The sequence below is a fragment of the Sus scrofa genome, chromosome 13 (assembly GCF_000003025.6).
Source record: "Sus scrofa isolate TJ Tabasco breed Duroc chromosome 13, Sscrofa11.1, whole genome shotgun sequence".
Classification (NCBI taxonomy): Eukaryota; Metazoa; Chordata; class Mammalia; order Artiodactyla; family Suidae; genus Sus; species Sus scrofa.
This window is the reverse complement of record NC_010455.5, coordinates 10,747,199-10,819,287: the sequence shown is the minus strand read 5'-3', so window position 1 is coordinate 10,819,287 and position 72,089 is coordinate 10,747,199. Positions and strand designations below refer to the sequence as shown.

At 42.8% G+C, this 72,089-nt stretch overlaps 1 protein-coding gene across 2 annotated transcripts; it reads right to left on the bottom strand.

The window, feature by feature from the left end:
- Positions 28,069 to 62,334, bottom strand: NR1D2 (nuclear receptor subfamily 1 group D member 2). 2 transcript variants are annotated; one of them, XM_021071423.1, is made up of 8 exons: positions 62,028 to 62,334; positions 53,127 to 53,390; positions 51,499 to 51,587; positions 49,214 to 49,358; positions 45,628 to 46,253; positions 43,144 to 43,329; positions 40,819 to 41,029; positions 28,069 to 31,446 (listed from the first exon to the last, which is right to left on the bottom strand). In XM_021071423.1, the coding sequence occupies exons 1-8, from the start codon at positions 62,041 to 62,043 to the stop codon at positions 31,250 to 31,252; spliced, it is 1,734 nt and encodes a 577-aa protein (XP_020927082.1). In that variant the 5' UTR covers positions 62,044 to 62,334; the 3' UTR covers positions 28,069 to 31,249. The 2 variants fall into 2 exon arrangements, with proteins under 2 accessions (XP_020927082.1, XP_020927083.1); XM_021071424.1 differs by lacking the exon at positions 62,028 to 62,334 and adding an exon at positions 57,923 to 57,945 and having other exon boundaries at positions 28,077 to 31,446.

Below are 72,089 nucleotides of genomic sequence, written 5' to 3'. Positions count from 1 at the left end.
CACAATCTTGGAGAAAGAGAACCCTCCTACACTGTTGGTGGGAATATAAGTTGGTGCAGCCACTATGAAGAACAGTATGAAGGTTCCTCAAAAAAATAAAAATAGAATTTCCAGATGATCTAGCAATCCCACTCCTGGGTATATATCTGGACAAAACTATAATTCAAAAAGATACTTGCACCCTTAGGTTCACAGCAGCACTACTTACAATAGCCAAGAAATGGAAGCCACCTAAATGTCCATTGACAGATGAATGGATAAAGATGTGGAATAAATACACACACACACAATGAAATACTACTCAGCCATTAAAAAAAAGTGAAATAATGCCATTTGCAGCAACATAAATGACCTAGAGATTATCATAAGTGAAATAAGCCAAAGACAGATATCATATATCACTTATATGTGGAATCTGAAATATGACACAAATGAACTTATTTATGAAACAGCAACAGACTCAGCGACACAGAGAACAAACTTGTAGTTGTCAAGGAAGAGTGGGGGTGGGAGAGGAAAGGATTGGGAATTTGGAATTAGCAGATGCAAACTATTATATATAGAATAGATAAACAACAAAGTCTTACTGCATAACATAAGGAATTATACTCAATATCCTGTAAAACCATAATAGAAAAGAATATGAAAAATATATATATATAACTGAATCACTTTGCTGTACATCAGAAACTAACACAACACTGTAATAAAGTATACTTCAATAAAAAATAAATTTTAAAAAACACATTCTTGGAGTTCCCATTGTGGCACAGCAGAGACAAATCTGACTAGGATGCAGGTTCAATCCCTGGCCTCGATGAGAGGGTCAATGACCCGGCATTGGTATGAGCTCTGGTGTAGGTCCCAGGGGAAGCTCGGATCTGGCATTGCTATTGCTGTGGTGTAGGCCGGCAGCTATAGATCTGATTTGACCCCTAGACTGGGAACCTCCATATGCCTCAGGCTTGGTCCTAGAAAGCAGAAAAAACCCACATTCTTATATACCAGCAAAATGCAATTAGAAATTGTAATTTTAAAAATTCAATTCACTGTAGCAAAAAAAATTATTAAATGTCTAAGAATATACTTGAAAAGAAATATATAAGACTTATATGAATAAAACAATAAAAACTTATTCCAGAATTTTAAAGGTAGCCTAAATAAAGGGAAATATATTTCATGCCCCAAATGTGAAAGCTCATTCTTGTAATGACATCATTTCCTTTCCAAATTAATCCATAAATTCTCAGTGCAAATGCACCCAAAGTCCCAATATGATTCTTTAATGAAATTTGACCAACTGATTATAAATATCCTGGATACAGAAAAAATTTTGTAGTTTTTTTTTTTTTTTTTTTTTTTTTTGCTTTAGGTCCGCACGCACAGTATATGGAAGTTCCCAGACTGGCAGTCTAATCCAAACTACAGCTGCCGGCCTGTATCTCAGCCACAGCAACACGGGATCCAAGTTCTATCTGTGGCCTACACCACAGTTCACGGCAACACCAGATTGCTGACCCACTGAACAAGGCCAGGGATCAAACCCACACATCCTCATGGATACTAGTCAGATTCATTTCCCCTGCACCACGAGGGAAACTCCTGAGAAAAAAGTATTTAAAGTAGAGAAAGGAAGGATTGTCCAAGAAATATTTTAGGGAAAATCAGATACTCATTTAGAAAACATTTAAGTTGTACACAAAGACCTATCGAAGATCCAGTGATAAGCACCAAAAAAAGAGAGAGACATTTCCTGGGAGTCCCCTGGTGGTCTAGTGGTTGGAACTTGGCCCTTACACTGCTGCAGCCTCAGTTCAATCCTTCATTCCTGGGAACTGAGACCCCCACATCAAGCACCTTAAGTATGCAGCCAAAAATAAGTAAATAGAACTGAATTAATTAATTTTTTAAAAGATGTTTCTGTTAGCTCTGTGTGAGAAAACATATTAAAGAATCACATAGGTAAATAAAAATGATTACCGTGGCCAGAGCTACTAAAAAGTGTTACTTTCTGTTATGAGATCTCAAGAGTAGGGAGTGGGAATTGGTTTAGGAGTCACTGGCTTTGAAAAAATCAAGTCTGAAAAATGTATTGATTAAGAGGCAGTCTTGGGCCAGGGAATAAACAGAATGCGGCTGCAGCACTGGTCCTCATGAAAGATATGAACAACTTGGTTTAGTGTGGTTGCAGTGAGAACAGAAAGAGGTGGACAGATCAAAGGCATATTTAAAAAGTAAAACGGACTAAGCTGATAGGCGATTGGATGCTGAGGGGGAGAGAAGGAGGTTGTTAGGAATAGATGGATAATTACCCACCGGCCGGGATAAAGAGCACAGGAAAACAGTTTTGCCCGGGAAAACAGCTCAGGCTTGGACGTGTGGGCTTTGAAGCATCCTCAGATGCACACTGGGGCTACCAAGTGCGCAGTAAGGAAAATGAAAATTCACCCCCCTTTTTCAAAGAGACATGAGACGGAGCAACATTAGCTGCTATCGCAAGTGAACCCCACGGCTGTACTGACTTACACCTCCCAAACAGGTATGGCCCTAGCGGAGCCTCCACGGCAGTGGCGAGCAATTCGGGCCCACGTGTACCTGCGCCTCCACGTCCATGCAGAAGCGGAAATTGAGGATACTGAACACACTGCTGCCCCACCCTCGCCGGAAGTGACGCATCACACCCTGCACCCCACGCACTGCTTCGCCAGGTACCACCAAGGCAGGAGGGTCTACCACTGCATGGCCGCCAGCCAGTTTCGTTGCAGCGAAGTCCAGCGGGCAAAGAGGGTTTACAGTTAAGTTGTTCCAGAGTTTGAGAGACCAGGGAGAAGACTTAGGGGATGAGTGGAGAGCGCTCTTGGCAAACCTTAAAGCCGTGCAATTTACTCATTTTATCAGTGAACAATTACTGAGCAGCTGCTATGTCCCAAGTGTTGCGGTAGGAATGAAAGACACCAAGCTATTGCAATTCACACCCTAAGTACCTCGCAGTCCCGGAGTGGGTGTAAAAGGAGCATCAAGAGCCTAAATGAGTAGATGACAGCGCAGCCCTTACAAAAAAATGCTGGAACCAAAAGGTTTCCCAGGGGAGATGCTGGCTGAACTGAGCCTTGGAAACCAGGCAAGTAGAAATCCACCTGCGGATTAAGTAGTAAGTGGTTCAGGTCGCACCCTCCCAGTATAAGCAGCAAGCAAACTGGAGAAAATGCATGAATCCTTTGATAACAACAGGGCAGTGCTGTGACCTCTGAGGGAAAGGAAATGAGCTAGGTGAGTCCTCCCTACCGTTGTCCTGGATTTCTACCTGCAGCAATTGCTAGACTTTAGCACAGGGAAATGAACCCAGAGAGAATCTGGGAGTCTGGCAGAGTTGAAGAGACAAAGATGCACTTGGGGAGGCTGAGGCAGCTGGAATTCATGGAGCAGAGCTGGTATCAGAGAGGAGGGAGCTGTACAGACAAAGTTTTCCAGAAATCTCTCTGAGTTCTTCTGAAGTCTGTGATGGAGTATTTATCTGTAAACACTTAGCTAAAGCTCCACAAAGCCAAAAATAGGACAGCTGCCAGGTGGCTAAAAGCTGAACAGTTCCCAGAGCCAATTTAGGCGTAGGAGATGTTTTGAGTTCCTGGGGCCAGAAGTGGAGAGGACTCATTGAATGTGAGGGCATTTAGAGCAATCCCAGAATTGTCGTGCCTTAGTAGTGGAGTGGACCAGACCTCAGAAAGCTTAAAAACAAGTCTAGAAAGGATCAAGCTAAGCTGTGAGTTTACTGCCTACCAAAACAAACATCAACTACTGTTCAGCACAGGGAACTATACTCAGTATTTTGTAATAACCTATAAGGGGAAAGAATCTGAAAAAGAATAGATAATGTATAACCAAATCACTTTGCTCTACCCCTGAAACTAACACAACATTCTAAGTCAACTATACCTCGACTAAAAAAGAAAAGAAAAAGAAGGAGTTCCCTCTGTGGCACAACAGGCAGTAGTATCTCTGCAGGGGTGGAACACAGGTTCAATCCCTGGGCCCGGCCCCAAACAGTGGGATAAGGATCCGGCATTGCTCCTGTTTCGGCACTTGCAGCTGTGGCTCAGATCTGATCCCTGGCCCAAGAACTCCATATTCTGCAAGGTGGCCAAAAAAGAAAGTAAAAAGATAAGTCATAGATTGTGAGAAAATATTTGCATGTCATGTGTCTTAAAAGGATTTATGTCCATAATATACAAAGAACTAACTGAATTACTTAAAGTGGGTTAGCTTTATAATTTGTAAATTACATCTCAATAAAGTTTAAAAAAAAATGCACTCCAAAAAAAAAAAAAAAAATGAGTAGACATGCGAAGAAACAGGAAGATGTGATCCACATCCAGGAGAAAGATGAGTCAGAAAGGAACAGACTCAGAAATAAAAGAGATAGGAGTTCCCATCGTAGCACAGTGGTTAAGGAATCTGACTAGGAACCATGAGGTTTCGGGTTCGATCCCTGGCCTTGCTCAGTGGGTTAAGGATCTGGCATTGCCGTGAGCTGTGGTGTAGGTTGCAGATGCGGCTCGGATCCTGTATTGCTGTGGCTGTGGTGTAGGCCGGTGGCTACAGCTCCAATTGGACCCCTAGCCTGGGAACCTCCATATGCTGTAGGAGCGGTGCTAGAAAAGGCACAAAGACAAAAAAAGAAAAAAGAAATAAAAGAGATAATTCAATTACCAAGTGAAGGTGAGTAGGAAGAGATGCAATTCCAAACCAAGTCCGTAGCTGGAATACACGGGGCTTCTGGGCTGGAGGGTGTTGAGTTCCTTTTGTTCTCACTGTGAGAATAGTTTGTTCAGGACAAACACCCTCTATCATTAGAGGACCAGGTGACATGAGGCAAATGTAGAAGGCTCACGCAGGTCTTGTCAACTGATAGAGAATGGCTGCCTTCCTTCCCACTAAGGTGCCAAGTTTCCTGGAACAAGCCAGACAGAATCCAAGTGTCTCTAGTCTCGTTATAGCTTCTGACTTTTTTTTTTTTTTTTTTTTTGTCTTTTTGCAATTCTTGGGCCGCTCCCGTGGCATATGGAAGTTCCCAGGCTAGGGGTCTAATCGGAGCTGTAGCCACCGGCCCACGCCAGAGCCACAGCAACGCAGGATCCGAGCCGCATCTGCAACCTACACCACAGCTCACGGCAACGCCGGATCGTCAACCCACTGAGCAAGGGCAGGGACCGAACCCGTAACCTCATGGTTCCTAGTCGGATTCGTTAACCACTGCGCCACGACGGGAACTCCTTCTGACTTATTTCTAAAATTAAGTTGGATTAAATATTTGTGTTTCTAAGGAAAGAAAAGGGAGTTAGCTTTAACAAGCACCTACTATGTGCCAGACACAATGCAACATAACATTGAGTCACTTAAGTCTTCTAGCCTGAGAGACACTTACCTCCTTAGAAATGGAAACACTTAAATCCATAAATTAAGGAGTTTGCTCGCAGTCATTCATGCAAGGTCAGCTTGAAATGCAATCTGCAAAAACTCGACAAATCAAGCTTGATGAATGTTTTGAAGTCCTCTTGTGGGTGGAAGACTTTGCAGTCAGGCACACCTGCATCCAAATCCAGTTCAGCCACTTGCCGGCTATTTGTCTTTGGCAAGTTCCCCTACTCTTAAAAAACTCAGGCTCTGCATATGTTGAGTGGGAAGAGTTAAACACAGGGAAGATTAAGTGAAAAGACAAAGAATGTAAAGAGCCCAGAATAGAACCAGGCACACAGTAGGTGTTCAATAAATACCTGCATATTCTATCCTCCAACACTGGTAGATCTTACATCATTGGTAGCAGGGTGAATCACAAAGCCATAGCTAAATCATATGTGTTTTCCAGCAAGTGTATCCATCAGTTGGTTCTCAAAGTGAGGTCCCTGGACCAGGCACGTCAGCTTCACCTGGAATTTCTTAGAAATGCACATTCTCGGAGTTCCCGTCGTGGCGCAGTGGTTAACGAATCCAACTAGGAACCATGAGGTTACGGGTTCGGTCCCTGCCCTTGCTCAGTGGGTTGACGATCTGGCGTTGCCATGAGCTGTGGTGTAGGTTGCAGACGCGGCTCGGATCCCGCGTTGCTGTGGCTCTGGCGTGGGCCGGTGGCTACAGCTCCGATGAGACCCCTAGCCTGGGAACCTCCATATGCCGTGAGAGTGGCCCAAGAAATGGCAAAAACACACACACACACACAAAAAAAGAAATGCACATTCTCTGAGCCCACCCCAAGGCTACTGAATCAGAAATTCTGGGAATGAACCCAGCAACCTATATTTTAAAGAGCCCTCAAGCGATTGTGATGTCAGAACCACATGCAGAATACTTTCACCTTTGTGTTAGTTTAATTAAAATAGTGCATAGACTGTGGTTAGTTCCTAATAACCAATCTAACTATTGTTCATCCTTTCGTCTTTTATGGATTGTTTTCAGATTACTTCCATGAATTCTGCTGATTGAATCTCTCTGCAGGAAAGAAGAGTAACCCACGGGAAATTATGTTGCATGGAAAGCCTCGTAAATAGATATTCACGAAAACTATTGATTTGATACAAGAAGAAAAACAAAACCTAGACAAGTGAATGGTGCGAGGGAAGAAGTGGAGACTCAGTTGGGAGCATCTTTCCTAATTCCTGCAAGAGACACCTCAAAACTCCAGCCGTTTACACAGTGAATGCTCTTTTAATTGAACTATTCCTGCCATGATCCCTTTTAACTATAAAACTTAGTTCCTAATTCAGCTGTTGCATTTTCCTAACCTAAAAATTTGGAAAACAGGGAAGAGCAATTTTTGATCCAGAAACCAGGCATTTGTCATTAGGTGCAAATGCTGATGTGCTGAAGACCTCAAAATATTGAAAGCTGCAGAACAAAAACTGGATGTGGGCTGGGCAGCTGAAACCAATTACACAGGAAATGTGGCATCTAAAGTAAATGGCACATCTGAATACTTAGGATGATTCTCAGTTATATTTCAGTAGTTTTAATTTTTTCCAATTGTGCAGTCCTCCTCCTCATCCCTTTCCCAAGACTGCACTCATCCATCCTCCCCTGCAGATGATGATTTCGATTGTTTTCTATTTTCTTAATCTTCTCTTTTATCTCCGCTGTTTTTCTTTCCTGCCTCATTTCATGGGGGTTTTTTCCTTACTAGGCACTCACACAGCATCTGAAGCCTCTACAAATGCAGGGATTTTTCTTTCTATCCTTGAAGCGACAGCTTGTCTTTCCCCTCAAGTGTCTTTGTAGCAATGCTTGATAAACTGTTTATTTTTCCTAACAGCTTTCCGTTTTTGCCTGAAAAACAAACATTAACCAAAAAGCCCTTGTTTCTGCTAGTGATACTTTCTCAGCAATCCCTGGTGCTAGAGCTCCCCCTGCTGGGTAAGTGAGATTTCGCAGGTCATCCCACCTTTATCTGCAAAGGATGAAATCCTTGAATTTGGGTGGCCATGTTCTCATCCTGGGTACAATTTCTTTTTTTTAGGGCTACACCACTAGTTCCTAGGCTAGTGGTGAATCGAAGCTGTAGCTTCCAGCCTACACCACAGCCACAGCAACACCGGATCCTAAACCCACTGAGCGGGGCCAGGAATCAAACCCGTGTCCTCGTGGCTACTAGTCAGTTTCATTACCGCTGTGCCTCATCAGGAACTCTGAGGTGTAATATTCTTTTTTTTTTTTTTTTTTTTTTGTCTTTTTGTCTTTTCTAGGGCCGCTCCTGAGGCATATGGAGGTTCCCACGCTAGGGGTCCAATCGGAGCTGTAGCCACTGGCCTACACCACAGCCACAGCAACACATGATCCAAGCTGTGTCTGCAACCTACACCACAGCTCACAGCAACACCGGATCCTTAACCCACTGAGCAAGGCCAGGGATCAAACCCGCAACCTCATGGTTCCTAGTCGGGTTCATTAACCACTGCGCCACAATAGGAACTCCTGAGGTGTAATATTCTTGATATAGCCCCTCCTCTTCCTGCAGAAGTCACATGATCCCCAACAGAACTACACCATAGTATGATAAAACTATATATTTTCTTTTACCACCATCTACTAAATACTCAGCAAAATACCCCCATAGACTAGACTGGGCAACCAGAGGGGTGGGGCCCTTCTCTGAACCAGCTAATGATAAGGAACCTGAGACCTCCTATGGCAGGGTAGCCAGATGATTCCAAAAGTCGTGCCTACAATTAACTGCACTCAGCTTTCTATCATAGTCATAGCTTTCAGCTCTAACTTTCAATTCCTCTTCTGAGACACTGCAAGGTTTACTTTTCCACAGGTGAGCCCTTTAGATATTTGAAATGTGATACTGTATCCCCTTAAACATTTAAAATACTTCTCCCTCCTCCAATACATATAAAGCAGAAAATCTGTTTTTGTGTGCAACTTGTGATAGACTGAATGCTTGTATCCCCTCAGGTTCATAGGTTGAAGTCCTGCTCGCCCCTGCTGGTGTGATAGTTATTTGGGCAGTAGGCCTTTGAGAGGTAAGCAGGTTTAAGATGCAGTCGTGAGGGTGGCTTCCTCAAGATGGGATTGGAGGGAGTTCCCGACGTGGCGCAGTGGTTAACGAATCCGACTAGGAACCATGAGGTTGCGGGTTCGGTCCCTGCCCTTGCTCAGTGGGTTAACGAGCCGGCGTTGCCGTGAGCTGTGGTGTAGGTTGCAGATGCGGCTCGGATCCCGCGTTGCTGTGGCTCTGGCGTAGGCCGGTGGCTACAGCTCCGATTCCACCCCTAGCCTGGGAACCTCCATATGCCGTGGGAGCGGCCCAAGAAATAGCAACAACAGCAACAACAACAACAAAAAAAAAGAGACAAAAAGACAAAAAAAAAAAGATGGGATTGGAGCCCTTATAACAAGAGACTGGAGAGCTTCCTCTCCCCGCCCCTACTTCTCGCCCTCAGTCTCACCCTGTCCCCAACCAGGTGAGGACACAGCCAGAAGGCAGTGTCTGCAAGCCAGGAAAAGGGCCTTTACCAGAACCCAACCAGGCAGGCACCCCCATCTCAGACCTCGTAGCCTCTGGACCATGCTGTTTAAGGCAGCCTGTGGTACCTTGTTATCAAGTGACCCACCTCTACATAGCACTTTTATGTCTTACAGTTATCCACAGTATATTCTATACAGGTTTTCTTTCCTGGTAGTTACATTTTCAAGTCAGCTAACTGGACATTCGTGTTAGCTCAGATACTGATACAGTATCTGTTTAGCTCAGATACTAAAGACATAATCTCTAAGGCAGAAGTTGTACTTATAACCTCTCAAAGGCAAATGACACAGCAAGCTTTTGCCACAATGCTTTTTTTTTTTTTTTTTTTTTCTTTTTAGGGCCACACCTGTGGCATATGGAAGTTCCCAGACTAGGAGTCGAATCGGATCTGCAGCTGCCGGCCTACACCACAGTCACAGCAACGCCAGATCCTTAACCCACTGAGTGAGGCCAGAGGTCAAACCCCCATCCTCATGGACACTATGTTAAGTTCTTAACCCACTGAGCCACAGCGGGAACTCTGCCACAATGGTTTTTTAAAAAGCGCCTCACCAACTCCTTACTTGCCATCTCCGCTGAACTCACAATCCTCAGGTTCCGGGCTTCTCTAACTCTGACACATTCATATACCTGGTTTCTCAGAAACTTACATTTTCAACAGTAGTCTGGGACATTTTCCTGCAGGTGCCTATACACAAGTTGAGAAAAACACACACTGACAAAAATTACAAGCGCAACGTGCCAGACTGGAAACCTGGCCTCTCATTCTTTCCCTCCTTGTACCTACATCCTAGGAATGTGACACTGTAGCTCCTTCCATTAGGAAGTGGAGTCCTTTTGGAAGTTCCCATTGTGGCTCAGAGGGTTGCGAACCCAACTAGTGTCCATGAGGATGTGGGTTTGATCCCTGGCCTTGCTCAGTGGGGTAAGGATCCAGTTGCTGTGAGCTGTGGTGTAGGTTGCAGATGCAGCTCAGATCCTGCATTGCTGGGGCTGTGGTATAGGCCAGTGGCTGCAGCTCCAGTTTGACCCCTAGCCTGGGAACTTCTTTTTAAAAAAAGGGGTGGGGAGTAGAGTCTATTTCTCCACCTCTGGTCTGGCCTTAAGATTTTCTTTGACAGAGTGATACTGTCCTGGTTCAGCACTTGGACCTCACAAGGCCTTGTGTGCTTTTGCTCTTGCTCTTGGAACACTGACTACCAGGTGACTGAGCTCATACTAGCATCATATGGATCAGTCACCTGAGCCCCCAAGCCAAACCCATCATAAGCCAGGTAACTCACCAAACCACCAGTTGACCAGAGATAGTGAGTGAACCCAGCCAAGATCAACCAAGCTCAACCAAGACCAGATCTTTCTGGGGGCGCTCAGCCCAAACTGAAGACTAACTTCAGAATCACGTGCTAAATAACTAGCTATGATGCTATACGAAGCCACAGCATCACCTACCCCATAATGTGATGACTATTTTTTTCCTTTTTCTGCCACACCCATGGTATGTGGAAGTCCCCAGGGCTAGGGATCAAATCCAAGCTGCATCTGTAACCTGCACCACAGCTGCGGCAACAGTGGATCCTTAACGCACTGCACCAGGATGGGGCTCAAACCAGCAAAGCTACGGAGACAAGCCGGATTACCAACCCACTGCACCACAGCAGTCACCTACCGGGTATTGGAGACACAAATTAATCAAGTCTTGGGATCTAATTTCCAGTTTGCAGGAAATATTCAGGGTAAAGGAACAAGCTAACTTTTGTTTGGGGATGAGTCAGGTATACATAAATGAAGACACATATGCACACTCTACATATACATCAAGTTACACTCTTACTTGAGTGTTTTAAGTTAAAGAATACCCTGAGGAGTTCCCGTCGTGGCGCAGTGGTTAACGAATCCGACTAGGAACCATGAGGTTGTGGGTTCGATCCCTGCCCTTGCTCAGTGGGTTAAGGATCTGGCGTTGCCGTGAGCTGTGGTGTAGGTTGTGGACGCGGCTCGGATCCCGAATTGCTGTGGCTCTGGCGTAGGCCAGTGGCTACAGCTCTGATTCGACCCCTAGCCTGGGAACCTCCATATGCCACGGGAGCGACCCAAGAAATGGCAAAAAGACCAAAAAAAAAAAAAAAAAAAAAAAAAAAAGAATACCCTGAGAATTTTTGTGGAGATTTTTCCCACACTTCTTACTTGTGCCTCAAACCTAAATTCGTCTTTAAAAAAAAAAAAAATCAAACCAGTGTCCCAGCAGTGGTAGTTACAGTGTTCTATAGACAGAAGATGTACAGCTGTGTTTCAGGGATCCTGAAAACGCTGAAGTCTAGCCACTTTAGAAGCTATGACAAAAGTTTATCTATATCAGCAGTCTCCGAATTGATCATGTCTCAGATCTCTTTTAGGACCATTTTAAGTCAGCTTCTGAAGCCCAGCCCTGCAGTGTTTATGACTCCCATAGAGTCAGGGAAAACCATCAGACTGACCACTTTTCATCTCAGAATTTTTCTTCTCATTGACATAAAGAAGAATTTATGATCAACTTCTGCACAACGCAGGTAATAAATCAGCCCTAGGGGGGCTGAGCCAGAAATGGATAAATAAATGGAGTTCAGGTTCATCTGACGGCAGGAATGGTTTGGAGTTTTGAAATTCTTTTGAATTCATAGTATACATTTTTTAAAAACCCAAAACCTATTTTCTTAAGGATTTCCTCCTTCCTTTCCAAACCCAAGTATATTATCAAGGGAAATGGAACCCTGTGCTGCTGAAAGTATTTACGCTCCATTCGTTATACGTTTTACATTGTATGACACTACCATTCTCTTCTGTAGAAGTTATTTCAAGGAGCAAATGATTCCTTTTTTTTGTTTTTCTTTTCTTTTTAAGGCCGAACCTGTGGCACATGGAAGTTTTTGGTCCAATCGGAACTGCAGCTGTGGCCAGAGCAACACTGGCTCTGAGCCCCATCTCCAACTTGCAGCAGCAATGGATCCTTAACCCACTAAGCATCCTCACGGACACCACATCAAGATCTTAACCCGGGAGCCACAGCGGGAACTCTCAAGGCTCCATTGATTCTGAGGCTAAAATTTTAGAGAGCTTTCTTGTCTCGGCCCCTCAAAGGGTCCTGGGATTTGTGAACCATACTCTCGACCCTTCACTAGATCATCAGGTTTTTAACAAGACTGGATCAAGTTTAATATGCATCTGAGGGAGAGGGTCCCAGATTAGTAAAACAAGTCCTCCTCCCTCTCTCCTTTGTCTTTGATTCTAGTTGCTTTGGATAAAGAGAATGAAATGGGTCTTTTGGTTTGTTTTTGAAACAGTTTCTTCCTGAAACAGCAGTCAGTACAACCTTGCAACCCTCTCCACAGCTGAATGGAACAGGATGACATTGGCAAATTCCAGAGTAAGGAAAGAAGAGGCACCATATGAATGCAAAGTGTTACCAGATTCTGCACAAAGCCTTTTTCAAAATATCATCTCCTTTTACTGCAGCCTCCACAGAAGGCAGATGGGGAACTGTTCATTGCGCAGCTGGCAATGCCTGTCAAGGTGTGCTCCACCTCCTTCTGCTTCCACAGCCTTCTCTGGGAAATGACAGGCTACCCTGGCCCCAGAAGGTGCTCCATGAGCATTATTCTAGTTACCGTCATTGCATAAGGAAGTCCTTCAAACAGAAACCTGGAAAACAACAATCATTCTAGTTTGCTCCCAGGTTCTCTGGGTCAGGAATTCAGGCGGAGCTTGACTGGGAAGTTTCCACCGGGGTTCACTCAAGAGGTTGCAGCCAGACATTGGCTGAAATTGCAGATATCTGAAGGTTCAGCTGGGCTACCCGCTTCGAGATGGTTCAGTCACACAGCTGGCAGCTGACACTAGCTGTTGGTGGGGCGCTCAGTGGGGACCGTAGACCAAAGAGCTTCCTAGTGGCCTCTCCGCCATGACTGCCTGGGGTAGCTGGACTTCTTACATAGCTCAAACTCCAAATGCAAGAATCCCAGCATCCAAGGTGGAAGTGACATGGCTTTTTAAATTTTTATTTTATTGGGAGTTCCCGTTGTGGCTCAGCAGGTTACGAACCCAAGTAGTATCCATGAAGACTTGGTTTTGATCCCTGGTCTCACTCAGTGGGTTAAGGATCCAGTGTTGCCACAAGCTGCAGTGTAGGTCAAAGGTACAGCTCGGATCTGGCATTGCTGTGGCTGTGGCGTAGGCCGGCAGCTGCAGCTCTGATTCATCCCCTAGCCCGGGAACTTCCATATGCTACAGATTCTGCCCTTAAAAAAAAAAAAAATTATTTAATTGAAGTATAGTTAATTTACATTGTTTGTTTGTTTGTCTTTTCTAGGGCCGCTCCTGCAGCATGTGGAGCTTCCCAGGCTAGAGGTCTAATCGGAGCTGTAGCTGCTGGCCTACCTGGAGCCACAGCAACTCAAGATCCCAGCCACATCTGCGACCAACACCATAGCTCACGGCAATGCCGGATCGTTAACCCACTGAGCAAGGCCAGGGATCGAACCTGCAACCTCACAGTTCCTAGTCGGATTCGTTAACCACTGCGCCACGATGGGAACTCCTGATTTACATTGTTGTGTTAATTTCTGCTGCACACCAAAGTGATTGAGTTACACATACATATATATTCTTTGTTGTATTCTTTTCCATTATGGTTTATCATAGGATATTGAATATAGTTCCCTGTGCTATACAAGTAGGACCCTGTTGTTTATCCAACCTATATGTAATAGTTTTCATCTGCTAATCCCAAACTCCCAGTCCATCCCTCCCTCCCACTTCCCTCCCCCTTGACAACCACAAGTCTTTATGTCTGTGAGTGTTTCTGTTTCATAGATAAGTTCGTGTGTGTCATATTTTAGACGGCATGGCTTTTGATGACTTAACCTTGGAAGTCACAGAGATCATTTATCATATTCTACTGGCTAAAGCACTCACAAGCCTGCCTAGATTCAAGGGAAAGAATCCACGGAGTCCCAAGAATTTGCAAAAGGAACTTTAAAACCACCACAATCACTGAGATACTCCCACCAAAATCTGTTGTGTAACTGAAAGTTACCCCTTAGGCCAACACCTGCTGCCCTGGCCCAGGTCTGGGTCTATGTCCAAGTGCAGAGGGCAGTTCACCTGATGGCTGACAGTGACCCACTGCAGGGGCTCAGGCTGCTCTTTCAGACTGAGGGCTTCTCCAGTGAGTGGGAAGGAGCTCAGCCCTAAGGGGCAACCCCTAACCAATAAGAGCCAGAGTCAGTGGGTAAATAACCAACTCCCTGTCCCTTGATGGAACAGCTCAGAGGCATATTCATTATTATTTTTTAGTAGTTATTTCCCCAATACAATTTTTTTCTACTGTACAGCATGGTGACCCAGTTACACATACATGTATACATTCTTTTTTCTCACATTATCATAATCCATCATAAGTGACCAGACATAGTTCCCAGTGCTACACAGCAGGATCTCATTGCAAATCCATTCCAAAGGCAATAGTTTGCATCTGTTAACCCCAAGCTCCCAGTCTATCCCACTCCCTCCCCCTCTGCCTTGGTAACCACAAGTCTATTCTCCAAGTCGGAAGCATATTCAGATGGTCCCCAACATGACAGAGCCCCTGCATGGCCAGCTCATGAGCACACCCTATACTGGCTTTCCTCCCTGCCCCTTTCCAGCTCTCCCTTCCCACTTCTGCTTCCTGGTATCCCTTCCCAACACCCAACTTCCTGCCCTCCAGTCTGCTTTGGGGAGGACACAAACTAAAACCCCCATTATGTGTGTCTAGGTGAGAGAAAACGCTGAGCACTGTTGCAACAGATGGTCTGGAAGGACCCAAATTCTTGGCATTGTTGTCATCTGTTTCATGAAAGGATGAGAAGGTCTGAGACTGCCCAGCATTCTCAAATAAGTCACAGGGTAAAGCCCAAACTGCCCCCGTGCCAGGGGGAGACGACCAAGTTTCCATTAGCAGATCCCACTTTTCAAATTAAATAAAGCCCTTCTTGCGCCAAAAAAGGGAATCCCTCCTCCCTGAAAGCAGCCATAAAAGTTGGCACTCTACAAGGACCTAAAGCCTGAAAAGAAATTAAGCAAGTGCGTTCCCTTGTGGCACAGCAGGGTTAAGGATCCGGTGTTGTCACTGCAGCAGCTGGGGTTGCTGCTGTGGTTCAGGTTTGATCCCTGGCCTGGGAACTTCCACATTCCATCCATGGGTGCAGCAAAAAAAAAAAAAAAAAAAAAAAAAAAAAAAAAAAAATTAAGCAAGACCGAAAATAAATTTACCAACAAACTTCAGGCAATCGTAATTTCTGCAGCCAAGAGTGAGTTTTTTGGTTTTGGAGGGGTTTTCGTTTGTTTTGTCTTTTTAGGGCCACAGCCACCACATATGGAATTTCCCAGGCTAGAGGTCAATCAGAGCTGTCGCTGCAGACCTACACGACAGCCATAGCAACACCAGATCAGAGCCACATCTGCGACCTATACCACAGCTCATGGCAACACCAGATCCTTAACGCACTGAGTGAGGCCAGGGATCAAACCCATGTCCTCATGGACACTAGTTGGGTTCGTCACTGCTGAGCCACAACAGAAACTCCCAAGGGTGGGTTTTATGGATGGATTTTGTTTATTTTTTCATTTTTCAACCTTGCCTTCTGGAAGGATAAGCTTATCAGATGAATCAACCTTTCCTTGGCTCTCAAGATCTTTTATAATTAGCTTTATAACAATGCAAGTGGCTGTGGGCAAAGCTCAGAAGAGTGAGAAAAATCCATGAAATTCCAGTGTTTTCTCAAGCTTAACTGGCTGACTCAACTTCTTGGCATAACCAAGAATGGGTCCCCAGATCTGCCAGGTCTTTCTGGCTCCCCTTAAGTTGGAAATGCCTGGAGAACCCATCTACAGGTCCTGGGAGGCTTCTTTTATGTCCTACCTGAATGAAAAAAGTGTGGTCACAGAAGCAACAGGAGTTTATCATTTGCCTAACCTTGGAGTGGAGCAGAGTTTAATACATCCATGCCAGCCACCACCAAAGCTCCTTAACTCTCACAGTTGGCTACCAACAGAGGTAACACAACTGCCTGGGAAACAGCAACTTGGTTGTTTTCTTGAAAGAACTCCAGAGACCAAATTATACAATTTCCAACACTGGGCTATTCAGGGACCTGGTAAACACAGAAAACCACAAGAGGGAAGGGAAGGAAAGAGAGGCGGAGCAGCTGAAGGTCTGCTCTAATTCCGCATTTGCTTTGCTCTGCTCTGTTTTATAACAATGTTAGCTCTACCAAATAAAACCAAATGTGGTGTCTGTGTCTTTAAGGCCCAGGGAGCTTGAGCAATGAATAGGTTGCCATGGCAACCATCAACTTCTACCATCAACTCAATTGAAAAGCAACAACAGAAAATCTCTAGCAAATAAAGTGTGCTACCTCTCAATGACAATTATCTGTTTATTACAGCCTGACTTTGAGTGCTGAAAACACAGACACCTAGAATCCTTTGCCATGTGTGAATGAAGCAGGGCTATTTTTTTCTTTATTCTTTCAAAAAGCTCTCAGAAAAGAAGAAAACAAACAAACAAGTTTTTGAGAGAGTTTAGCTGTCAAGCCTCTCCTAAGGACCCAGAAGAATGCTCCCACTGTACACACACACACACTGCACAAAAGAAGCAAGCAGGATTAGGCAATGCTGAAATCTATGTCAACAGGAAGGGGCCAGACCTCCACCAGTACGTGTCCTAGATCAGACTTCCTTGAAGAAAGTCCTGAGACCATACAAAGCTTCAAGTTGTGTGCTCTGCAACCCAAAAGAAGTTTTTTTTAATTATAACACCAGTGAAACATCAAGAGTTCCCTGGTGGCCTAGCGGTTAAGGATCCGGCATTGTCACTGCTGTGGTTCAGGTCGCTGCTATGGTGTGAGTTTGATCCCTGGGCCAGGAAATTCTGCATGCCGTGAGGCCATACATAGAAAGATAAAACAAAAGCTCCTCCACCAATCAATTTAAATAACATTTATTGAAAGACTGTTGGGAATCAACTATAATATAATAGGAAGGAAGGAAGGAGGGAAGGAAGGAAAGAAGGGGGGAGGGAGGAAGGGAAGAAGGGGAAAAAAGCTATTCAATAAAATAAAAAAGAGGAGTTCCCTTTGTGGCTCAGCAGTTAACGAACCTGACTAGAATCCATGAGGTTTCCCGTTCGATCCCTGTCCAAGCTTAGTGGGTTAAGGATCCAGCATTGCCATGAGCTGTGGTGTAGGTCACAGATGCAGCTTGGATCCCACGTTGCTGTGGCTGTGGTGTAGGCAGGCAGCTGTAGCTTGGATTCAACCCCTAGCCTAGGAACCTCCATATGCCACAAGCGTGGCCCTAAAAAGAAAAAAAATAAAAATAAAAAGTAAATTTAAAAAAAGAAGACTATTGGAGCATTTTGTAAAAACGAAAGCTATAAGAAGACCAAGTCTCTGACCTCTGTAAGCTCCCACTGGGGGAAGGGGGCAGGTAGGGGGGAACAGAAGCATAAATGATAAGACCAGGGTTCCCAAGTGTTCCGGGCCAAACTGTGTCCCCCTCAAAGTCCCTACCCCCAGTACCTCAAAATGTAACCATATTTGAAGAGAAAGTCCTTCGAGAGGTGATTAAATTAAAACAAGATCATTAGGGTAGACTCTAATTCTATTCAATCTGGCTGGTAGGTTTATATGAAGAAGAAATTTTGCTTTTATTTTTTTGCTTTTTAGGGCCGCACCCATGGCATATGGAGGTTCCCAGACTAGGGGGTTGAATGGGAGCTGCAGCTGCCAGCCTACACCACAGCCACAGCAACACGGGTGATCCAAGCCGCGTCTGCAACCTACACCACAGCTCACAGCAACGCCAAATCCTTAACCCACTGAGCAAGGCCAGGGATCGAACCCAAGTCCTCATGGATACTAGTCAGACATGTTTCCATTTCGCCACAAGGGGAATTTCCTGAAGAAGAAATTTTGGACACAGACAAGTAGTGCACACTTGGGTTGCTCCCACCAATTGGCTATCATGTATGACTAGTGCTGCTCTAACATGGATGTGTAAATATCTTTTCAGGACACTGCTTTCAATTCTTTTGTGTACAATCATATGTTGGGTCATATGATAATTCTATTTTTTAAAAAAATTTAGGATGGCCGTCCTGTTTCCACAGCAGCTGTGCTATTTTACCTCCCCACCAACAGTGCACAGTGGTTCTAATGCTTCCACCTTCTCACCAACACTCACTTCCTTTTTTTGTTTGTCTGCTTGTTTGATGACAGCCAGTCTAATGGGTGTGAGGGGAACATGATGGCATTTGGAGCCTGGAATTGCTCTGCCTCCAGAGATCTTGTACAGGAAATGAGCAGTAAATATCCTTATTGTTTTACTCCCTTTTCAGTGGGCCTTAAGCATCTACTTATTGATGCACTGCTTTTTCTATAAGACCCCAACGAGAAAGGATTAATTCTTTTCATGATTCTCTGTTTCTCATACTTTTCATTATACGCTGTTTGGAACATAAAACTAATTCTACCCCAGGGTCAAGTCGCACTAGAGAGCTACTGCAGACACAAAGGAGTGTTCCTGACAGCTTTACCCATGATAACCCCAAACTGGAAACAGCCCAGATATCTATCCATAGGAAAAATCTGTACAAAGGAATACTATTTAGCAATTAAAAGGAACAAACTACTGATATGTGTGCAACATGGATAAATCACAGAACGTTATACTGAATGAAGAAGCCTTATACAAAGAATCATACTGCAGTCGTTCCATTCATACAGTTTTAGAACAGGTCAATCTCATCTATGGTGGAAGAAATCAGAGCTATAGTTATTGTCTCTGTAGAGGTGTGATTGCCTGGAAGTGGGTATGAGGGGATTTTGGGGGGTTGAGAATAATGTTCCATATCTCAGTTTGTTTGGGGTTTCATGGGGAGAAGGCATTTGTCAAAACAGCGTGGTGAGTGAACCTAAGATGTGTACATTTCGTTTTCTATAAATTTTACATCCAAAGAACAAACTATTAGATTTCCTGGTGGCCTAGTGGGTTAAGGATCCAGTGTTGTCACTACTGTGGTGTGGATTCGATACCTGGCCAGGAATTTCTGCATGCTGCAGGCTTAGCAGAAAAGAAAAGAAAAGAAAAAAGAACAAAAGAACAAACTGTAATTAATATTCAACTCTAGGAGTTCCCGTTGTGGAGCAGCAAAAAGGAATTCTACTAGTAACCATGAGGTTGTGGGTTCGATCCCTGGCATTGCTCAGTGGGTTAAGGGCCCAGCATTGCTGTGAGCTGCGGTGTGGGTTGCAGATGAGGCTCGGATCCTGGTTGCTGTGGCTGTGGCATAGACCGGCAGCTGTAGCTCTGATTTGACCCCTAGCCTGGGAACCACCATGTGCCGCGGGTACAGCCCTAAAAAGACAAAAGATAAAAAACAGTATTTATATATATATACACACACACATATATATACATATGTATATATATATTCAACTCTAGCAAACTATATGCAAGCTGGAAATTTTAGTGGGCAGTTTACTGATGACTGCATTTGCTTTATTAATTTTTTTTTAAAAACCCAAGATGGATTTTTGAATGGAAGGATGGATAGATATAGTAAACAAGTACAACAAAATATAAAACAGGTGGTAGGCGTGTGGGTGTTCAGTGTAAAATTCTTTTGACTTTATCTGCTAAGAGTGTTGGAAAGTGACATGGTAAAAAAATTTCCCTGACTTCCTTGAAGATTGGAATAAAATTAAAAGAATTTAGGGGAGATGAGAATCAACTAAAAAAATTTTTTTACTACAAAAACCTACATTTTTGTTAGGGTCAAAAACTGGAAAGTGAGAGTTCCTTCATGGCCTAACCAAATTAAGGACTCAGCGTTGTCACTGCTGTGGCTCAGGTTCAATCCCTGGCCCAGGAACTTCCACATACTGTGGCTGTGGACACACACACACAACTAAAAGTGCTACTGTTCAGGAAAGGTTTCGGCACCAGCTGTTCACCTAGAGCTGCTAGGCCCTTCTCCTGTTTCACTAGACCCCTGGGGCAAGTGAAACTTCTAGACATAGCCCCTCTTCCCTGGCACACTTCATGTCCCTGGGCCTCAAGAGGTGATGAGAAGCTAAAGGGGTTGTGAGCTCTAGGCCGAGGCTGGTGAAGGAAGGCTGTGGACAGAGGCTGGCAGGGCACAGTGTCACAGCAGGTTAAGGCAGGCTGAGGTGTCAAACTTCAGCTATGGTGTCTCTGCCTACCAACTTCCCAACACATTCTCCACACTGGCTTTTGCTTTTTAAGGTCATAGGTGCAGTATATGGAAGTTCCCAGGCTAGGGGTCCAATCAGGGCTGTAGCGGATGGCCTACGCCACAGCCACAGCAACGTGGAATCCGAGCTGCATCTGTGACCTACACCACAGCTCATGACAATGCCGGATCCTTAACCCACTGAGCGAGGCCAGAGATCGAACCCGCATCCTCATGGATCCTAGTTGGGTGCGTCACTGCTGAGCCAGAAGGGAACTCTTTCTTTTGCTCTTTTAATTGTGTGGTTTACATATCATCATGTCACAAACATCACCCTGGAGGGGAATGCTGGGAGGCATAGTTCAGTGCCCTCACTTCACAGAGAGAGGAACCCAGGACAGGAAGGGATCTTCTCGAGACTATTGAAGAGCAGAATCATGACTAGAAAGGTATCCTCCATCATCAGTAAGTGCTGAGAATATTCAAAACTAAAAGACATGAAATGTGCCTTCCCTTTCGGGATACACCAGTTATGTTTACTGTTAAGAAGCATTAAGCCAATGACTCCTGCCCTCTGAGAAAGAAGGTCACCTTGAACGATGACAGCACCCACTGGAACACCAAGGTCTCATCCGAGGGATGGGAATGGGATATGGACTTTGTCGTCTTCTGCAACTTGTTTTATTTTATTTTATTTTATTTTATTTATTTATTTATTTATTGTCTTTTTAGGGCCACACCCTCAGCATATGGAGGTTCCCAGGCTAGGGGTCAAATCGGAGCTGCAGCTGCCAGCCTACACCACAGCCACGGCAACACAGGATCCGAGCCACATCCAAGACCTACCTACACCACAGCTCATGGCCAACACCAGATCCTTAACCCATTGAGCGAGGCCAGGGATCAAACCCACATCCTCATGGATACTAGGTGGATATTTAACCCGCTGAGCCACAACGGGAACTCCCTGCCACTTGTTTTAGATTCTCCTGGGGAAGTTACTGGACATCAGCAGTATCTGAAGGTTGAGGTCATCACTGGGTTAGTCCTAACTGATAGTGCAAGTTCCAGCTGAAAAGGCCTCAATCAGGAAGCACTACCTCAGGTCTCCTCACTTCAGCCCCAGGGCTTTGAGACCAGCCACCCAGGCTGAGCAGGAGAGCGCCCTCCCCGCCTTGCCCCAGGGACTGCTTTTTCTCCTTTCTGCCTAACAGGTGTTTCCTAAGGAATAACAATGATCTAGTGTCTGTACAGGCTTCACTGTTTGCAAAGAATTTTTGTTGTTGTTGTTGTTGTTTTGTTTTGTTTGTTTGTTTTTTGTCTTTTTTTGCTATTTCTTTGGGCCGCTCCCCACGGCATATGGAGATTCCCAGGCTAGGGGTTGAATCAGAGCTGTAGCCACCGGCCTACACCAGAGCCACAGCAATGCTGGATCCGAGCCGCGTCTGCAACCTACACCACAGCTCACGGCAACGCCGGATCGTTAACCCACTGAGCAAGGGCAGGGACCGAACCCGCAACCTCATGGTTCCTAGTCGGATTCGTTAACCACTGCGCCACGACGGGAACTCCTGCAAAGAATTTTTAATACATCTCATTCAGTCTTGCAACCACTTTACATAGTTTATTCTTTCTACAGATGAAAGGAAAATTTGTTTAGGGGGTGGGGGTGGGTAATAATGTGAGACTATTGGGTACTGAACTTGAACTGAGAGCTTCCCCTTTACCCAATCCCAAAGAACCCCACGAGTAACAGATCTGAGTCTTCACAGATCAAAGAAGAGTTACTAAAAACTACTCTACCAAGGAGACCTCAAGCCCAGTGCTGCTCTGTTACATGTAACAGCTGAGAGTAGACTCTGGGCCCTAAATACCTGGTTTTGCAATCTGACTCTCTGCTCAGTAGCTGTGTGACCTTGAGTAAGTTACTTACCTCTCTGAGCCTTGGTTTCCTTTATCTAGATGAGAGAATCACCTCTTTGGGTTGAGTCACAGTAGTGTGCTTGTGATGTTTAACAACTAGCTCCATGGGAGAGGAAAAAGCACATGTATGAGTGTGTATGTATTTTTACTGAAAGATACTCAGTACACAATATATAAAATATAAAGTACTCTACTGTAAATTCCATGTGAACAATTCCTGCAGAAAGCATTCCCTTATTTTTCCCAATGTTGATTGATATTTTAAGTATATTAATACAATAAAATAAACAATAAAAACCATGTCAGAACTTGATTTTTAACCAGTGACGTGAGACACTTCTTCACTGAATTAGATATGTTTTCAACTACTGGACTATTTCTTCAGTTTTCTGTGCTATTTGCAATAGTTAATGGCAACAGAAATGAGACACGTTTAAATTTAATCTGTGTTACTTACATTTTCTCTATCACTTTCCTGGTTTTTTTGTTTTTGTTTTTGTTTTTTGTCTTTATAGGGCCACACCCTTGGCATATGGAAGTTCCCAGGCTAGGAGCGGAATCCAAGCTGCAGCTGCCGGCCTACACCACAGCCACAGCAACGCGTATCCAAGCCACATCCATGACCTACACCAAAGCTCGGGGCAACACCAGATCTTTAACCCACTGAGCGAGGCTAGGGATTGAACCCCCATCCTCATGGATACTCGATGGGTTTGTTACTGCTGAGCCACAATGGGAACTCTGAGTATTATCTTTTCAAATATAACACAATTGCAAGCTCATACAATTTAACATTTAATAATGGTTGTGTGTGTAACCATGAGAGCTCCCTAAATTCCTGAAAGTGTTGCGGGAGACTGCAGGAATGCCCCCACCCCCACCCCAAGCCAGCCTGGCATAGCATGGGTAGAACAGCAGTTGCTGGCAACCAGCAATCTAGATGCTGTGACTGCGGCCATCTGCTCCTTGTGTACACAACTTCCACGACACAACTGTCCAGATTAGTGCCCTGGATTTTCCTGGAACCTCATCTTGCATATAGATTTAAAAAAAAAAAAAAAAAAAAAAGTCCTGAGACATAGATGTTCAATAAATGTGTTAAGTTATGAATGATTAAACCAACAGCTGATTCCTCAAAAATCCTGTCAGATAAAACAGCTTAGGAAAAAAAAACCACTGTGGGGGCAAAAAAATGATCAAGAGACAATGACGAGTATAGGTGCTTTCCACTTTGGAAACTACCCTTGTGTTTAGCTGCAGAATCTGGACAGGAAATGAAAGGCATATTGCAGGAGGGGGAAATAGATGAAAATGTACAAGCAAAGCAACAAGACAATGGGGGGAAAACTGTAGAGGTTACAGATAAGGAGAGTTCAAAGAAAAATGAAAAAATAGCAAAGGAAACAACTTACCTTAGAGACCTTTGAGGATCATATTCAGTTCTGTGTAGAACTTAGAAACACCGTACTCATCTCGAGTATTTTTTATTGGCATTTTCTTTAAAACACTGATTTAACCGTCTTTAGTAATTTATAATAAAAGGGAAGGGATGTGCTAATTTTGAGAGCATGTTTACATTCTGGAGGATGAGCCCCATACACAGCATCCTGACAGAGGCTCTGAGCTTCCTCCCAGAAGCCTGGATGGCTCCTACCCCAACTCAACTCCAAGTGTTGTTCTAAGTGGACCTACTCTCGTGTCTAAAAATCACAGCACAGCCTTCACATGGTGAAGAGCAACTGTGATGAGGCTCCTAGAACACAGGCAACTCTCGTTGCTCCTCAACTTTTAGACAAAGAATTAACAAAAGCAAATGTAACACATTTTAACAGGCCCAACTTAGTATAAACACTAAAACCAGATCTGTGAACTGTCTTTACTAATGAGTAAAGCATTTACTTGGTTGCAGTGTTCCAGAATTTGAGAAAGATTTTAATCTATTTTGTCTTCCATCAACCACATATTTAGTTTCTCATACCATTCAAGGAAACAGACAAAATATGATGAAATTTGTACAATAACCCACAGAATATGATCAAAACCCTAAGTGGGTTAACAGGGTTTTTTCTCCTGAAAGTGCACTTTCAAAGGAGCCCCAAGAATTCAGCACAGGCATTCCCGTTGTGGCTCATTGGTTAACGAACCCATCTAGTATCCATGAGGACACAGATTTGATCCCTGGCCTTGCTCAGTGGGTTAAGGATCCAGCATTGCCATGAGCTGTGGCATAGGCTGCAGACATGGCTCGGATCCTGCATTTCTATGGTTGTAGGGTAGGCTGGCAGCTACAGCTCCGACTGGACCCCTAGCCTGGAAACCTCCATGTGCCACGGGTGCAGTCCTAAAGTGACAAAAAAGACCAAAAACAACAACAAAAACTCAGCACAGAAAAAGGGGGGGGGGGGGTGTTTAACTTGGTGGAAAAAGTTTGGGAAAAACATCCCACTAAACCCTTTCCTAAAAGACTCACATTTGCACTTTAGAGAACAGGAAGGACATAGCTTTGGCTAATCCAGCATTCCCAATTTATTTAAGCAAGAAGCCCATTTTCCCCTCCTAACATCAATTAATATTCACAGAAAATTAGTAGATACTATTGGTCCTGGAAACAACTGCAAGGAACACTGGTTTAAATAACTGTGCCAGCATGGCTACAACCACCAGGAAAAGGAAAGGAAAAAGGAGGCGATGCTCTTGCTGGGGCTCCTTCTCCCATTCACAGCCAAGGCTGGATCTCAGCTACACCAGGTGCCCTACCCCGCCCCCTTCCTCTCTCATCATCTCCTTCCCAGAAAGACTACCTTAACAAATACAGCAAACCACCATTCAGCTGGCATTACAGAAACACTAACAATTCTTGCTGGAATCTCTAAAACTCTTAAGTCTTCTTTTCATTTCTATTTTTTTTTTTTTTAGGGCCACACCCGAGGCATATGGAGGTTCCCCAGGCTAAGGGTTGAATTGGAGATGTAACCACTGGCCTACACCACAGCCACAGCAACGCCAAATCCAAGCCATGCCCTCAAACTAACTACACCACAGCTCACTGAGAGAGGCCAGGGGTTGAAGCCATATCCTCGTGATTACTAGTCAGATTTGTTTCCGCTGAGCCACAAAGGGAACTCCCTAAGTCTTCTTTTTTTAAAAAAAGCCCTGTGTATGTTCTCTTTCAGGAGTTTGATGGTGTCTTGTCTTTAAGTCTTTCAGCCATTTGAGTTTATTTTTGTGCATGGTGTGAGGGTGTGTTCTAGTTTCATTAATTTGCAGGCAGCTGTCCAGGTTTCCGAGCAATACTTGCTGAATAGACTGTCTTTTTCCCATTTTATGTTCTTGCCTCCTTTGTCGAAGATTGACCAAAGGTGTCTGAGTTTGTTTCTGGGTTCTCCATTCTGTTCCATTGTTCTGTATGTCTGTTTTGGTACCAGTACCACACCATCTTGATGACTGTGGCTTTGTAATATTGCCTGATGTCTGGGAGAGTGATGCCTCCTGCTTGGTTTTTGTTCCTCAGAATTGCTTTGGCAATTCTGGGTCTTTTGTGGTTCCATATAAATGTTTGGATTGTTTGTTCTAGTTCTGTGAAAAATGTCATGGGTAATTTGACAGGGATTGCATTGAGCCTGTAGGTTGCTTTGGATAGTATAGCCATTTTTACAATATTAATTTTTCCAACCCAGGAACATGGAATATCTTTCCATTTCTTTACATCTTCTTTAATTTCCTTGATTAATGTTTTATAGTTATCAGCATATAAGTCTTTCACCTCCTTGGTCAGGTGTATACCCAGGTATTTGGTTTTTTGGGCTGCAATTTTAAAGGGTATTATACTTTTGAATTCCTATTCTAATATATCTCATTGTTAGTATATAGAAATGCAACTGATTTCTAAATGTTAATCTTGTATCCTACTACTTTGCTGAATTTGTTGATCAGTTCAAGTAGTTTTTGGGTTGAATTCTTAGGATTTTCTATATATAGTATCATGTCATCTCTCTTCTCTTCCTCTTTGGATGCCTTTTATTGCTTTTGTTTGTCTGATTGCTGTGGCTAGGACTTCCAATACTATGTGGAATAACAGTGGTGAGAGTGGGCATCCTTGTCTTATTCCAGATTTTAGTGGGAAGGCTTTAAGCTTTTCTCCATTGAGTGTATTATATTTGCTGTGAGTCTGTCATAAATGGCTTTGATTATGTTAAGGAATGTTCCCTCTATATCCACTTTGGTAAGAGGTTTTTGTTTGTTTGTCTTTTTGTCTTTTTCCAGGGCCACACCCACGGCACATGGAAGTTCCCAGGCTAGGGGTCTAATCGGAGCTGTAGCCACCGGCCTACGCCAGAGCCACAGCAACGCCAGATCCAAGCCTAGTCTGAGATCTATACCACAGCTCATGGCAACACCGGATCCTTACCCACTGAGCGAGGCCAGGGATTGAACCCGCAACCTCATGGTTCCTAATCGGATTCGTTAACCACTGAGCCATGACGGGAACTCCAGTAAGAGTTTTTATCATGAATGGATGTTGGATTTTGTCAAATGCTTTTTCTGCATCTACTGAAATGACCACATTCTCTGATATCAACCTTACAAATGTTTTCTCAGGTCAGTCTCCCAAAGCAACAGAAATAAAAGCAAAAATAAACCAATGGGACCTAATCAAATTGACAAGCTTTTGCATAGCAACAGAAACCAAAAAGAAAACAAAAGACAACTTACAGAATGGGAAAAGAGTTTCAAATGATGCAACTGATAAGGGCCTAATCTCCAAAATAAACAAGCAGCTTATACAACTCGACGGCAAAAAAGCCAACAACCCAAAAACGGGCAAAAGACCTGAGTAGACATTTCTCCAAGGAAGATATATGGATGGCCAACAAGCACATGAAAAAATGCCAACATCCCTGATTATTAGAGAAATGCAAATCAAAACTACCACGAGATACCACCTCACACCAGTCAGAATGGCCATCATCAATAAGTCCACAAATAACAAGTGCTGGAGGAGGTGTGGAGAAAAGGGAACCCTCCTGCACTGTTGGTGGGAATGTAAGCTGGTACAACCACTATGGAGAACAGTTTGGCGATAACCTTAGAAATCTATACATAGAACTTCCATATGACCCCGCAATCCCACTCTTGGGCATATATCTGGACAAAACTTCCCTTGAAAAAGATACATGTACACGCATGTTCATTGCAGCACTATTCACAATAGCCAAGACATGGAATCAACCCAAATGTCTGCTTACAGATGATTGGATTAGTAAAATGTGATATATACACAATGGAATATCACTCAGCCATAAAAAAGAACAAAATAATGCCATTTGCAGCAACATGGATGGAACTAGAGACTCTCATACTAAGTGAAGTAAGTCAGGAAAAAAAAAGACAAATACCGTATCACTTATATCTGGAATCCGATATACGGCACAAAGGAAACTTTCCACAGAAAAGAAAATCATGGACTTGGAGAATAAACTTGTGGTTGCCAAGGGAGCAGGGGAGGGAGTGGGAGGGACTGGGAGCTTGGGGTTAATAGATGCAGACTATTGCCTTTGGAATGGATTAGCAACTGAGATCCTGCTGTGTGGCACTGGGAACTCTGTCTAGTCACTTATGATGGAACATGTAATGTGAGAAAAAAGAATGTATACATGTATGTGTAACTGGGTCACCATGCTGTACTGTAGAAAAATAAATAAATAAAAGGTAAAAAAAGACAGAAGCCCTGTGTACATATCTCCCCTATGCGGAACCAGAGGTCTACATGAGAGATCCTGCTATGCTCGGGGAAAAGCAGTAAAATTATAGACGGTCGCACAAAAAAAGTCAGGATAGGAAGACACCCAAAACCACACCTGGTTAGAAATAATATTTATTATCCCCTCCCCCCATGTACAGATTACTTTTCAGAAACATGAAGATATTATCCATGTCATCAATAACAGTTTGTAGAAAATAAATGTAATTCATATCATGTCAACAATATATTTCTATCATTTCTTTTTAAAACAATAGCCATTTTATTTTTCCATGTTCAAGAATAGCTTCAAGTTTTATGCTTCGGATCAAATCAAGACAATCTGTGTTTAAAGGTAATTTCCTGACAGGGCCCCTCCCCCCAACCCCTAAAAAAATTCTATATCCTAAGTGATAAACTCTTCTTGTACATTCAGCAAACTTTATATTGGAAAGGAAAAAGGATACTTGAGATAGGTACTTACTCTCGTGCACAGTAATAAACCTAGCTGAGCTTCTACACCTGGCTTTGCAATGATGTTTACATAAAATAAACCATATCTTATCAAGTTACAATGGTAATTTCTTGAAATGTAATTACGAAAGCTATACAATTAATCCAATGAAATTTCCTTCTAATGTCTGAGTCTGTAATTAAACCATCGCCATAAGGAAAAGCTTCATCCCAAGAGGATGTTTCCCTTTTCCCTCAGCTACTTCTCTAAAAGCTTGAATCCGCTCTCAGATCATGTAAAGAGACACATTAAAAGCACAGGAAAAAAATGTTTTAGCTTGCTGACATAATGCCCTTAAGTTTGCTGACATAATGCCCATATTTTAACTTTAAAATGTAAAATCAGAGTTAAAGCATCACTTAATTCATACAGTACATTATTAATTAATCAACAGTGTCCCACCAACTCAGAAGTTCCCTAAACTGGTTGTCTTCTCCACATTTAGTAGGTTTATAACCAATGACTCAATCGAAGAATGTGCTTGTAATAGGCTGCTGGTTTAATTTTAGAATTAGAAGTTTCAATCTTGGGCTATCTTCAAATATAGAAATGCTATGAGTGGCATATGAACTATTGTTTCCCATTACCTACAGGAAGAATTTGTTCAAATAAAATTTTACAAGACAAAATGCAAATCCCTATACCTATATATAGATGTATACATGTATATATTGAACCTAACTAAAGTTTTATAAGCAATACTAACATAGTTCTGGTTACACATTCCTAAAGACTTAGTAATTGTTTTAAAGATATATGTTATAAAGAGGCTTATGCAAAGGCAAAAATTAAGAAACAACATGATCTTTGAGGTTTTCAGTATTACTTCAAAAAGCCGTTTCTATTCCCCATAGAAGAAAACTATGCATCTTAGGAAAAAAAAAATTATAAAAAGATAATGCTATCATGTAAAGAATTCACAAAAACTATAATGTATATCCCATAAGAGTCATACCTATTTAAGGTAAATCACAATTATGGTTTATATTGTATTACAGACATCGCCATCACCTTTCCTCTTTAATAATGAGAGGGTTTTAACTCTTTTCTAACTTACTTAACTAGTGCCACAGAAATTCAAGTCCCAGTAGCAACAAGTTAAACAAGGTTACAAAATAAGGCATTCTGCTCACATGTCATTAAAGTAACAGGCTGAATAAAGTGGGATCTTTCATTTTTGCAACTGTATATAATCCAAAAATTATATAGAAGGCAATCTTTACCGAAAAATCCATTTAATTGCTATCTACCAGGGCACCAGAAAAACATACATAAAATTCTCAACTTTTTGTCAATTTTCTCCGACAGCCATAAACAGAGGCTGATCTTATCTACTTAATAAAGCCCAATATCAGATAGGTGGATGAAATGTCTCTGACTATACCATTTGTAAGCCTGTAGGTCATACACTAAATGAGTTTTCAAATTATAGATTAAATTTAATTTGACAAAATCCCTGTAGTGTTATTTAGGAGAAAAAAATAAGTGGATTCAGAACACATTTGCACACCCACACTCATACACTCCCAGGCACACATCAACATATAAACCATTTTCTTAAACATTGATTGGTTCTCCAGAAAGAATCAAAATATTTATCATCAAGCTGCAGCATGTGTGTAAGGGGCAGCAATGCAACCTTTTTTAGCACAAAGAATTTGAAATTTTAAACAACTAGTACCTGAACCAAAATTTTTTACCAAAGATTAAAATACGTATTTTTTGAAATTTGGATTCAACTGCCTATTGCGCTTCTTACATTAAGTGTTGCTTAAATAAACAAAAAAGAGAGCATAAATTCAATTCTCTATTGTCTAAACATTTAAAGCAATGGTAATGTTATCAACAGGTAAAATGCACCTAGTTTGGGTCTTCTGACACCTCTTGTTTTAAGTTTACTGTATGATAAAGTTCTTCACAGTTTAAAATATTGTGAAGAAATATATTTATGTATAACTATATTCACATACAGATTATGTACACATACTATGTATTTGATGTACCCATAAACTTTGAATATGTGGGTGCCAGAAGGATACCCCACACGTATGGAGGAACCCTGAATAATAGATTGGTGTGGACTGTGAAATGACTTCTCAGAAACATGTAGAAATAAAAAAACACTACTATGAATAATTATAATAACAAAAACTTTACCTTATTTACATAGTGCCTATCTCCCAAGAGGTAAATATGCCTTACAGACATTTTTTATTATCTCTGTGAGGTGAGGCCTTGGGAACACGATCAACTCTCACTGTCCGCAATCAGTGAACCTGCCCGGGACCATGCGCGTTCACGGTGGCCGAGTGAAACACAGACAAGGAGAACTCCTAACTTGCGAAGTCTCCAATCACCAAATCAGACAGTCTGTGGTGAAATCAAGTTTCCATCTTATAAGAGAACTTCCACCACAAAGGATTAACTTTTAAGTCCTCATCTACTTGTAATTGTGCATTATATTTATACCACAGGGAGATCAAAATGGTTTTTGGTTTTGGCAGATGAAAAAGTCTAACATTCAGTGTGACTATAATTCAGTGTAACTTCTCCAGTTTAAGTGCAACACAGCTGACTGGTCTATTGGGGAACTGCAGTCAATGTCTAATCATGGCCGAAGAAATCTCAATCCAAATAGCTACTCATGATACAGAGACAGCGTGCAGTCTCATGTTGTCTCAAAGATCTCTCCTATTCCACGTATGGCATACACATATAAATAAGCATTTTAGCACAACGGGTACAGTCAGCATGAACCAGTTCATGTTTCAACAAATAAAGGCCTTAGGGGTGAACTTTAAAGGCCAAGAGCTCCTCAGAGTGCATGTTGTTTAAAGATCGAAGATCTGGCAACTTTAGAAGAAGTTTTGTAAAAATAGAGGCCTCATTTGGATGGTTTTTCATTATTAAGGTCCTTAGTGCACGGATGAGCGTTTCCTGCAACGCCTCCACAGAGTTGACGTTTTCTATTCCAGATCGATCTGAGGGAGAGTCAGGAGATGGCGGAGAAGACACATTATTAACATAAAATACAAATAGAATTCTTTCTCATCAGTCTCATTAATGAATTCAAAACAAAGGTTTTGTACGTTGGAACTGACAAAATTTTTTAAATCCCAATTGTAAATTTTTGTAGCAATTAATCATAAAACCGTATCTCACAGTATACTTGATAAATCAAAATTCTTTATAGTATTTAGGAATTTTTGTTCACAAAGATCTAGAAGTTATGATTTTTAAAATTAGATGCCATCTAATTTCACTTCTTATAATTGGCAAAACAAAATAAATGATGTGGATGAGAAATATTATTTTCAACTCATATGGAATAAATCCACATTTGCGTATTACCACTTGGGGCAGGCAGCCTCTAAAACGGACTCCGATGAATGACCCCTCATCCTGGCATCTGTGTGTGTGTCCCTCTCCCCTTGAATGGGCCAGACTTACTCACTACTACTGGAGAAAATATTATAGAAACAACCGCAGGTCCTATCTTAGGTATTCTCTCTGTCACTCGCTCTGAGGAAACCCAGATGCCATGTTTTATGCCCTGTGAAATGGTGCATGTGCTAAGAATTGAGGGTGGTCTCTAGCCAACAGCCAGCCAAAAACTGAAGTGCGCAGTCTAACGATTTGCAAGGAAAAGAATCCCACAAACACTACATGAACAAGCCTGGAGGTGGGTCTTGCCCTAGCAGAGCCTTCACATGAGACTACAACCTGCCCATGGCTTGACCATAGCCTCCTTAGAAACCCTGAGCCAGAGGCACACATCTAAGCCATACCCATATCCTAACCCACAGAAGCTGAGAGATAACAAATATATGCCTTTTGCGGGGCTGGGGTGGGGGCCTGCACTTGCAGCATATGGGCTAGGGGTCGAATTGGAGCTGCAGCTGCCAGCTTACACCATAGCCAAAGCAATGCCAGATCCAAGCCACATCTGCAACTTACACCGCAGTTCATGGCAGCACCAGCTCCAGATCCTTAACCCACTGACCAAGGCCAAGGATCAAACCCGCATCCTCATGGATCCTAGTCGAGTTTGTTTCCACTGAGCCACAATGGGAACTCCAAATGTATGCGTGTTTATGCCACAGAGTTTTAGGGTAATTTGCTATGCAGTAACAGATAACTAATACAGTATGCAACTTTATTACCTAGTTATATTAACTTGCATTCACTTTCATTTAGCATATCATGCTTATGAAATTCATCATACAAAAACATTAATAAATTAGTGACTTAATAATAAAGAAAAGGGTTTTTTTTTGTTTTGTTTTGTTTTGTTTTTGCTTTTTAGGGCTACATCTGTGGCACAGAGAAGTTCCCAGGCTAGGGGTTAAATTGAAGCTGCAGCTGCAGGTAGGCACCTATGCCACAGCCACAGCAATTCAGGATCCAAGCCAGACCTGCAACCTACACCATACCAGATCCCCAACCCACTGATTAAGGCCAGGTATCAAACCTCGGTCCTCCTGGATACTATTTGGGTTTGCTACCAACTGAGCCACCATGGGACCTCCCAAGAAAAGTATCTTAAAATAAGCCAAACCTTTGTTGTTTGCCTAGCAACTTTTTTCATCAGGAAGGGCTATTTCTTCCCTTGACAACAGAAGACAGTAGTGCACAAGAAATAGTCAATGGCTCCAAGTACAGGGAGTTTTAATTAATAAGAAAAAGACTTCTCCAAAGAAAAAAAATTCTCTGGCCACTTACTTTTCTTTTTTTTTTTCTAACAAGGAAATTAGGCCTTCTATTCTAACTGGTACCTGAAAAAAGGCCACTTGCAATATAAACACTCAGACAAGGACTAAAATGTAATAGTAAAGGTGGGTAATTAACTCTAAATGCAGGAAAAAATGATGAAAATATGTTTATCTGACATTTTAAAATTTGGATTATTACTACAATTATGTACTCTTTTTTTTTTTTTTTTCCTATTTCTTGGGCTGCTCCCGCGGCATATGGAGGTTCCCAGGCTAGGGGTCTAGTCAGAGCTGTAGCCGCCAGTCTACACCAGAGCCACAGCAACACGGGATCCGAGCAGCGTCTGCGACCTACACCACAGCTCAGGGCAACGCCGGATCATTAACCCACTGAGCAAGGCCAGGGATCGAACCCTCAACCTCATGGTTCCTAGTCGGATTTGTTAACCACTGCACCATGACGGGAACTCCAATTATGTACTAATCCTTATGGAAAAAGAAACAAACTGAATGTTGACTACCGGTTTGCGGAGAGGGGATCATAATTTTTCAGACAAAATTGTGAGCTGGACAAAAGATCTCTCTTCTCTTGACACTTGACTTTGGCCATAAAATCTAAGGGTAATCTGTGCAAAACTACTAAAAGCTTTCGACAATGCTCCCAAGACCCTCCCTTGCCTTTAATATTCAAGTAACTGTTTCCTTGAGCATCTTTGCAAACTTATGAATCCATTCACCCAAACACCTACTGAATATGTGTGGTTACCATGACCAGTGCTAGGGAATTAGCCTAACCAACCAAAATTCCTTCCTTAGAGAGCTCATATTTTGACAGGAAAAAAATAACTGGTTTACATTGTATCATCAGAAATTTACAATACCAACTGGGAAAGAATGACAGTGACAGTAATCTCCACAAATAAAATAATCTAGGTGGCAAAGAAACAGTAAGTAAGAAAGGATATTTTAATTAGTATTATACGTGATTGGTCCCCAGTGAATATCCTGTGTTTGGATGACATATGCTTCTCTATTTAATTCCCTTAGGAAAATGAGACGCTTATACCTAAAAATGTAAATCACATTAAGCTTTTCTAAAACCTCAATTTGGAAAGCCATGGTTTCATGATTTCAAGGCCAAAGATCCTAATTACACATCTAACAATCATAAACAACAATTCCCTAGGAAACGCAACACTAGAATGCACAGATTGAAATGGAAATTCATCTTCCAAATGACGCACTAAGCGCTGCGCTATTTCTTGCATAATTTAATTCATGCTAACGCTATCTCCTATTTCCTTAACTATATGGTTCTTCGTTCCTCTCCCAAGTTTGTACCACCTGTCCTTCCTACACATGTTCACGTCCTATAAGTGAAACCCTCTATGAGAACAACTAAAATCCACATCTAGATAAGCCTTGGCCTCACACCTAAATGCTATTTTCTGATCCTCAACTGGAAGTGACTGCTTTCGTTTCACATGACCTGAAGAAGGATTTACCTTCCAGGTATCATTCCTCTTCTCTCCATGGTACCACATTTGAGATTTCTCTCTCCCTTAGCAGCTAAAGCTATTCTGTTAACCAGCAGTAGAATGGGAAGGCTTTTGAAGCTAGACTAGTAGGAGATCAAATGCCAATTATTAAAAGTGTGACCTTGTCCCTCAAATTCCTTGCCTGTGTAACTGAGGAAACATGTCCCAGTTCACATCAAAGGTCTACTGTGAGGACAAAATTATAAAACAAGATCATTAACCAGCATTTCTTCTCACAACAACCAAAACAAAACCAGAAAGCAAGTGTAGATTCCAAGAAAAATGAAAGCAATTTTGAATATAGAGCAAACTAGAATGCTGCTTAATTCTAAGCAATTAATAGAGAATATAAATAAATAATCCATTTGTTATCTGACACTTCAAACATTCCCTTCAGGAAGCACAGAGTTGGAGAGAGATCGACACTGGCTTCTCATTTGCAATCATACCATGAACACTATTATGCAATCAAAACACTGTACAATGCTTATGTTTTACATTTCAGTCTTTTTTTTTTAAAGCCACACATCTGGCATATGGAAGTTCTCAGGCCAGGGATTGAATTCCAGGTGCAGCTGCAACCCGAGCTGCAGCTGCAGCAATGCTGGATGCTTTAACCCACTCATCAGGCCAGGGACTGAATTTGTACCTCTGCAGCAACCTGAGCCACTGCAGTGAGATTTTTAACCAACTGCGCCACAGTGGGAAATCCTACTTTTTTTTTTGGTCTTTTGTACATGGAAGTTCCCAGGGTAGGGGTCGAATTGGAGCTGCAGCTGCCACTCTACACCACAGCTCACAGCAATGCTGGATCCTTAACCCACTGAGAAAGGGCAGGGATCGAACCTGTGTCCTCACAGTTACTAGTAAGATTCATTTCCATTGAGCCATGAAGGGAACTCCTACTTTTAACCTTCAGAATCAACTGATAAAGCATGTAAAATAGTCACAATTATAGGACAGAAAATAAATGTTTTAATTCTTGATAAGGTAGAAGAAATAGCAGAGCAAAAGAAGCCATTATATGGAGAAAGGAGAATACTGTCTCCCTGGATAGTAAGAATATGCTACCTAAACCACTTGACAGGTTATGGTAAAAGTGAAAGATCATGGAGTTCCCTGGTGGTCTAGTGGTTAGGACTCTGTGCTTTCACCATTGCAGCCCGGGTTCAATCTTTGGTCTGGGAACTGAGATCCCACATCAAGGCACAGCACGAGGTGGCCAGAAAAAATAAAAAAGTAAAAGTGAATCTTCAAAGAATGTGAGGGTATTAAATTTATAAATAAATAAAGCAACTTAAAAAATAAAACACAAAAACTGAGAGGGAAAAGTGACAAAATAAAAAATGAACATAATATTTAGAGTTGGCTGGGCAACCACCAAAAAATTAAAAAGAAAGACGGTTAGAAATCTGGTCATCTGAAGAACAGGCTAGGAACAGGAGAGACTTGCCATTTTATACTCTTCTATTCCAACCCAGATACTGATTTTAAAATAATTCTTTTTAAGTGATAAAAATTTAAATTTGACAGGAACACTATCATAAAGTAAAACAAGATACTAATTTAAAATGCGGGAAGAGAGTTCCCATCGTGGCTCAGCAGTAACAAACCTGACTAGTAACCATGAGGACATAGGTTTGATCCCTGGCCTTGCTCAGTGGGTTGAGGATACAGCATTGCCATGAGCTGTGGTGGAGGTCACAGCCACAGCTCAGATCTGGCGTTGCTGTGGCTGTAGTGTAGCCCGGCAACTGTAGCTCCAATTTGACTCCCAGTCTGGGAACTTCATATGCTGTGGGTGTGGCCTTAAAAAAGCTAAAAATAGGAGTTCCCGTCGTGGCGCAGTGGTTAACGAATCCGGCTAGGAACCATGAGGTTGCGGGTTCGATCCCTGCCCTTGCTCAGTGGGTTAAGGATCCGGCGTTGCCGTGAGCTGTGGTGTAGGTCGCAGACGTGGCTCGGATCCCGCGTTGCTGTGGCTGTCGTGTAGGCCGGCGGCTACAGCTCCGACTGGACCCCTAGCCTGGGAACCTCCATATGCCACGGGAGCGGCCCAAGAAATGGCAAAAAGACAAAAAAAAAAAAAAAAAAAAAAAAGCTAAAAATAAACTGCATGGAACTGTTCATGTACTTTCGTGTTGTTTGTATTATCTTCATATATAAACATAACAAAATAAGAATGCCTTTTTTTTTTTTTTTTTTGTCTTTTTAGGGCTGCACCCTCGGCATATGGAGCTTCCCAGGCTAGGGGTCGAATCGGAGCTGTAGCCACTAGCCTATGCCAGAGCCACAGCAACATGGAATCCTAGTAGGATTCGTTACCACTGCACCAAGACAGGAACTCCTGCCTTATGTTCTTTTATAGCAGTCTTTTCCATTTAGTACGTCAAACATTTCTTTATATATCATCTCTCAATAAGTAGGCAAATGGACAAATGGATGTATATTTGAATGGATAGAGAAACCCCTAATGTTACTAGTGATCTTTTTTGGTAGTGATAGCATCTTTATTCTCATCTTAAATTTTCTAATGTATTCATTTCATTCTCATGATCAGAACAATTAAAAATTTTTTAATCAAAATTTAAATTTAAAACAACAAAAAAATCATACTCCTGGTGGAAAATATAAATGAAGTAGCATGGTTCCTGGCAAAAAGCTCCCCTTTCCTTCATCTCTCTGCCTTCATTTCTTCTCCTACGTACCTCTGGGATGTAGTCCCTCCTTCCCCACCTCCTCTGCCACTACCTACTTCAGGAGCGCTCACACCACTGCCACAAACCTTAAGTTTCTTCGACAGCCTCTCAACCTGGCTCTCTAGCTCTGATGACTCAACTGTCTAGTCCACCCAGAAGAAAGATGCAGAACTACTCTTTCTCTCTTTTTTTTTTTTTTCTTTTTGGCTGCACCCATGGCATATGGAAGTTCCCAGCCAGCGGTTGAACGTGAGCTTCAGCTGCGACCTATGCCACCCTGGCAACGCCAGATCCTTAACCCACTGCGCCACAACAGAAACTCCCAGAACTACTCTTAAAGCATCTCTTTGTTCATGCCTGACTTCCCACTGCCCCTTATTTCAGTCAAAACCTGTTTAGTTCTGATAGTTGTCACTCTAAAACCTGGTGCTCCCCTAACTTCCACCTTTCTCTCTCTCCCTCCCCTTTAGGGAACACGCCAAGCTTTGGCCACCCACCCCTTCCTTCCCCTGCCCTATCTTATGCCCTCATTCTCCCATGCTATCCCATCACCTTTCACTGGGAAGACCTAATAATTCATCCTTCACATTCCAGCTCCACTTCTCATTCTCCCACAAAGCCTTCTCAAGATGATTTCATCTTCCTTCCTATAACTCCTACTTACCTCAGGCAGAAGCACATGGTTTAGTAACACAAAGCTTTGTGTATTAGTTCTGTCTCTTCAAACAGAACATAAATACCTGGAGAGCAAGCTTGTGTCTTAATGCTTGTTCTGTCTCACCCTCACACCTAGCACTTAAGGTACATTCAACAGATAAAGAAGTTAACAAGTATGGATTACCTTTAGTTTCCCAAATATAGATTTAGTAATCTGATGCCAACTCAAACCATTACTAATTACTCATCAAGAGACTCTACAAAATGGAAGTTCCCTTGTAATGCAGTGGGTTAAGTATCCAGTGTCATCACTGCAGTGGCTTGAATCACTGCTGTGGCGCAGGTTCAATCCCTGGCCTAGGAACTTCTGCATGCCATGGGTGTGGCCAAAAAAAAAAGAGAGAAAGAGAGAGAGGGAGAGACTCTGCAAAATGGTAAGTAAGTACAAGAAAGCACTACAAGGTTACTAAGAAAATAGGCTTCCCTCACTGACAGGCCATCCATACTTTCCTATAAGTACATTTTTAGCTACCCAGGTAGAGCTACCCAGGAAAGGTAGCTAAATGATGCCTGCAAATTCTGTAGGTCTTTTATACCACTGACATACAGGCCCGTAAAGATATACAAAGAACTTACTCTCCTTAAGGATTACTGATTTAAGATGTACTGATTTCTAGTTCAGCCACATAACCAGGGGCCATAACTTATACGTAACAACTCTCACAGCGCTCAGCACAATGTCTTTTATACAATAGGAAGCAAACAGGAAACTTGGAGTAACTCAAATAAAAATACTGTATAGAGTTCCCATCGTGGCACAGCAGAAATGATTCCAACTAGGAACCATAAGGTTGCAGGTTTGATCCCTGGCTTCGATCAGTGGGTTAAGAATCCGGCGTTGCTGTGAGCTGTAGTGTAGGTCACAGACACAGCTCAGATCCTGTGTTGCTGTGGCTTTGGCTTAGGCCAGCAGCAATAGCTCCGATTTGACCCCTAGCCTGGGATGGGAACCTCCATATGCCACAGGGGCAGCCCTAAAAAATCAAAAACCAACAAACAAACCCACAAACTGTACAATTCTCAACAAATATTTTATTTATTTATTATTATTATTATTTTTTTGTCTTTTGTCTTTTTTTGAGGGCTGCACCTGCAGCATGTGGAGATTCCCAGGCTAGGGGTCTAATCTGAGCTGTACTGCTGTCTACGCCAGAGCCAGTGCAACACCAGATCCAAGCCACGTCTGCAACCTACACCACAGATAATGGCAACACCGGATCCTTAACCCACTGAGCGACGCCAGGGATCAAAACTTCATGGTTCCTAGTCAGATTCCACTGAGCCAAGACAGGAACTCCTCAACAAATGTTGTTTTTTTTTTTTTTTTTTTTTGTCTTTTTGCTATTTCTTGGGCCGCTCCCGCGGCATATGGAGGTTCCCAGGCTAGGGGTCGAATCGGAGCTGTAGCCACCAGCCTACACCAGAGCCACAGCAACGCGGGATCTAAGCCGCGTCTGCAACCTACACCACAGCTCACGGCAACGCCGGATCGTTAACCCACCGAGCAAGCGCAGGGACCGAACCCGCAACCTCATGGTTCCTAGTCGGATTCATTAACCACTGCGCCACGACAGGAACTCCCTCAACAAATGTTTTAAAATAAAGTTAGCAATACCCAAAAATGACTGGCACTTACATGTCCCCAAAACAGTCACTGTCTCAATTTCCAAGTCGCTATTGGGAGTAATTCCTACCTTAACAGCTATTGTCTGAATTGAAATACTTTGGTCAGAAATAACTGCAGGAGTTCCCGTCCTGGCTCAGCAGTTAACAAATCCGACTAGCATCCATGAGGATGCAGGTTCGATCCCTGACCTCGCTCAGTGGGTTAAGGATCCGGCGTTGCCACGAGCTGTGGTGTAGGTCACAGACGCAGATCGGATCCGGCATTGCTGTGGCTGTGGTGTATGTAGGCCAGCAGGTACAGCTCTGATTCGACACCTAGCCTGGGAATCTCCATATGCTGTGGGTGTGGCCCTTAAAAAAAAAGAAAAAGAAATAACTGCAATATAATGAAAGGCGGCAGGAAATTGGTAAATATCATCAATGAATGACTCATATAAACAAAGAGTAAATGTTAGGCTTCAACAATCTTGGTCACTCATCCAGTGACTGAGTTATTTATTCTGTGCCAACCCCAGGCTAGGCTCCCATGGTACAATTCCTTCCTTTCACAGGATGAGGAAACCGAGACACCAAAAGATAAAATTACTCCCAGTCACAGAAAATTCAGTAGCTTTAAGTGAAAGCCCACAATTCATAATTCACTGATTTTTCTAACAAAATACAGTAATACATCTTGATACTTTTAACTTGTTTAAGTAACCCATATAATACTTTAATTAAAATTTAGATTCATATTAGAATCACCTACCTGGAGATAAAAAACATTTCAAAAGATAAGTCCATAAAACAATGATTTAGACTCTTAAAAATTATGAACAAAAGCTAAAAACAAAGAGTAGTAAATATAAGGCACATCCTTTTATCACTATTTGACTTTTACTTTTGACTTTTACTGTCAAGATTTTTTAAAAATTAATTATCAAAAACAAGAGATTCATATTTCGGCATCTTCCTTAAGGCCTCTCCTTTACACAGTTTGCCAAAACCTGGTCAACTGCCACCTTCCCCAGCTAGTCACACTATATTCCATGCGTACCACAGTGTTGAACCAGCTTGCTTACCTGCAGATACCAGGACAACTGCTGTAAACAAACTCATCTCTTCATCACTAAGTTGCAGGGCATTTAGCTTCTCACTAAATTCAAACATAGAGTTTAGCAGATCCCCTGCTCCCATTGAGTGTAAATCATCCACACTATACTTCTTTCCACTTAAAAAGGTGACAGTACGTTCCTTTGCATCAAATAATGATGCAAATCGTACCATTAAAACCTGGAAAAAGAAAAAGACTTAAATGTATTTGGAGAAGATCAACAGTAATACTAAAAAATAACTCAGTAGTCAAGTCCATTAAGAGACATCCTACGAAGAAAAACAGAATTTACTTTCACCCAGAACCACTTGCCTAAAGCAATAATATTCCAGGAAGAGCATCAAAAATTCCAGCTGCCAGGAGTTCCCCTCGTGGTGCAGTGTTTAATGAATCCGACTAGGAACCGTGAGGTTGCCGGTTCGATCCCTGGCCTTGCTCATCGGGGTAAGGATCCAGCGTTGCTGTGAGCTGTGATGTAGGCCAGCATCTGCGGCTCTGATTAGGTCCCTAGCCTGGGAACCTCCATATGCCACGGGAAACAGCCCTAGAAAAGGCAAAAAGACCAAAAAAAAAAAAAAAAAAAAAAAAAAAAGAAATTCCAGCCACCAGTGGCAAAATACTCAAGTCCTATGATATGCTCTGAAACTATTAATAAAGATTCTAAAATGCAAAGTCAAAATTAAAGCAGGCAATAATGCCAAGAACCATGAAACTGGGCCTTGGCCAAAAGCAACTCTTTAGGCCCCAAGTACATCACAGAGCCTCAAAGCCCTAAGTAAAAAAAGAGTATTTCACTGCAACAACACTTGGAAACATTCAAACACCAAATGCATCAGATCAACTCTAATCAGTCTATCTCATAAACCATAACGCAAAGTGACTGTACACAGAAAAAATGATTATGGTAGGTGTTCTAGATGTCCAGTTATTATTGAAATCCAAGCCAGACCAGTCAGCAACTGCCTAACTACAGCACTCCCTCCACTACAGTAAACGGTGACGTCCGTGTCACCCATTTCTCTTTTAACCAGAGGAACACTGGACATTTTCCCTTTGCAATGCTTCCCCAAAAAAGGCTTATTTTATACAAGACAACCCAAAAGACAGTGAGCCTTCTAAGAAGATGGTACTAACTCTAACGTAAAAATCCCAAGACAAATCACAGGTGAAAAGAACACAAGTCCTGGAGTATGAGATCCACACTCTAGTCCTGACTGTCACAAATTTATTGGTAATCAAAGAAAAGTCTCTTCACCTGTCTGGGCTGTAGTCACCTAACCTCAGAAACGGCTGAACTGAACTTGATCTGACATCCCTTCTACCTTTAAATCTCATGTCTAACGTTTTCCTTTAAACTAAAAATCTTAACCTGTATGTGTTGCTTTGGAATTACACCACAGCTGTTTTTTTTACGAAAACATCATCTTCTCTGTTGCAGTACAGGGGCCCCAGAAAATAGAGCTGAAAGCAAAAAGTTATGTCAGATATGCACTGGCGCATGTGAAAAGAGGAGTTAGAAAAAGGAAATGAGGTGGGAAGGAAAGAGAGTCCGTCTCAGAGGATGTATTACTAAGGTGGACACCACCTGACCTCAAGAATACCAGGGAGCTCAATCCTGTGGGACCATCCAGGGGACGTGAAGACATATCCGCTGGCTCCCTTCCCCCAGTGATCAAAGACTGGGCCCACCCAACACCCACTTTCCACCCACCACTCTGCATTTCAGAACAAGTCCTGAGATTTCTCCCACCTCCTCAGCAGCAGGGAAGCCCTGGGGCAGACAGGTGAGAGGCACTGTCTCCGTCCTACTGAAGTTGGCAACAGGGGCTGCCCCAAGCCCAGACAGAATGCATCACAGCAGAAGGTGAGAAGAAAAAGTAGCCAAGGAGTCTGAAGTGAGGTGAGGCCAACACTATTCAAGGTGGTACCTAAGAGATGTCTAATAGGTCCCCCAAATATTCTACCACCCCCTTAAAAGACAAAACCCACATTCTGCCTACTCTTCGTGTTCACATAGTGAACGCTAGGTGAGGCTTTCAGTAGATGTCTAACACTCTGAAGAACCTGCCAAGTCCACACTTGAAAGCAATTCTAGAACTTGGAGTTCATATGCTGTGAATACAGCGCATTTGTACTTCAAGTCCTAACTAAGTCTGGATTTACCTTGCCTTTTCCCAAGATCCTGGGATGGTCATTCTTTTGTTGGTAGTTTCGGCCTCTAAACCATAAATACTTAGAAGAGAATGAAAATACTACATGTCTTGCATCAATATTCAAAATAAATAAAACCTACCTCAAAAGTCCCAGCCTTTAAAAGGTTGACCTGGTCATGCTGCGAGAGGTCTCTGAACCCAGGAATGCGCTTTGCAAATTCCACCACTTCTTTCACTGCTGGGGTGAAGCTCATCGAAAATTCTTCCCAGATTTCATGCCCCGATTTATGAGGATCCACGTATGGAGATTTACTCATTGGACAAACCTAATACACACAATACAGAAAAACTCTTAAATTGTGAGATGGTAAAGAAAGCTCAAAGGTGGCGTATCAATCAATGGAAACTCCAACATGAAAATACCCTCCAACACCAGTAAAATCTACTGATACCAGCACTTTCTATTTGCTACTTGCCTTGTGACAGAAAGCCTCAGAGCAACCTAACTTAAACAGCAATTGATTTATCATACTAAGAGGTGGCCTCAGCAAAAAAAAAAAAAGGGCATCTATAACAAGCTATTTCGAAAACCTGTTGCACAGGATTAAGAGTTTATTGCGTTAATACTGTTGCCACCTTACACTGGTTTCATGGTCTTCAAACAAATTCATACACATTTACTTGATTCTCAACCCTGCTAGTTAGTTATGGCAGACATTATAATGACCATTTCTTAGATAAGGAAATGAGACTTTAAGAGGTTTAGTGACATCCGAATACAGCTAGTCTCAGGCCTAGAACTCAACCCCACACTTAGTTGATATTTCGAAACTCACTTTTTTTAATAAATAGGCACAATTTGGAGTTTCCATTGTGGCACAGTGGAAACAAATCTGACTAGGAACCATGAGGCTGCGGGTTTGATTCTTGGCCTAGCTCAATGGGTTAAGGATCTGCCGTTGCTGTGAGCTATGGTGTAGGTCACAGACATGGCTCAGATCCTGCACTACTGTGGCTGTGACACAGGCCAGAAGCTGTAGCTCCAATTGGATCCCTAGCCTGGGAACCTCCATATGCCGCAAGTGCGGCCCTAAAAAGCAAAAAAATAAAAATTAAAAAATAAAAAATAAAATAGGCACAATTACAATGCTGCAATTTCAAAGAGGAAAAGATGGTGAGATACCTCTTTAAAAAAAAAAAAAAACTACCCATTTATTTCATATACAATGGTGTGACCACTGACCTCGAACTGTCCAATTAAGACACAATGACTGGACATACAAGGTGTACCTTCTAAATGAGGACTAGGGAGGAAAAAAATAGCCAAAAAAACGTATTAGAAGACTAAAAAGATTATGAAACATACACTATATACTCTATTAGTAAAATCAGCCTTTCAATTTTCACTAAATCCATAGGAGATCCAGGAATGGGATGATTCTACAACCATGAAGAATATCACAAATCAGAACCTACAAGCTCACAGATTTTTCCCTCCTTAAGGCAGCCACTAAGTCTAATAAAATATAAGGTTACCTTCCAGATCCATGGAATCAAATACTTGCAAGAGACCAAAAAAACAAACAAAACAAAACCCCTAATATTAGGATCGGGATAGAGTCATTTTGAAATGAAGACGACTTCAATTAGCGGGCTACAAACATACCAAGCACTATTAAAGGACTCATGGTATGAAGAGAAGTGCTGGTACTATTGTTCTGGATGAAACTGTAGCTGAATATAAACAATATACTTTCTAGCAGACTACTATACTTAATGAAAACACTTAAATGATATGAATAACATTAACTCATTCCCTTAGGATGAAGTTTGTAGGAAAATCCTTAAAAATCAGCCTATTATATTCAACTATTCCTGTATTTTCAAAAAAATGAAACATTCATGTTCTATATCCAAAGACTTTTCTGCATTATAATGGTTAATGAAAACACTTTCCATCTAAAATCATGGAATTACTGACTGTGGCAAACTCAAAGATTAGCCCTTTGAGAAAAATCCCAAAGCGTAATGATTAATCAGAACCTTAAATTCTGGAGTTCCCGTTATGGCTCAGCAGGTTAAGAACCCGATTAGCATCCACAAGGATGCAGGTTCAATCTATGGCCTCGCTCAGTGGGTTAAGGGTCTGGCATTGCCATGAGCTGTGGTGTAGGAAATAGACCAGGCTCAGATCCCAACTTTGCTGCGGCTGTAGCACAGGCTGGCAGCAACAGCTCCGATTTGACACTTAGCCTGGGAATTTCCATATGCCTCAGCTACAGCCCTAAAAAAAATAAAATAAAAAAAAAAGAACCTTAAATTTGAAAGGGATTTCTAAGAATTAAAGGACCAATTCTTCAGGATTCACATTTTACATAAAATCCTAATCCCAATCACAGTATCAATCAAATACATGCTTGTACCTAGTTATGTGTGAAATCCAATCATTCAGCAAATTAAATTTATCAAAAATATCTGACCTAAAACACTACACAAAATTAATTCTATAAATGTCTTTAGGTTTTCTGACATCTCCACCCCTGCCCCCATATCCTCCAAATAAAAAAAAAGCCTTCAAAGCTTTTCTCAACATAAGGTGAACAAGAAAAATAATTTCACTATACCAGATGCATTCTCCCTCCAGTGTTGCACAGGTAACTATTCTTGTTCTCATTCTGAGAAAATCCATCTATCGAAACTCTATCACATACTCTTTGAGTATAAGCATTGGAGAAGTTCATACAATGTCCATTTGCAATACAAATGGCATGCCCATTTGGGTAATGCATTATGTTCCTCCCTTTGTACTGTCCATTGAGATGCTGCTGGCTCTCACTACAAGGAAAGTGGCTGCCAAGCCCACTGCCACAATGGTCATGATTTAAATTATATTGCTCTATGTTCTGAGGAATCCGTTCTCTCTGAGGCTGCATGGTCTCTGCTGAGTTTTCTCGCTGCTCCTGATTATACATAAAGGTATCCTTGTGGGCTCTGGTTACCATGCCAATCACTTCTTCCTTTGCAAAATCAGAAGAGGGAGGAGAAGAGCTTTTGATGTTTTCTTGCTCCAGCTGGGGCTTGGGTCGCAGCTGTTCCTGGACTGGTAAGGCTGTCTGTTCATGGTGTTCTACTAAAGCGTCGCTCTGCAAATGACCACTAAACTGGCTGTTCATCATGGTCTTCATCGCACTCTGCATCTCAATTAGCATCCTCTGTTTTTCACGCTTAGGAATACGACCAAACCGAACAGCTATTGAAGAAAAGGATATTTAACATTTACATTCCAAGTAAGACACGGTTACACAAAATAATAACACAAAATTTGCCCTGACAGCTATGGCCTCTAGTCATACAAGTGAGGAACATCTACTTGCGTCTGACCCAAATTATTCTAAACCTGCTGGTTGTTTTTTATGTACCACAGGCAGCAGGAGTGGCAAGAAAATTTTTTATTTTTCTCTCAAAACAAAGCTGAGGGGGGGGGGGGGGTGTCCCTGGTGGCCTAGTGTTTAGGACTTGGCACTTTTATCACTGAAGCATGACTTCAATCCTCAGTCTGGGAACCTAGATCCCACATCAAGCTGCTGCATGCCACAGCAAAATAAATAAATAAATGGCTAAGGAGAAGATCTCCTGGGTATTTTATAAGCAAAGTCTAAGAAAGAAATTTGAAGTTAACTACTGAAAATCACAGATGAAGCAGACCAGCATTACTATACGGCACCTTAAGAAAGCTGAAGGCTCTGCTCTTAAGAAGGCACAAGTGGGGAGTTCCCACTGTGGCGCAGCAGAAACAAATACTAGGAACCATGAGATTTCAGGTTCCATCCCTGGCCTCCCTCGGTGGGTTAAGGATCTGGTGTTGCCCTGAGCTGTGGTGTAGGTCACAGATGTGGCTTGGATCCTGCATTGCTGTGTCTGTGGCATAAGCCAGCAGCTACAGCTCCAACTGGACCCTTAGCCTGGGAACCTCCATATGCCGCAAACGTGGCCCTAAAAAGCAGAAGAAGGCACAAGTGGATGTGAGGGCGATCTGGCTTCAACATCTGTCACCCCACTTCACTGATCGGCAGGGTTGATCATCTGACCTGGCTGGCTAGGCAGGTGTCCCCATCCCCCCTCACCACTCCATGTGCATCCCTCTGGAAGCTGCTCACTCGGTCAAAGAGGATGACCATCCCAACAGAGGAGGACCATTCTTTGGTCAAGGGTATATGAGCAGCTACGCTCCCCTGCTAGAACCGCCAAACAAGCTCTCAAGAAGGCCTGAGTGGTTTGGCTACCTACATCATCAACATCAACAGCACCTAGTATGTACAATCACTCCATGAACATCTGACCACTGTCCATTCATTTTTCATTTCTGTAAACTTATTCTCAAGAACCATCAAGTGATGTGCTCTTTTTCCAAAATCTTAAAAGAGAAAATTCAAAAAAAAAAGGAAAGAAAAGAAAAAGGAAAACCAGTCAACAGAAATGTAGTTATTGAAAAATAAACTTGCTGGGTTTTAATTAAAATGACATAAAAATAAAATCATTCATCTTGCATTATCTTTCAGACTAGTCTTAGAATGTGTCCTGTCGCCAACATTCCTACCCTAAGGAAAAGGAAATAAAAGCTTCTTTCTATTCTAGTACTTATACAGAGATAATAAAAATTCAATATACCCACCCAGCAGAGAGCCTTACTAATCTAACTGCAGCCTCTGACATTATCCCTCCCACAGGCAAACAACTTTATCATGCTGCATATTCAATCTCTGCTCCTTCCTTCATAACTGACTGAAGTTTTTATTCTTTGGGGATAATCACAATATCCCTCAACTATAGATGAGTATTTCTAGTGCTATTAAAAAAAATTCAAGCAATCGAAAATACAAAACATCAATTGCTGAAATCTATCATTCAAGAACTTCCCAGAGTTCCCTTGTGGCACAGCAGGTTAAGGAGACCGCTTTGTCACTGCAGCAGCTCCAATCACTGCTGTGGCCCAGGTTCGACTCCTGGCCTGGGAACTTTCATATACCATGGGCACAGACAAAAAAACCCACCATCATTACTATTACTACAATACAGTATTTCTGTGTCAGCAGACATGAACAGTAATCTAAAGGATTGCTTAAATGACCCTTCCCTTGATAAATACAAGGTTCATGCTTAGCAATTCTTAATTAACTCTACTAAACTAATCCCTCTGAAAACCTCACACTCCTGTTATGTTACTTAGAACAGAATGAGGCTATCCAAAAATGATTTCACAAAGCACAACAGAAAAGTTAAATCTTCCAGTGATGTCATCCACAAATAATACTAAATGTCCTGGAGTTCCCGTAGTGGCACAGTGGTTAACGAATCTGACTAGGAACCATGAGGTTGCAGGTTCGATCCCTGGCCTTGCTCAGTGGGTTAAGGATCCGGCGTTGCCCTGAGCTGTGGTGTAGGTTGCATATGTGGCTCGGACCCTGAGTTGCCGTGGCTCTGGCATAGGCCGGCAGCTACAGCTCCGATTGGAACCCTAGCCTGGAAACCTCCATATGCCGCAGGAGTGGCCCTAGAAAAGGCAAAAAGACAAAAAAAAAAAAAAAAAATACTAAATGTCCCACAAATTACCACAACTTTGGTTTTCTATGGGAAAGGATCACGCCAGAATTGAGCAATCACCTCCACTTCAGATCCTAAGTTTCTTTCAATTTTGCATCTCCTTTCGGGGTGTTCAGAATCTGTGCCCTAAAAGCACATTGTCATCACAGGACTGGGAAAGTATAGAGATAATTCATATAGAGAGAACTCAAGAAAAAAGGCACTGTCGCTGCTGTGGTTTAAGCCACTGCTGTGATGCAGGTTCAATCCCTGGCCTGGCAATTTCTGCATGCCACAGGCAGGGCCAAAAAAAAAAAAAAAAGAAAGAAAAACTTAAAAAAAAAAATTTTTTTTTTAAAGGAAAAAGATAAAGTATTCAAAAATGGGTCTTTTCACAAGCAAACAGCAAAAAAAAGAAGTGAGCCAAAAGCTGTTTCTGGGTGATGATGCTAAAATTTGACTTTAATGAATCTGGCATCCCACAAGGCACCAAAACGTGGTTTCTAAAACCTGTTTCACCCTAAGCACAAGGGGGCCGTTGGTAACTGGCTTATACAGCTCCGGTTTATGCTGGGAAATAAAAGCCAAGCTCTGTATGCTTTAAGAACACTCTTTAAACTGAGAACATACCATCTCTCGACATTCCAACAGACAGACACTTTTTGAAGCGACACTGCTGACATCTGTTCCTATTCATTCTCATTATAGAACAGTTTTCATTCTTCAGGCACTTCTTGTACTGAATGTTTTGCTGAATGCTTCTCCGAAAAAAACCCTAAGAACAAAGGAAAATGTACCAATCCATTTAAAAACCTCCAGATAAACTCCTTGTAAGCATCCCCCCACACCTAACTATCCAGTATATTACTAGCTACCAGGGGAGCAATTCTGGCTGAGAACAGAAGGAAATACAACATTGACACAGAGATTCAGCTGGGTTCTTACCACTGTCAGTAAGTACCTGCGCCTAGTGTCAAGCAAAACTCTTCCTTTTGGGGAATCTTATGCTGCCAAAGCTCTCTTGTACTGCACTTCACCAGCCCCGCCTGAGGCCACACTTTCCAGGTCATACTTTAATCATATACAAATTCCAAAACTCTTGAAATATGAATGACATTTTCAATAAGTTGACAGAGAGTATGTTCCACGGCCGTAATTCCCTCACTAGAACTAAGGATTACATTAGCAGAATTTGGTCTTTCCTGGATTATTACCTGGTGACACCAGCAGGACCTACTCATATGTGCCAGGTATTCCTGGCTATTTATCAGCAATAGGTAAGTGTCTCACAAGCCCACAGACCAACTAAGAACAAGGAAAGACAATTCCCAGGCAGATGGCTACAAATAACTGCCTTTACCACACAAACAACTTAAATTCATGCTGTGAGTGGTCTTCAAAGATCTCCAGCTTAATGGTTCCCTTGACTTTTTTAGGAAAATCAAGAACAAAGTTATTTTAAAATGCAGTGTTCTTGAATATCTTAACTAACCACATATTTGATAAATCTATATTAGTAATTATGGGAGAAAAAATTTTTTTACTTTGTTATTTCCATATCATACTTAGGCACTACAATATCCGAGCTAGACACATCCTTAAGAGCAATTACGTGCGGTATTTACCAAGAATACACAATTAATCTCATTTGCCTGTGCTTTTGTTTCTCTAGCTATAAAGTGAGAATAATGCCTGTTCCACTTACTTCACATTTTTGTAAGGAAAAAAAACTATTTATAGAATTTTAAAACAGTGGAAAAGTGCTACATCTGTGCAAGATACAGAATAGTCCTGTAAAGTGTCCCAGCCACTAAGAGCTAGCAAGCTCACAATACATTCACAGCCACCCTAGAAAAGAAATCTTCACCATGTATATTCATTATTTTGCTCACCCACTATATCCTGCAAACTGGATTCCTGCTTCTGACTTTAGTCAGAGAACAGCAAGAGCACATGTCTTGGCCATGTTAATTTTAGATACTCAGGAGAAAGGACTGTGCCAGATTAAAAAAGAGAGAGAGAGGTTCCCTAGATATAAGTAGGAGGTACAGACTATCTCACTTGGAATTATCTTGACTCAGGAATATTCAATTAAATTAAACTTATAAATAAAACGAGCTTTCCCAAGGGCTCAATTTTTATTCAACATTCTTTTACTCACTTGGCATCACTTCAGAAGATGCCACATTTCTACAAGGATCTAGGAATTATTCTGAACTCCTAGTACCTGACAGATCAGAATGTCAAAGTATCTAATGAGGGAGTTCCTGTCATGGCTCAGCGGTAATGAACCCAACTAGTACCAATGAGGCCACAGGTTGGATCCCTGGCCTTGCTCAGTGGGTTAAGGATCCTGCATTGCCATGAGCTGTGGTGTAGGTCAAAGACGTGGCCTGGATCCCAAGTTGCTGTGGCTGTGGTTCAGGCTGGCAGCTGTAGCTCCAATCTGACCCCTAGCCTGGGAACTTCCACATACTGTGGGTGCGATCCTAAAAAGACCAAAAAAAAAAAAAAAAAAAAAAAAAGCATCTAATCAGACCTATGCAAAGTTTGGTTTAAACTAAATTCCAAAAGGCGGTAGCATTTTGTCTGATTTGCTCCTTGCTATCCCACCACTACCTAGATCAGTGCCTTACACACTACGAATAAACATTTCATACCATATATAAGTTTGAGACAGTAAATTATTTTGATCAAAATCTTAAAAAAGTACTTTCGCCAAACCTACAATATTTTTTTCAAAATGAGTTATGTTTATACGCCACATAAAATGCTTAATACTTTTAAGAGGAGCAGGTGACTTCTTTCCTTCTCCCAGATTATCAATTGTTAATTATCGACTGAAACTGGCAAACCTAACTGTAATTTCTTTAATCCCAGAATCAGCAGCTTAAAGAAACAAAAGCATGCTTTACCTTACAGCCTTCACAAGCGTGAACTCCATAGTGGAATCCTGACGCCACATCCCCACAGACTTTACACAGCAGAACCATGCCACTAAATTCTAAGGCACAAACAGACACAAAAGCAAAAAGCTGAAAGAAAAACTACAATTGTTTGTTTTCTTTCCAAATGAGTATTTTATTTTGGTCAACCAGTAAATACTTTTAAAATACACAAATCTATTTTTATAATGTAAAAGAAAAATCTTTACACCGAATTAACAAATCAAAAGAAATCATGGTTTTCTTTTAAATAGTTTATTGGTAGAGTTCTCTGGTGGCCTAGGCATGTCACTGCCAGGGCTCAGGTTACTGCTGTGGCTTGAGTTGTATCCCCAGTCTGGGAACCTCCACATGCTAAGGACGCAACAACAACAAAAAAGGCAGTTTACGGTACTATCAAAAATATCTCAAAGAGTTTTTCCCTTCCTGATAATTTTAAACATACACTGAAATTCTGTAAATCTAGAATTACTTTACATCAGATAGTCAATTAGAACTAAGAAAACAATTCTGCTGGGCAAGAATTAAGAAGTGAGGGTGAAGGAGACAACTAGCATCCACGAGGATGCAGGTCTGATCCCTGGCCTCACTTAGCAGGTTAAGGAGCCGGCGTTTCCATGAGCTGTGGTGTAGGTCACAGACGTGGCCCAGATCTGGTGTTGTTGTGCCTGTGGCCTAGGTCAGCAGCTGCTGCTTCGATTCCACCCCTAGCCTGGGAACTTCTATATGCCGTGTGTGCGGCCCTAAAAAGACAAAAAAAAAAAAAAAAAGAAATAGAAATAGAGTCAGACTAAGAGTCAATCAATAAAAGGGGCAAAGGGATGTCTTCACAAACTATTTTATGGATACTCAGTTCAACTCACGTGCAGGCACCAGACAGGTCCCATTCCTTCCTAATCCTGCCCTCTACCAGCCCATCTCACCTCCACACGCACTCAGGGCTCCAAATTCCCACTACTCAATTGGATATCACAGTCCTCCATTGTTTCCTAATCCCAAATGTTTCTAGCTCCAACTGCATGAAAGCAAACCCTTTTCCGCAAGTAAGTGCTCTGTCCTAGACACCAGATTCAGCACTAGGAGGGAGTTCCCGCCATGGCTCAGCAGAAACAAATCCAACTGGGAACCATGAGGTTGCAGGTTCCATCCCTGGCCTCACTCAGTGGGGTAAGGGGTTAAGGATCCGGCGTGGCCATGAGCTGTGATGTAGGTCACAGATTCGGCTCGGATCTGACATTGCTGTTCTGTGACGCAGGCAGGCGGCTACAGCTCCAATTCAGCCCCTAGCCTGGGACCTTCCATATGGCTCAGGTGCAGCCCTAAAAAAAGGAAAGATTTAGCACGAGGAGTGCAGAAGAAAGAGAACTGTGAAGTGGGGTAAGAGAGTACTTGAGAGGAAACATGGTCAGAGAGTATAGAACCACAGCTCTTGCTCTGCACAAAAAAAATCAATCATGACAGCACCTGGGCTATACCTTTTAAGATCATCACTTATTTCTTATCTAATTACTGAGCTGTGACTACCCAAAGGGAGTGAAAATTATATCCCAAAATAAAACAGTCCCCCAAATAGTGGCGCCAGCCTTTAGAAAACTTACTTGTCACTCCACTATGACTCTTTGTCATCCCAGGTGCACTGGATTTGCTTGTCTTCACAGAACAGTCTATTCGATCATTCTTCAGGATGCCTTCAATATTGGAGAGATCACCACTTTTGGGGTTACCGTTGTTATCAGAATTAGTGCTATTTGGAGAAGATGGGACAGAGGAGGAGGACTGGAAACTATTCTCGGAGCCCTCACTGTGACAAGAGGCAGGGCTAGAGGCTGAGCTGGAAGAACTGATATAGGCAATCACACCTCCTAGAAAAGAAAGGGGAAATTAGATAATTAGATACATGATACTATATATTTTCTATTTTTGCAAATCTCAACAGTAAAGTCACTAACTTCAGGAAAAGGTTAATGATTAAAATTACCCCAAAAGGAAAAATAACTTATCTTCTTCCTTATATCCCACTATTCTTCCTGCTTCCACAAAGTTCAAAGCCATATAATTCTCACTGATTTAAACAGTGAGAAGCTCTCACTGGCTTAGTTATTCTGAACTCATGCAGAATAGTTCATTTTCCAATATATTCCTAAAATGAATGAGAAACCTTCCTGAGTGACAACACAGTTTAGAGTCATCAAGGGGTTTTGGCTGTGAAGAAATCTGGTTCTGGCCCTCTCATTGCTTCCTTCATTATATGACACAATCCCAGGACAATGAGTTCATTTACCTCCCGCAGCACCTGGCAAAAACACAGGTCAATCAAGAACAGACGTAAATGCTACATAGCACAGAGAATTCTACCCAGTAGTCTGTGATAATCTATTTGGGAAAAGAATCTGAGAGAGAATGGATAATTGTGTATGTATGACTGGGTCACTTCGTTGTATAGTAGAAGTTATTACAGTAAATTAACTATACTTCAATAAAACTTAAAAAACAAATAAACATGCAACATTTGGAACTCCAGATAATTTATCTGGAGCTCCAGATAAAGTAATTTATCTGGAAACAGAAAACCTTTTACAGCTACTGCTCCTAGAATCTGTTTTGATGCTCCCTGAGGACTATGACTATCCACTAAATCCAGTTCTACACTCTCCCTTCTCCGCCCATTTCTGCCATAGGACTTGCAGACACACTTATCTCTAAGCAGCTTGTTTTCCTGACCCACTATTATAGTAAATGTCAAAGAGGCTGGAAGGAAGCAAGCATGCTATAAGCTAACTCCCTCTTCACAGAGGGATTCTCAAAATACTTTTCACAACTTCATTAATATAACCTCCAAAATTCCCCTGAAAACTGGCCTTGATCTCTAAGAACCTATAAGCCTCCCAAGTTTAGAAGAAACGCTTAAAATTACCCTTAGTGTATAATTTCAAACTTCTCTCAGAGCGATAAAATGTTGCAAGAGTAACCTCATGGTTAAATGTGTTATTTTTTCAAATCCCAGGCCAAACAAGTAATTCTCATCTTCTCTGCCAATGTCTATTGTGGTTTCTTTTCCTCTCTCCTTCATCACCAGCAAACATTTACTGGCTTTTCCACTGTGTATCAGATACAACGATTAATTACCTCTCTTCTATCACTGTCCTGAACTCTTATTTAAACCTAATGTTTACCTGTTTCCAGCTACTTCCCAAAAGAGAGATAGTAAGACCTAGGTACACAGTGTCTCTCAATTCTCTGTACATGCTTTACAGGTAATAAGTCTGCCATAAATATTTCTAGGACCTACTTCTCTGCCTTTGTGAAGCCCAAATCTAATAATATGGACAGATCTCAAACAGCATAAAACATTACTAGGAAGTCACAAGTAAAACAGACATTTCTGAGAACAACCTAGATGACTAGTCTGAATAGTAAGGGGAGAATCTGCACGTTCCCAAAGAAAGAACTGCAATTTAAGCATTTACTCTGAAATAAAAACTTTCTCCACTAAAGGGAAAAGACTCCCCAATCTATTTTTAGATAACAGCCAAACTTTATAAGTCATTCAAGTACACACACACACAAACCAACAAGTAAAATGGTGAAGTCAAATCAATTTCAAGGAACAGAAATACATTTCTGTTTACAGAAAAGAAAAAAAAAAAGGCAGAGAAGTTTTAAGTCACTTTTCAGTCTGTCATGTTTACATTAGGAACCAGATAAGTATGTAAGTACCAAAAACATACATCCAGGCTTGGAAGCCCCTGAGAAGTAAAGCACAACTCTCAGGGAGTTGATTACGAGCCCCCACAAAAGTTAAGATAGATGCCTACTTGCCAAGAGAAACACAAGTGTTCATCATATACAAACTTAATATATATAAATGCGACTAAATGCACTTGAGCCTTAGAGACAAACAAATATAAATAATGTAGACAATTCCATCAACTTTTCCATTCCTGAAACACATGCCTGGCATCAGTATTGAGACTAGAGATGTGAATTTCCTCTTTCTATAGTCCAACCTTCTTCCAAATGCCCTTGACAATACTTATCACCTGCCCAGAGCGAAGCCAGAGTTTTATGATTGATATCTGTCTTACAGTGTGGTACCTACCTATATAAACCAGTCATCTTCAAAGTGTGGTCCTGGACCAGCAGCTTCAGCATCATCCAGAACTCTATTACAAGTGCACATTCTCAGGCCCCACTCCAGATCTACTCAATTAGAAACTTTAATCATGTTCTTGGTGATTCTGATGCACAGTGAAGTCTGAGAACCACTGTCATAAGCCAACTACTTCGTCTGTGCTCAAGGAGGAAAAAAACAACCAAGGGCAATTTTAATAATAAGAATTTCATCTACCACTTATTTTCAACTCTAAAAGCTCCTAACACTCCAAACACAAGAAATGAATTCCTAACTTTGAGTTTATTCTAACCATCCAGAGATTATGCAAAATAACATATCATCAGAACCACTTTGTGCTTTTTACAAAGTACACATTTCAGAGGCCCTGCCCAAAGTAGAGAAGGAATGAGCATTCTGAACAAATTCTCCAGGCCATTCTCTGCCTACTCCAGTCTAACAGTGGCTACAAATCAGTGAATTCAAGCACAAACTGGCCCATAGTTTTTATAGTTGATTTTGCTCATTACTATAACTGCCTGATACAATGTATCTCTAATACACTGTGAATCAAAAGAGAAATGATTTTAACTTGGAAACCTAAAAAAGGTTGTTACAGAGTAAAAACGACTGTGCCATCTGGTTTTTTGTTTTATTTGTCTTTTTGTATCTTGTAGGGCCGCACCCACAGCATATGGAGGTTCCCAGACTAGGGGTCTAATCAGAGCTGTAGCTGCTGGCCTACACCACAGTAATGACAGATCCGAGCCACATCTGCAACCTACACAACAGCTGATGGCAACGGTGGATCCTTAACCCACTGAGCGAGGCCAGGGACTCAACCCACAACCTCGTGGTTCCTAGTTGGATTCGTTAACCACTGAGCCACGACAGGAACTCCTGTGCCATCTGTTTTAATAAAACTTTAGAGACCTGGAAGTCATGTTAGAAATTCCAGGTGGTAGCAAACTATTACTTCTTTAACACTTGTCTCCACTCAGAATAGGATAATACAAAGAAAAGTAATATCCTTATTCCTCAATTAATGCCCCCCCCAATTCACTGCTCTTTGTCTTTTCTAAAGTACTACCTTAGGTAGTAAATTCTCTAACAGCTCAAGAAGATAAAAGATGAGAAAATTAGACCTTCCCAGGAACTGCATCTTAACTAGATTGATGATAGCCCAGTACCTTTTCTACAATGTTATTTTGGAACTTTAGGGAGTTTAACAGTCATTTACAACATGTCTTTGTGCCAGGAACCCCAGAACCAAAGACGACCCACCAGGAAGCAGCTACATTCTCTTAGCAAGACCTTCAACACGATCTAGCTGTTTTAGAATCTACCAGACACCAATCTACTGGCCTGATGGTTAGCAACCTAAACAAGTTACGTTTTAATTTCCTGGGAGGTAAGGAGTACATCTAGCAGTTCCTCAACCCCATAAAGAAAGGGAAGTGAAAAACACAAGTCACCAAGAATGCCAAGAATAAAATGATACAATTTCACATCACACTGCATCCTCACAAGAATCCTATAAATTCACTTCCATTATCCCATTTTACTGAACAGGAACTCAAGAGTTCAGAGAGGTTAAGTAACACAGCTACTAAGTGGCAGGGCCAGGGCTGAAAGTCAAGACTGCCTAATTCCAGAGGACAGACCATTATTTCTTACTGAGAAGACATGGGCAAGCAACTTACTTTCAATCTCTCTAAACCAGAATCATCTTCTATAGAACAGGAATATCTCCCACCATTATTATAAGATTGAAATGAAACAGTGTTCATTAAAGGGGATTATTAAAATAAGGGCTTTTTACACACTCAGTTTTTAATGATAAAGCAAGAAAGGTAAAATCCCTGAATCAACAAGTCACAACACCTTCATAAACAGGCAGCATGTACTTCTTAGATGCCTCAAGCTAAAATTAGGAGAGACGAGTCTTCTCTATTTTTAGTTGAAGAGGAGCCTGGAGCTGGGCCAGGTTCCCAGGCTAGGGCTTACCCAGTGGTCAACTTCAGACAAGCCAGAAATCAATATCTAGTTCTGAGCTGTAGGGAAGCATTGACTGTCTGCCCGCATGCTGGGGCTTTCTTACCCTAAGTCTAGGCCTGCCCACCATCAACCCCCTACCCACTCCCACTGCCCATCATCCTGGGAGATATGCCTGAGTTCAAATCATGGCTCTACCCGGTGCCTTGTGGCTTAGAACAAAACATGTTTACCACTAAGAAGCTTTAATTTTCTCATTTTAAAAGTCAGTTATTAATTTCTACTCACAGGATGACGGAGTAGATCCAATGAAGCACTAAACTTCCAATTGTGTCCCAGTGTCAGGGCTCCAGAGAACACAGTTCCTTTCCTAAAAGGCTTTACAGGCCAACTGGCGAGACAGCTATGATAACCACTCATTCCAGTGCAACATGAGCAAAGTTTCATACAAACTACTGTGACCTGCTGACAGCACAAGAGCACTACAGAGGGCAGAGATCAAGAGGGGTAAATACATCCAAGGTGATAATAAGTGGGGTCTTAAAGGATATGTCAACTATTAAATGACGTGCCATGTAAGAGATTATTTAAGAAAAAAAGAAATTCCCTAGCGGCCTAGCAGTTAATTATCTGGCATTGTCACTGCTGTGGCATGGGTTCCATTCCTGGCCTGGGAACTTCCAAATGCCTGGGGGAGGGCCAAAAAGAAAAAAGAAAATTTTAAATGGGGTGACAAGGAGTTCCTGCCGTGGCGCAATGGGGTCAGCGGCATCTTAGCAGTGCTGGGCCACAGGTTCAATCTCTTGCCCAGGACACTGGGTTAAGGGTCCTGCGTTGTCGCAGCTATGGCTTAGGTCACAACTATGGCTCAGATCCGATCCCTGGCAGAGGAACTCCATATGTCACAGGGCAGCCAAAAAAGAAAAGGAAAAAATACAAAATGGTGTGACAAAAAATAGGTCTCCTTTTGAAAAACAAAAGTAAATTGCTGGAAAGCAGGAGAGGGAGAGAGAGGGCAAATGTAATCTAGTGTCTGGAAAAAGAACACACTGACTAGCAACAAGATTTAAAAAGAATACTGACACTGGGAGGCTGTGCTGACCCCCTGCACTTTTCCACCAGCTCCGACCCTATACCACTTCAAACTGTGTGGATCCATTCAGTACCCCCTTCATCCCCAAGAAGACAGGCCCACCAAGTTTTGCATATACTTTCAGATGTCACATGGGCTTAAACCTAGTACAGCCTAGCAGTTAGTTTGTGCTTCCCAAGTGGACTTCTTGCTCTCAAAATCTGGCTCTATACTACCACTCGCTTATTAGTAACTTCAATTTACACAGACCCTCATCTTCAAATGGTGGTAACAGTACTTTGCTTCATAGAGTAAATGTGAGGTAGCAAAGTGGTAACACATGCAAAGAGCCTGGCACATAAACGCTCAACAGACATCCATGATTATTCTTGCTGCCATCATATAAAGGAAGCATTCGATCAGCATAGTTCAAACACATGTGACCCTCCCTATTCTCTTTCCTTCAATTAGGGAGCCATGCCACTTTCTGAATCCCCTAACTCCAATGACTAAACAAGCAACTTCCTACTTCACTTCTACATTCTTCGCATTATCTTGCTGTTTCTCTTTCCAAGTTAAAATTTCTTTACTCTTTCCTCCCTCTGATGTTTTCTTTCCAAGTTTGGAGAAACACAGTAAAAAAGAGATTGTAAAGATAAGAATGAAATACACGGGAATGTTTTCCTAATTTTTAAAATGTGCATTTACAGCCATGGTTATGAAGTCTCTGTAATATTTTAAGAGCTTGGTATAGTCAAAGTCTGTGACAAAAACGCATAGTCAATTTCCACGACTTTACTACTTTGCATGGGTATTACAGACAGGGTAGAGACACAATGTGTCATTATTTACAGCAGAGTTAGAAACGATCACTGGTTGAGTATGTATTGACTAATAAAATGATATCAACCCAAAGTGAGGTGTCAGAGACATGCCACACAGCAATGAATTTGGCCCCACCCTGGGCTACATTTACAATATGAACAAGTTAAAGGGGATGCTTATCAAAGCCCCCCTTGGCAAAAATTGGGGCATGGCAGAAATTGTTAGTATACTACATAACAGTTTGTGACAGCTTGAAACTGGAGCCAAAAGGAATAGGAGAAAATTTAAGAAAGATAATTACAAGGTCCTACAGCTCAGGTCAAACAATTATCTGCACGAAGGATGAAACCTAGCTTCAGAATAGTTCACATGAAAAGGTTCTAGTTGACTGCAAGGTTACTGTGAGTCAGCAAAGCAGCAAGCCACAAATGCCAAGCCTGCCACAAATTCATGTACATCAGAATCCCGAGCTTGGAGCTCGGCAGCTGTCCAATAACTTCCACAGGAGCCTGTTCATTTCCCAGTCCCACATCCCAAAGGGCAACAAGGATAACGATCAGAAAATACAGCAGAGCAAGGACCAAGGGATGGGATGTGAACTGGCCAGGGGGGAGGGGGGAAATCGGGTCGTCAACAATCATCCCAAGGAAATTTTATAATTTGTAGCCAATTTAAAATCAGGGATCGTGGCTCAGTGGTTAACGAATCCCACTAGGAACCATGAGGTTGTGGGTTCAATCCCTGGCCTCACTCAGTGAGTTAAGGATCCCGCATTGCTGTGAGCTGTGGTGTAGGTCGCAGATGCAGCTCGGATCCCATGTTGCTGCGGCTCTGGCTTAGGGCGGGTGGCTACAGCTCTGGTTAGACCCCTAGCCTGGGAACCTCCATATGCCACGGGTGCGGCCCTAGAAAAGACAAAAAAATAAAAATAAAATCAAAATTAAGATCAGTGAAAATGTTCCAGGAAGGTTCAAACTAGAAAAAAAAACCTAACCACTGAGCCAGCCCACTTTATTCAAACACAAAAGCTGGCTTTATTCATCCATGGTAGGTTAGATGAGGCTGAACTTTATACTTCTAAATCCATACCAAGTAAGTTTAATTCCATAATAGTTACTGAACTTTTTTTAACTACACTCACAGGTTAAACAGGCCCATAGGTAATTAAAACACACGAGAATGACTTTATTTTTTACTGCTGGTGGAAATTTCACAACACTTTGTTATCAAGCCATGGTTTTTTGAACGGGTAACTTAAAACATAATCACTGGCTGCTTCTGCAACCTCACTGTCTTCAGGTAACGGTCCATCCTTTGATTGGGGGGGGAGGGAGGCAAACAAAAGGGCAGAAGGTAGCCGGGTATTGTGCTGGGATGTCAAGGCAGGAAAGGTAACAAGAAAAGGGGTGATAGAGTCAAATTCTGTTATCAGAATCAGAATCAGACAAGGTGAAAGATAACAAGAAAGGGCGTGATAGAGTCAAATTCTGTTATCAGAATCAGAAAAGGTCAGCAACCCAAGGGTTTAAAGAAATTAAGCGAAAAACGACCAGCCTTACAGGAGGCCTGGGAGTCACTGGGGTCACCTCGGTCACGCCCAATAGAGCTGAAGGCTGAGCCAAGGGTGGACCCGCCCATAGAGGAAGGTGGTGAGGTAGAAGGCTTCCCAGAAGAGATCACTAAAACAGTCTTTTTTTTTTTTTTTTTTTAATACGAAGTAGCACCACAACCTGGGCGTTCCCCGGCCCCTCCGCCGGGCGTCGCTGGGAAGCCAAGCACCTCCAGGCCCCGCGGAGGGTCATGCGTCGGGGAAGCCCCAGGTTGTCCGGCCGCACTGCCTTCAGCGCCAGAGCGCCCACGCCGGGCGCCTTCCTCTCCCTGCCCGCAGCCAGGCCGCGGCTCCCGCGTAGGCTCAGCTCCCGGCCGCCGAGCGCGGGTCTCCGCGGCGCGCACGCGCGGCCTCCTCCGCAAAGAGCAACCCCGCGGGGGAGGAGGGAACCGCGCCACGTCACAGCCCGAGGGTTCCGGAGAGGCGGGGCCTCCGCGGGGCTGCGGCGCTCCCGGCTGGCGCGCGCGCACCCGCCCCCACGTGTCCCTGCGGCCCCCGGGAATGTGGGTCACCGAGCCGAGCGGCCTCACGTGTCCCCGCCCGCCGCCGCCGCCCCAGCGCCCATTATGTAATGCCGCGTCATGAGCCCGCCCAGCCAACCGGCGCCCGCGCGCCGCCGAACGTAAACACAGCGCGCACGTGGCTCGCGCGGCCAGGCCATGTGAGGGGGGCGCCCGGCCGGCGCCGCGGGCCGCGCTGCGGCGGTGCGGGGAGCCGAGAGGGCGGCCCCGGGGCGACGAGCTCAGAGCCCGAGGCGAGCCCGCGGCGCACAGCAGCCCTCCCCGCCAGCCCGCGCCCCGCCAGCCCGCAGCCCCGCCGCAGCCCTCCGAGTGCCCGCCGGGATCCAGCGCCCCTCCGCCGCGCTACCCCGCCCAGTGGGCTCTTACCCGCATTCACCTCCATGGTGCCCTCGGGAGGGGGCCGAGGCCGCCCGCTTCCCGCAGAAGGGGCAGCGCCGCCGCCGCCTCAGCACCGCGCCGCCCGGGGCCGGGGCCCCCTCATGGGCAGGGCGGGCGGGACGCCCGGACCCGGCCCCGCGGCCGGAGAGCGGGCTGCGGGGAGAGAGGGCGGCGGCGGCGGCGAGCGGCCCTCTTCGCGGGGTCCCTGACAACAAAGCGGCGGCGCGGCGGCTTCCTGCAGCCAGCGCACCGCGGCGGCGAGGGCGGCTGATGGGGAGGGCAGCCGCGACCATGTGACCCGCGCACACCCCCTCCCTCCGCCCGCCCCTCGGCCGGCCGCTGCGGCGACTCCGCCCCTCCCGCCGCCGGCTCCCCTCCCCCTCCTCCCCAAGCCACCGCCCGCTCTCCCTCACCCTCGGGCCCCTCCTCCTCCCTCCTTCCTTTCTCGCTGCTGACCTTCCCGCCTCCGTGGGAGCCCCCCAGGCTTCCTTCCCCGAACCTGCCCCACCCCCGCCTAGTGACACCTTAGGTCTCCTCGGACGTTTACCTAGGCCCGCCCGGTGGCGCCAAGCAGGCGTGCTTTGCAGGATCCAGGGCTGGCCCCAACCCTTGACCGCGCCTCAAGTCGGCTCTCCGACTTACCCACCTCTAAAGACCAGGCTCTGCAGATACAGCCCACATCCCTTCCCTCTGCACCCCCGGGTGACTTCATTCAGTCCAACAGCTCAAGTAGGCTTGTGTTCTGATGATTGCCGAATGTACATTTCCAACGTCTCCTCTGAGCCCCAGATTCCTGCATTCAGCAGCCCGTTTGATTATGCCACCTTGATATCCTTTTGGCATCTCAAATTTAAGGTGTAGGCAGGCGTATGCTTGTGTCAAAACTCAGCAAATGCACACCGAAGATTTGTGCGTTTCACCTTGTGTGTACATTTTACATCAAAAGGAAAAAAGGGGGGAGACCAATGACGTGTGCCGAGGTATGAAGAGGGCAGTGCACTGATGCCTGCAAATTTAAGTGCATTATGAAAGCAAGATGGTCTGAGGGATGGAGGCCAGGATGGACGGTTAGAAGCATAATAATCTTACTATGTAAATCATGTAGTAGTTGTAGATGTTTTATGTGGGTATTCACTGTAAAATTCTAAGTTGCTCTTTGAAATTTTTCAATATGAAATATTGAGGGAAATATAATTCATAAGACATTTTTACATGTGCTGCATCCCTTCGCCCCCCATCACCCACTGCCCCATCACACACACATACACACTCTACCCCATCAACATCTACTTTTTGATAAATCTGCCAGTTCCTAAAACCAACAAATTGAGTTTCACTTCTCTCTCTCTCTCTTCCTGTCTTTCTCCCTCTCACTGCTTTTATACCTGGTTCAACCCATTAACAGATCTGAGCTATTCTACCTTCATAATACATCTTTGATCTTTCAGTTTTTCACCATCAGCATTGTCATTACTGTAGATCAAACCACCATCTTCTCTTGCCTGGGCTACTCTAATAGATCCCTAACAGGGGAAACTGTGCCTGGAACCACCTACAATCACTTCTACCCAGTGTTATGTTTTTAAATGTTAATGAGATCTAATTACTCAAAACCCTCCAATCGCTTCCTATTGCTTTTTTTAAAATCCAGTACTTGAAGCTGCCCTGCAAAGCTCTGCACAAACTTTGGGCCCTGCTTCTCTCCTAGGCCTTCGAGCACCATCTACACAGCTCTCTACACAATGTGGTCCTCATTGCTTCCCTACATCAGGGCCTGATCACCTTCTGTGATGCTGAAGCAAGAATTCCCCAGGCTACACTTCGTAGCTTGCTTTTTCATTTTATATCTCAAGCGCCATCTGCTTCTGCGCTGGTAAAATGGGGTGAATATGAACAGTGTAGAAGGCAGGGGTCATAAAGAGGACTCTACTCTGAAAAGGCCATACGGTATGGTTCTCTCAGTGTCCTTGGGGCATCGGTTCCAGGACCTCTGCGAATTGCAAAATCCGTGAATGCTCAAGTTCCTTATATAAAATGGTGTAATTTTTGCATATAACCTACGAACATCCTCCCTTATACTTTAAATCATTTCTAGATTACTCATAATATGTAATACAATGTAAATGCTAGGTAAATACTTGCCAGTGTTCTTTTAAAAACTTTCTGGAATTTTTTTTCTAAATATTTTCCATGCAAGGTTGGCTGAATCTGTGGATGTGAGAGCTGCAGATACAGAGAGCCAACTGTACAGCTGTGGGACTTGCTTCTGGCAACCTCTAAAAGCATGCTGGGGGAGTTCCCATTGTTGCACAGTGGAAACATCTGACTAGTATCCATGAGGATTCGGGTTCAATCCCTGGCCTCGCTCAGTGCGTCAGGGATCTGGTGTTGCTGTGGCATAGGCCAGCTGCTGCAGCTCTAATTCAACCCCTAGCCTGAGAACTTCCATGTGCCTCGGGTACAGCCCTTAAAAAAGTAAAAAAAAAAAAAAAAAATTAAAAAATAAAAGCATGCTGGGAGTTCCCATCGTGGCTCAGTGGAAATGAACCTGAATCCATGAGGACACGAGTTCCATCCCTGGCCTTGCTCAGTGGGTTAAGGATCAGGCGTTGCTGTGACTGTGGTGTGGGCCAGCAGCTGTAGCTCCAATTCGCCCCGTAGCCTGGGAACCTCTGTGTGCTGCATATGCAGCACTAAAAAGCAAAAAAAAAAAAATAAATAAATAAATAAATAAATAGGAGTTCCCGAATCCGACTAGGAACCATGAGGTTTCAGGTTCGATCCCTGGCCTTGCTCAGTGGGTCAAGGATCCAGTGTTGCTGTGAGCTGTGGTGCAGGTCGCAAACACGGCTCGGATCCCGAGTTGCTGTGGCTGTGGCGTAGGCCAGTGGCTACAGCTCCGACTAGGCCCTTAGCCTGGGAGCAGCCCTAGAAAAGACAAAAAGACAAAAAATAAATACATACATACATACATACATACATATGAGCATGCTGGACCATGCTCTCCTCGCCCTTTGCCGGTGTTCCAGATAGTTGCTATTCCAATAGCCTGGTTTCTGCAATGAGGACCATGACGAACCCTCTGTAAACATGTAGTACAGAATTTCCATCTGTAGTTGATTGAATCCACAGATGTATAACCTCTGGATAGAGGGCCAACTCTGTATGACATTCTGGAAAAGGCAAAACTGTGACGATAGGAAGTTCCTGTTGTGGCTCGGCAGGTTTAAGGACCTGACAGTATCCAAGATGGTGTGGATTCGATCCTTGGCCTCATCAGTGGGTTAAGGATCATAAGCTGTGGAGTAGGTCACAGATGCATTTCGGATCCAGAACTGGATCTAGCTCTGATTCCACCCTAGCCCAGGAACTTCTATGTGCTGAAGGTACAGCCGTGAAAAGAAAAACAAAAACAAAAAACTAAAGAGAGAGTTAAAATATCATTGATTTCCAAAGGTTGGAGGGGAGAGAGGGATGAAAAGCAGAGCAGTTTTTAGGGCAGTGAAAGCATTCTGTATGACAGCACAATGGGAGAGACAGGCCACATGTACAACACCCAGAGGGAACCATAGTACGAGCTATGGGCTTTGGATGATGATGATGTGTCAATATAGATTCAACAGTGGTAAAAAATGTTCATTGTTGGGAAGGCTGCTTGTCTTTCAGGGGACAGAATGTATATGGGACCTCTACTTTCCATTCAATTTTGCCAAGAACCTAAAACTGCTTTAAAAAGTAAAGTCTATTTTAGAGAGAGAAAGAGAGAAGATACTGCCATTTATATTTGCAAAGGAGAAGAGTGGAAGGGAAAATATGCCATTAAAAAGAAAATAACTCTTCCATGATAATGCCTATGAAGTAAAGTTTGTATCTGTGAGCCTCACATCTTTTATTTATTTTTTTTTCATTTTTTTTATTACTCAAATGAATTTATCACATCTGTAGTTGTATAATGATCATAACAATCTGATTTCACAGGATTTCCATCCCATAGTCCAAGCACATCCCCCCACCCCCCAAACTGTCTCCTCCGGAGACCATAAGTTTTTCAATGTCTGTGAGTCAGCATTTGTTCTGCAAAGAAGTTCCGTCTGTCCTTTTTTCAGATTCCACATGTCAGTGAAAGATTTGATGTTGGTGTCTCATTGTACGGCTGACTTCACTTAGCATGATAGTTTCTAAGTCCATCCATGTTGCTAAAAATGCTGGTATTTCATTCTTTTTGATGGCTGAGTAATATTCCATTGTGTATATGTACCACATCTTCTGGATCCACTCCTCTGTCAAGCCTCACATCTTTTAAAGGCCACCTTCATCCTGTGAGGCTTTGTGGGTAACTATCAGAGGCTATAAAGCTGTAGCCCAAGTCAGTCACCAGCCACACCACTGGCCACTGTGCACACATTGGCTCATCAGTGCCAAAGAAGGATGCCGAGTGGTATCTGGGTTGGATGGTCCCCACTGTGCTAAAGCTGTAGTGGAAATGGCCTTTCTAAGGAGCTCCGTTATTAACCTTCTGCAGCCTGTGGCTCAGTCAGTAGGAATTCTCAGACTACTCTACCTACTCCTCCTTCCTCATTCTGCTAATAACCCTGCTGAATGAAGTGACTGTGTCTTCAAAAATCACCTGTTTAAAAAAAATGCAAATTTGGGGTGTTTCTTGGAGGCCTATCAGGATGCAGCATTGTCACTGCTTGACTCTGGTTCAATCCCTGCCTGACCCAGTAATTTCCATATGCTGCGGGTGCAGCCAAAAAAGGAAAAAAAAAAAATTTGATGCAAATTTGAGAGTTGGCTCAGTGGGTTAAGGATCCAGCCTTGCTACAGCTTTGTATCTGTGGCTTGGATTTGATCCCTAGCCCAGGAACTTCCATATGCCACAGGTATGGCTGAAAACGAAAAGAAAAAAAGTAAAATTTTTTACTCAGTTGCACTAGCTGTGTTTCAAGGGTCAAAAACCACATATAACTAATGGAAACCAAAGTCATCATTACAGATTTAGAGATTTTTTACATTTCCTGAGTCAGTGTGATAAATCATTATTCTAGGAATTTGCGATGTTTTCAAATTTATCAGAATAATGTTTAATTCTCTTATTTCTTTAATCTCTCTCAGGTCTATAGTTTCTCATTCTTAATTGTATGGGGTGTTTTTAGTACTAATAACCAAACTTTATTTATCAAGATATTTCTTTCTTTCTCATTTAAAAATATCTTGGGAGTTCTGGAGTTCCCATGATGGCGCAGCAGAAAGGAATCTGACTAGGAACCGTGAGGTTGTGGGTTCAATCCCTGGCCTCACTCAGTGGGATAAGGATCCGGCCTGGCCATGAGCTGTGGTCTAAGTCAAAGACGAGGCTTGGATCGGGCATGGTTGTGGCTGTGGCATGGCTGTGGCTGTGGCATAGGCCGGCTGCTGTAAATCCAATTAGACCCTTAGCCAAAACAAATCTGACTAGCATCCATGAAGACGCAGGTTCAATCCCTGGCCTTGTTCAGTGAGTTAAGGACCCGTCGTTGCCGTGAGCTCTGGTGTAGGTTGTAGACACAGCTCAGATCCCTCATTGCTCTGGCTTTGGTGTAGGCCAGCAGCTACAGCTCCAATTCACCCCCTAGCCTGGGAACCTCCATATGCCTTGGGTGCAACCTTAGGCAAAAAATAAAATAAATAAAATAAACAATAAAAATATCTTTTATCAGCCAAAAGTTAAGTGCATGTTTGCATCGCAGACTTGGTATGGGCAGGCCCTGGGAGTACTTTTTCCTGAATTTACTATGAGATCGTTCATAGATTTTCTTTTGAGTTGTATTCTTTTTAAACTTATGGTTTTATTTTTATTTTATTTTATTGTGGATGGAGGTGGCCCACTCATTTTAAACAGAGCAAAAAAAATCTTTCTTTGCCCTAGATCTATGATTTCCTTCGATTTGTTTTTTCAGTGAAATATAGTTTATTTACACTGTTGTGTTAATTTCTGCTGTACAATAAAGTGATTCAGTTTTATATATATGTGTATATATATATGCTTTTAAAAATATTTTTCTCCATTATGGTTTATTTATTTTGTTTATTCGTGCTTTTTTTTTCCCATTTATCCGTTCTACTAGAGTTGTATCTACTTTATTACCTTTTCAAAGTCTCAATTTTTTGGCTTTATTAATTCACTATGCAATATTTGTCTACAGTTCCACTGATTTCTTTTTTCTTTTCTTTTTTTTTTTTTTTTGTCTTTTTTTTTGCCTTTTCTGGGGCCGATCCCGCCACACATGTAGGTTCCCAGGCTAGGGGTCCAGTCAGAACTGCAGCTGCCGGCCTACGCCAGAACCACAGCAACATGGGATCCGAGCCGCGTCTGCAACCTACACCACAGCTCACGGCAACGCCGGATCGTTAACCCACTGAGCAAGGGCAGGGACCGAACCCGAAACCCCATCATTCCTAGTCAGATTCGTTATCCACTGATCCACGATGGGAACTCCTGTTCTACTGATTTCTGTTCTTTAGCTTGATCGCCCTCTTTCTGTTCTCTTTTAATCTGATTTTTCTATCTTCTTTTTTTGGAGGGGCTGTACCTTTGGCATGCAGAAGTTCCTGGCTCAGGACTCGAACCCGCCCACAGCATTGACCCAAGCCACTGCAGTGACGACACCATATCTTTAACCCTCTGTGCCGCAGGAGAACTCCTCTAGCTTCTTAACTTGTACCTGTATCTCATTAAATTTGCTTCAGTTGGCCAGAATCCGTGTTTTCTATTAGTGACCCAGCACCCCTCTCTAATACAGCTTTAACTCATCTTCACCTCTTACAGGGAGTATACCTGGTACTACTGCAGTGTAACAAAACCCTTTGGAACTTAGTGGTTTTAAGTGGAGCAATCATTTTATTGCCTCTGGTGGTTCCTATTCGTCAGGCATTTTGTGGAGGGGAGGGAGGTTGGCTCCTGGCTGGGCATTTCTGGCTCAAAGTCCCTCATTGGTGGCAGTCAGATAGTAGGCAGAGCCCAAAGAACAGGATCTGGAGCTCTCCGGCCAGTGCAGCCTTTCTGTCTTTCAGGGTTTCTCTTTATGTGGGCTGTTTGGGGCTCCCTCACAGCACAATGGCCTCAGACAGTGTAGGACTGGGCAGTTCAGCTCTCCAGTGCAAGTATGCCAGGGAACCATCACCTTTTCTGACCAAGCCTCAGAAGTCATGAAGCATTAATTTTGCTGTATTATTGCTAACAAAGGAGGTCACATGCACACCCAGATTTGAGAGCGGAGCGCACAGACTCATCTCTTCATCAGAGGATTGCCAAGGGCATAGTGGGAATAGCAGAGATCATCATTCAAACAAGGAACAATTTCTCTCTCTCTCTTTTTTCTTTTTCAGCTGCACCTGCAGCATGCGGAAATTCCTGGGCCAGGGATTAAATCTGAACCACAGCAATGACAACGCCAGGTCCTTAACCCACTGAGCCACCAGGGAACTCCAGGGGATTTTTTTTTTTTTTTTTTTGGTCTCTTTGGGCTGCACCAGAGGCATATGGAGGTTCCTAGGCTAGGCGTTGAATCAGAGTTGTAGCTGCCAGCTTACACCACAGCCACAGCAATGCAAGATAGGAGCCTCATTTGTGACCTACACCAGAGCTCACGGCAAAGCCAGATCTTTAACCCACTGGGCAAGACCAGGGATCAAACCTGCACCCTGCTAGTCAGATTTGTTTCCGCTGAGCCATGACAGGAACTCCTCCGGGGACAATTTTAAAGAGCAACTAACACACAGTCCACCTTGATTTGAGGACCACGTTGTCATGTCAGCTTTAAGATGTTGTACTTCTCAATGTGAACATTTTCATCCCCTTTACCTGGTGGCATTTTCTAAAGGTTAGTATAAGGAGAAAGGATGATCCAGAGAAAGAAAGAAATCAGATAACAAGTGGGTACAGAAAGGCTCCACCCTCTATGGTTCTGTTTTTGAGGTTGTTTTCTGTGGAGCTGAAGGTCAGTAGAATGACATTTCAAATAGAGACATAGTCTCTTTCCTATTTTGAACCCTTTATTGTCCAACTTCAAGAGTATCTGCTGATGGGAGTTCCTGCTGTGTTGTAGCAGAAATGAATCCAACTAATATCCATGAGGATGCGGGTTCAGTCTCAGTCTCTGGCCTTGAGAGTGGGTTAAGGATCAGACATTGCTGTGAGCTATGGTGTAGGTCACAGATGCTACTCAGATCCAGTGTGGCCATGGCGTGGCGTAGGCTGGCAGCTGCAGCTCCAATTCAATCCCTAACCCAGGAACTTCCAAATGCAGCAGGTATGCATTCCTAAAAAGATTAAAAAAAAAAAAAAAAAAAGAATGTCTGATGGCAATGGAATGGGAGCGCCCCCTCAGGGTTATGTCTACATATTATGAGTCCAAAATCCAAGACTATCCACAACAGAAACCATCTGGCCAAGATGCTTTATTGAATAGAGTGGGAAAATATCTAATGCCACCTGGATGCCCTGGTTGAATTTTCTAAAGTGCTGCACTGATTTAACAACATAATAAACCAATTTTTAAAAAGATTAGAAATAAGGAAGAAAAAATGTCGTGGTAGTTCAATAGATTTAAATGCTGTAAGAAATGCCTGATTATCTTGAATCCTCTCTATCGTGGTTTGAAAAAAAACCTACAATAATTTTTCTTGGGAGGAGGGGTTTGAAGAAAACAAAAACATCAAGTCAAAAGCTAGCTCTACTGACAGGGCATGTTATCTCACTAAAGGCACAATACATATTGCTGGCCCTTTCATTGATTTTCCCATCTAATCTTCCCACTTAGTCTTTTGAAAACTCATCTAACTGAGAATCCCCCCAGTGGTGGAATCTGTCTTGGTGTGACTCTACTAAGTGACCATTCTCCCAAATTCTCCAACCCAAATTCTCACCAACACTCAGAGGGACCTAGAGGCCCATGTGTCTCCTCTTCCAGCAATTAACTCCTCTCCCCTCTATCTCAGCCTAGCAGCAACTCTTCTCAGCTGGCAGATTCTTCAAGGCTTCCTTTCCTTCCTGGGAAGATAATCTGCAAAGTGTGGTCCCTGAATCAGTAGCATCAGTGTCACTGTTAGATGCTGTTAGAAACTCAATATTTTGGGAGTTCCTTGGTAGCCTTATGGTTAAGGATCTGGTATTGTCACTGCTGTGGCTTGGGTTTGATCCCTGGCCCAGGAACTTCCACAGGCTGCCGCCATGGCCAAAAAAAAAAAAAAAAAAGATTTCTAAATGCAAAGATTTCTTCATATTAGTTCATGCAAGAGTTGTTTGCATCAATGCAAAGCCTGCAATGTCTGAGCTTCTGACTACAGTTCTTTCTCCAGGACTGGATGCAGTTCTGCCCACAGACTATAGGAGAAACCTGCTCTTCTAATTAATTAGTTCAGCTTATTATCTATGAGCATTTACTAATTATCTATGAATTTATCTATCTACATTCTTTTTTTTTTTTTTTTTTGTCTTTTTGCCATTTCTTGGGCCGCTCCCTCAGCATGTGGAGGTTCCCAGTCTGGGGGTAAAATCAGAGCTATAGCTGCCAGCCTACGCCAGAGACACAGCAACGTGGGATCCGAGCCGCATCTGCAACCTATACCACAGCTCACAGCAACGCCGGATCCTTAACCCACTGAGCGAGGCCAGGGATCGAACTTGCAACCTCATGGTTCCTAGTGGGATTCGTTAACCACTGAGCCACAATGGGAACTCCTCTATCTACATTCTAAGAAAACAAATTTTTTCTAAGGCTCAGACCCATCTCCTTTCTGGTTGTATAGGAAAAACAAAATGTTTTAATAGTAGTAAGAATAATAAAAATAGTTCAAATGATGCAACGAAAGGCTAATCTCTAAATATATAAACAACTTATATAAAACAAAAAAACAATCAATGAAAAAAAAAGACGAATAATGTTCTCAAAGAAATATACAGATGCAGCAAACACATGAAAAAATGTCAACATCGCTGATATAAGAGAAATCAAATCAAAACTACATGAATACACTCACACCATCAAATATAAAAATCACAAATAAAAT

Excerpts from the sequence above, each read along its gene's own strand:
- NR1D2 (XM_021071423.1), bottom strand. Across the intron at positions 43,330-45,627 it reads CTGGAGGGAGAATGCATCTG|GTTTGTCCAATGAGTAAATC; the intron begins GTATAGTGAAAT and ends TGTGTGTATTAG. Across the intron at positions 41,030-43,143 it reads TAAAGGCTGGGACTTTTGAG|GTTTTAATGGTACGATTTGC; the intron begins GTAGGTTTTATT and ends TTCTTTTTCCAG.